Below are 72,089 nucleotides of genomic sequence, written 5' to 3'. Positions count from 1 at the left end.
ATACAAAAATTAAGCCTGTATGACATTTGCAACAACATAAAACTGTTGCAACTTCATAAGAAATTGGCTGCAAACTGATTTTTTTCAAAAAAAAGTTTTAAAACTTCTCATAAGTTTAGTTGCAAATCTATACAGCAGGTTTGTTAGAGAAAGGACCCTGCTGTTAAGGGCAAATTTTGTCATCTAACCTTTTCCTTGCTGCCCATTATTTGAGTTTAAGTAACACCTCCCTGACTGAAATATCCACATTCATAGCAGTATGCACCCATAGATGAGAAGTAATTTAATTTTTCTGAACTGCCCTGCATTGTCTTATTAATGGAGCAATTAGCTTAAGCAGCAGTCACTGCATTAGAAATGACATGATCTTGACTGTGCCCTTCTGTTCCTCCCAGTCAGGCATGACTCCAATAAGTTTCATAGAAAAGAACAATATTGCAGAATATTTTTGAAATAAACCTTTGAAAACATCTCCTCTTATTTCTTACACTACTGAAAACTATGTTCCCCTTGCAACACATTTTGCAGAGGGTGTTTAGAATAAAGCAACCTTGAAATGTCTCATGATGGTTACTTCTATTATGACAAACCTCAAGGTAATTGAAACGGTACAAGCAGGATAACATGAGCTTTCCTTGCAATCATGTTTCACCATTATAGTAATAGACTTTCTTTATAATTTCTGATACATAAAATAAACTGCTTTTTATTGACAGTATCTCCCTGCCAAGCCCTGCAATTGTCCTTGTTAAAATGAGCCTTAAAACATTAAACACAACATGGAAAACCAGCTGTCATTTGACTCCATATTTAATCAAATAAAGTACAAAAACTAGGCAGCAGGAAAGTACAAGGGAAGCTGGCGTTTGTTGTTCTTAGGTTTTTTTTTTTTATTTACAAGAAATTTCTGCATCAAATGAAGGTGTGTCGTGCATGGTGTGCTGAATTCCAGAAACTGACCAAGACACTCTCAAGAGACAATATTAATGCAGTTTCAAGTCTGTGTGCCTAAACCACAGCTAGCATAGCACAAAGCACCCAACTCCCATTTGTCACTTGCCAGAAGACTGCAGACATAGATATGGCCACAGTAACCCATGTATTTGTAGCCTGCCAGGCTTAATTATCATGTCTGTTATGCACTCTATAAAAAGTTCCTATCTGTACACAATGCAGCAGCCTGAATGCGCAATAAATGGATGGCTGTGAACACATCATCTTGGTGCTCCACTCTCTGCAATGGTTCCTCATATAATACAGAGTCCAAAACAAAGTTGCTATAGAACAGAGGTGGGCAAACTACGACCCAACCTGTGGGACCCTCCTGCCTGACCCAGAGCTCCTGGCCCGGGAGGCTGCCCCCGGCCCATCCCCAACTGTTCCCCCTCTCCCGCAGCCTCAGCTCACTGCTCCGCCGACGCAATGCTCTGGGCGGCAGGGCTGTGAGCTCCTCGGGCAGCACAGCTGCAGAGCCTGGCCTGACCCAGTGCTCTGTGCTGTGCACACGGTACGTGGCTGGCTCCAGCCGGGCGGCTTGGCTATAGCACCGCCAGCCACGGGTGCTCCAGGAAGTGCGGTAAGGGGGCACGGAGTGGGGGGAGTTGGATAGAGGACAGGGGAGTTCGGGGGGGTGGTCAGGGGGCGGGGGTGTGGATAGGGGTTGGGGCGGTCAGAGGGCAGGGAACAGGGGGATTGAATGGGGGCAGGGATCCCCGGGGGGCAGTCAGGAATGAGAGGAGGGGTTGGATGGGGCGGCAGGGGGCAGTCAGGGGCGGGGGGGTCTGGGGGCAGTCAGGGGACAGGGAGGGGTGGATGGGGCAGGAGTCCTGGGGGGGCCATCGGGGACAGGGAATGGGGGGGTTGGGTGGGGTAGGAGTCCCGGGGGGGGCCATCAGGGGGCGAGAAGCAGGGAGGGTTGGATAGGGGTCGAGGGCCGGGCCATGACTGGCTGTTCGAGGAGGCACAGCCTCTCCTAACTGGCCCTCCATACAATTTTGGAAACCTGATGTGGCCCTCAGGCCAAAAAGTTGCCCGCCCCTACTATAGAAACATAGAATTATAAAAATGGAGGACTGGAAGGGACCTCAGTAGGTCATCTAGTCCAGTCCCCTGCACTGAGGCAGGACTAAGTATTATCTATTCTAGATCATCTCTGACAGGTGTTTGTCTAACTGTTCTTAAAAAACCTCCAATGATGGAGATTCCACAACCTCCCTAGGTAATTTGTTCCAGTTAGACATTAGGAAAAATGTCTTAACCTAAATCTCCCTTGCTGCAGTTTAAGCCCATGACTTCTTGTGCTGTCCTCACTGGTGAAAGAGAACAATTTATCACCCTTCTCGTTTATAAAAACCTTTTATGTTCTTGAACACCGTAATCATGTCCCTCCTTGGTCGTCTCTTCTCTAGACTAAACAAACTTTCCTCTAGGTCACGTTTTCTAGACCTTTAATCATTTTTGTTGCTCTCCTCTGGACGTCCTCCAGTTTCTCCACATCTTTCCCAAAGTGTGGTGCCCAGAACTGGACACAGTATACCAGTTGAGGCCTTATTGGTGCTGAGTAGAGCAGAAGAATTACTTCTCATGTCTAGCTTACAACACTCCTGCTAATACATCCCAGAATGATGCTTGCTTTTTTTCGCATCAGTATTGTCTTATTGACTGATATTTAAAGTCCTCCATGAGTTTGGTCCTACTTACTACCTGAATGGAAGGTGTTCTTTTGTCGCTGTAGTAAATCCACCTCTCTGAGTGTTGGTAGCTAGGTCAATAGAAGAATTGTTACATTGATCTAGCAGCGTCTACACTGGGGCTTAGGCTGGTTTAATTACATTGCACTGGGGGTGAACATTTTCACAGCCCTGAGCAATGTAGTTAAGCTGACCTAACTTTATAGTGTAGACCAGCCCTAAATCAGTAACCTCACCAGGAACAGCTTTAGGTATGGCTGACTCAATTCTGCCCTCACTTACACCCATGCAACACCCATACAGGCAGGGAAACTGCATAGATGTAACTTGAGGTGTAAGCGGTTATGACACTGGGTCACAGTTTGTGGTAAGGTGCCTTTTTATAAAGGATTAATAAATAATTAATAGATGTTATAAGCATGTTACAGACATGAGTGGCATTTGCTAGTGATGATCAGTAAATCAACAGAAGGTGTTATAGACGGCTGTTGCTTATTACTAAGGTTTACCTGATGACCTGTTGGACTCGACAACAATCTAAACAGTCGGTTAACCCCTTATTAAACATCTACTGACTTCATTAACCCTTTATAAACTATTTATGCAAAACAGTGCATCACTTTCCACTCTGCAAGATGGGGCAGAAGGTATTTCCCTGACCTGATGTTCATCTCTAAAGATGATACAGGCACACTGATACCCGCATCGTCACTTGTCCTCGATGACTTCCTGAACAACCAGCACAGACCAGTTCTGACCCAAATTAGCATTTTAATTCCAGTTTCCTGCTCACACCCGGAACTGTGCTGGAACTTCGAAAAACTCCGAGTGGTCCAATTTCACTGTGACTGTGGAGAATTCAATCTTCTGCATTCCCCCAATCCTGAAGACTTTTGACTGATTTACTGCATGACTAATCGCTGCTGCAAACACTAACATCCCCTGGGGACAGAGGTCATTGTACACTCTGTGCTGTAATGCAGAGAGCCAACAGCTCCTCCACAAATATGACAAATGTAGAAACCCAGAAATTGGAAAAGTCCTTGTGGAGGCTATGGATGCAACAAGTGGAAATGGTGGCTTGAATGCGTAGAAGCTCTAAACTTCACACGCTCAAGCAGATGCACCTGGAATTTGCTGAAATACCTGGGAGCTGCAAACTCCACACACGAGACTGCAGGTGAAAGCCAATGCCATCGCTTCTAAACTTTTGTTGACATCAAAACAGCCAGTGGATAAAGTATTGCAGATAAGTCCGGCATCAACTCTGGCAAGTGATGTCCACATGTGTGCCATCATCCCAATGATCTGGACCATTCGCAAGTAAGGAGTTTGTTGCAGCCACAAAACTGGGAAAAGCAGCAGGGAAAGATGGCACCTATCCTGAATTCCCATATAATCTAGATCCACTGGCATTGAAGTGGATGATGAAGCTTTTCACCAACACCCTGGAGGCCAGGGAAATCCCCTGCATGTGAGAGAAGCCAAGGTCATTGCACTCCTAAAGTCTGGAAACCTGCAGATGACCCTGCTAGTTATAGGCTGAGTTCCCATTTGAGCACTACCTACGAAGTAATGGAGTGTGTGATTCTGAACCAAAATTGGGCCTGCTGTGGATGCCAGGCTACTGAAGGAGCAAGCTGGTTTCTGACTGCAAAGAAGTTGCTGTGACCAGGCCCTTGCCCTTACTACAAACACTGCGGCAGGATTCCAATGAAAACTCAAGACTGACTCTGCTTTTATCAGTCTGTCAGTGGAATAAGACACAGCTTGGAAGTATGGACTGCTACTGAAACTGGAAAAAGTCATCCCCTGCGTGCGGATTCCCCAGCTGCTGAACACCATGCTTAGCAACCAAAGGATGCATGTATATCTCAGAGGTCAAACCATCAAGCCTCACACTTTGAATAATGGGATACTGCAAGGCTCTGCACCGTCTTCAAGGTCTAGACGAGCAATATGCCTGAAACAATAGCACAAAAAATTGCACAGTGTGATGATTTAGCTCTTGCAACTCAGGTCCATAGCTATAAAGAGCTTGAAGAGATCCTTACATCTGACCTTAAGATTGTGGAGGAGTATTTCCAAAAGTGGTGGCTGAGAACAAATCCAAGCAAAGTGGTAGTCTCTACTTTCCACCATGATAACAGAACCCACAAAACACTCTGAGTTCTATGTTGAAACTGTGCATTATGACCCAAAGCCAACATATCTGGATGTCATTCTTGACTGCACACTCACCTTTCATGACCACGTCAAGACAGTAGCCTCCAAACTGAAGACTCGCATAAACATTATCCAATAGCTGGCAGGAACAAATTGGGGATCAACTTCCCTGGTGCTATGAACATTGGCCTTGGCCCTGGTGTACTCAATTGCAGAGTACTGTGCACCTGTGTGGACAAGAAGCTGCCATACCCAATTTCTGGACAGGATAGGCAGCTGAATCAGACCATGCAAATCATCACAGGAACTTTAAAATCAATGCCTCTACTGTGGCAAACATCAAATCACCAGCTACCCATTGAGAGCTATCCATTGAGATATAGCCACAGCACAAGACCTTAAGCACACTGAAGACTACCTGGAACTTCCCATCCAGCAGGGTATAGACAACATACCCCAACAATGCCTGAAATTGCGAGAACCACTATGGACCACATATAACCACCTCATTTCTCTGAACCCAGCCAGCAAATGGCAGAGTGTCTATACCTCATCCACCATTCCAAACAAGCACATTATCACTGGGACAAGAAGTCACTGTCCCAGTTCTGACCTAACTTTGGACACACTGAGAAGTATCTGAACAAACCATGGAAGATGAGCCTACTTGATGCAACAGTGGAAAAGCAAAGATTCCCCTTCATGCGACTGCAGTGAGAATCCCTAACTATCATAACACAGTGCCCCAAGCATGGATTCCAAGGTGAAATGGATGATAGGCACAATGGCACAGAAGAGGTCTTAAACTGGCTTATGGACCTAGAACGGTGCCTATAGAATGCTGCTCTGTAGACTCCATACTGGTGTGAAAGAAACTATTTATAAATGGAACCTTAATAGAAATGTGTCCTGAAGCCGTGATACCTTTGTTTTCTGCATTATGTGTCTTTAAAGGTGTGTGACCTGTAGATTACACCTGGGCAAAATTTTTCATCTGAAACTCTTTTGGTGAAAAATGCAGATCCAGTGACACCAAAATATTTTGTGAATCTGTGTTGGTTTCACAGAATTGTTTGTCTTGAAAAACAAAGAAACAACTTCTGAAAAAGTCAAAACATTTAATTTTGACATTCTTTAAATGAAACATTTTGATTTTGGGGGGTGTCAAAAGAACTTCATTTCAGAATTTCCTTCAATTTTATTAAAAACAAGCAGAGTAAAAACAAAATTTTTCATTTGTCCTAAACTGGCTTTTTGATTTGCCAAAAATTATTTAAAATCTTGGAAGTCTGGATTGACCTGAAATGATTTTTTTTGGGACGGCCAGTGAACCGAAAAATCTGTTCTCACTGTTGTACTCTGGATGCGTACAAATACAGCAGCCAATTGTTCTCAGAGTTGTGGCAGAGGAGACACACACCCTGTACCCTTTCATGGAGACTTTTCTTTTAATCTTTCTTTTTGTTGTTACCCTTAATATCAAATCTATCATTTTAGAAAGGCTGCTTTGAAAGATATTTGGGGAAGGGCTGTCTTTTTATTATGTCCATACAATGCCTAGCAATTAACTTCAATGGAGTTATACAGTTTACTGCATGGGATAAACCAGTATATGTATATTATGGAAGTGAAAGCTTATTGGAAAATTCTCTCTCGTGTTTGTACTCTGGCATTTTATATTTGAATTTGCTATATACTTCACAAGTCAATCCCATTGATTTCAGTGAGAGTTAGGCACCTAGGCGCTTTTGAAAATCCCACTCGCTGTCCATCTGCACCTTTGATGCACCTAAAAAAATCTGACCTGCAGATTCAGGGTCAGTTGTTAAGTCAGTCAATAGAGTTGTATTGATGTAAAACTGTTATAAAATAAAATCAGAACATGTCCGCAAGTAAGGATAGATTTCATGTACAACAGTATGTGTGAGACCTATATGTAAACACCTTCTAAATGGAAAAAAAACCTACTGATGTGAAAAAAAAGACATTATCAGTAATTAGGACAAAATAAAATGGACACATTGAGATTTAAGATAACGATAAATAACAAATATAAAACAAACATTTTGTATAATGTAAAACAAAGATATTACCTCATCCACTTTGTCTGAATAAATAACAAGGCAAAAGATAAGAATAGTTGTAAAAACTAAGGTACTGTAAGAGAAACATTGGAAATCCATAGACCAATACACTGATGTGGTCAGCTTGTGTACAGGTAATAAAAATCCATAAAATGTGGAAAAGCTGTCTAAGCAGTACATAATTCCTCTGAAAGCAATTAAAGCTGTCTAGTCTGTAAGTTAATCACTCATAATAACTATTCTTTCCCAAGTTAATTTACAGTCTTCAGTGACTCCATCATAGAGTGAGTGGAGATAGACAGAGCCAAATTCTCCTCTCACAGCTGTGCAACCCCACTGATTTCAATCAAGTTGACCTTTTGTAAGCGAGAGTATATGGTCCATAATGTGGAAGCAATGCATAGAGAGAGCTCCAGTCAACATTTTACAGCAAGTAACAGTATTTCTGCAGTAAAAGTTTCATAAAGACAAGCAGGTGGAAGCTGCAGGGGAGCAGGGCAGGCTGTTTTGTTGAAATAAGCCTTATAAGGAGTTTGAATCACCTCCCAATAGGACCCATTGGAATTGGAGCAAGGTGCCTCAGAAATTCAACCTGATATTACTGGTCAATTGCCTGTACTATAGAAAAGAACATGTTTTTCATTGGTGAAGTAGTTATAATCCTCCTTAAATCTGGAAACGAGGATGTTAGCTCGAAAGCTTGTCTCTCTCACCAACAGAAGTTGGTCCAATAAAAGATATTACCTCATCCACTTTGTCCCTCTAATATCCTGGGACCAACACAGCTGCAACAACACTGCAAGCACCAGTGATGTTTTCGGTCAGGCAAGTATTGTTTTTATTAGTGTGTTTACCCTTATCCTTACAAAATTATAACCCCTTTTTTTTGCGTGTGCACAAAAATGCTGGATTCACCACACTGGAGTCTAAAATACTCTGAGCCGCGAAAGAGACAATAGAATGTTTATCCATATGAATCAGCAGGGACCGCCTTGTGTGTTTCAGTCTCCATGCGCATTCAATCCTCCATCACTCTGCTGAGACTGCCAGTTAGAATGATGGCTTTGGAATCTGGATGCCTGCCTGTTGACTAGGCACTTCTCTATGGCCATCAACCTATTTCATATAGGCTTCTGACATCAGATAGCAACGAGTCTGGTAACTACTGATTGGCTTATTGGAACTTTATGCACTTACTCAGGATATGTCTTCACTACCCGCCGGATTGGCGGGCAGCAATCGATCCAGCGGGGATCGATTTATCGCATCTAGTCTAGACGCGATAAATTGATCCCCGAGTGCTCTCCTGTTGACTCCTGTACTCCAGCGCCATGAGAGGTGCAGACAGAGTCGACGGGGGAGTGGCAGCAGTCGATTCACCGTGGTGGAGACACCATGGTAAGTTGATCTAAGTACGTCAACTTCAGCTACTTTATTCACGTAGTTGAAGTTGTGTAACTTAGATTGATTTCTCCCCCCCCTCCCAGTGTAGACCAGGGCTAAGTCCCAGAGGCCATGCAGTATCACTTTAGTATTATAATAGTACTATAGTAGTATTTACAATATTACTGTAGTAAGACTGCAATATTGTGGAGTAAGGGCCCAAAACAATTTCTGCTGTTTCTTTGTGCATTTTATGTCTTAATATATTCTTAAAAGGTGCTGAGTAAAACCGGGGAAAATTTTTTGGACAAATAGATTGTTCTTTTTTTTTTTAATTAAAAATGCAGTTTTAGTTGACCTGAAACTACTATATTTGTGAATTTGACACTAATAGGTTTGGCTATTTTTAAAAAAATGGGTGGAGGGAGAGAGAGAAGAAGGAGGAGGGTGATGGAGGAGGCAGTGAAGTAGCAGATGCTGCTATCTCCCCACCCCCAACCTCCCCTGGTAAACTTTAGCCCACTCCCAGGAACGTGAGACACCCCGATTCAACCCCACCCCACTCCGGAACGGACCCAGAATAGACTTTTTCAATTCTTGAGTCACACAAAATTCTAAATTTTCAAGTTCAACCCAAATCAATGTGTTTTAATTTTTTTTGGAACTGCCACCCAACCAAAAAAATCAGTTATTCACCCACCTCTATTGCTGAACACTGTCAGCTTCCATTGTTTTCCATGATTAAATAAGAGGTCCTAATACTGTGACAGCTGAAGAAGATTCACTTTTAGTTCAAATGGCCTCTGTTGTTGAGGCAGATCCAAACCTCACTGAAGTCATTCGAAAGACTCTCACTGACTTCAACAGGCTTTAGATCCAACTCTTGGAGCTGGAAGACACAAGCTCTGTCCCTGCTGTTGCCATGAAGTCTTGAGTGGACACAGTTTGCAGGATGGTAACACATGGGATGTTCTTTGTAGTCATGCAGCTACAGACTAAATTCTCAGTTCAGGTACCGTGCTGATGAGTACAGCATGAATACCCGATAGTTAAATAGTAGAGCTGTGTAGGAAAAGGGGAAAAATAACAAAAGATCTTGCACAAAATTTGTCCTTTGTTTTTAATTTACAAAGATTTTGAAATTTGAACTTTTTTGACCAGCTATTATAAGTCGTCAGATGACAGTCAATGAGTAAATATTTAGATAGATTGACAGATAGGAGTTGCCTTACTGTACCAGACTGTTTCCTATATTTTTTGTTTTAATAATAATAAAAATAATTAATCATAAATTAATATAATATCTGGCTGTTATAGCACTTTTCATCAGCAGATCTATGAGCACGTTAGAAAGGAGGTCAGCATCATTATCCCCATTTTACAGATGGGGAAACCAAATCTTTCAAAGCTTTATTACAGATATTTTCCCCTAACCAATACAATTTAAATTTGAAAAGAGTTCTCGATCCTCACACCCCTGTCTCATTAAGTTTCCAACAAGCGGGATCTAAAATAAGACTACTTGAGGAATTTTGTCATTCCAGATGAGCAGCTGGTGATAGCCATAGGATATGAGTTGTCAGGTAAAGAGAGAGTACGTGTATGCATTGAGTTGGTTCACACTAGGGCCAATGGGAGTTGCATCAGTGTAAGTGAAATCAGCATGCACTCTAGTAAGGTTACAATGGTTTTTAGTTTGGTCTCTGGTTAAGAAAGGTGAGTGAGAAGACTGGCACCAGTCTATTCTGCTTTCAAAGGGTAGCATAACCCCCTTTTTCATACCTAGACCTCCCCTTCCATCTCGCCAGGACCCTCCTTCCATTTAGAAACATGGATGGGCAGGATGTCCTGAAACTTTTTACATCCCCACCATGTTGACACCCCATGGCATAGACATTAGCTTCACCTAGTTACATAGATAAAGATAAAAGGTAGAACTGAAGGTCTTCTAAAGGCCGGTGGAAGGGGATATAAGGTGGGATCCAAAATATTGTGAACCATTTTTATGTTTTTCCATTAAGTATAACATTAAATATGTTAGTAGGTCTTGGAGAAAGTCTGGAGAGATCAGCAGCTGCATGAATAGCATCCTCAGAGGCAGCGGGGGTGGGGGAGATATACAATCCATCCTAGGAGTCTGAGAGTTGCATATAAAAGAATTATTAGTAAAATACAGACAGGCCTTTATATTTGCAATAACCAGCCCTCTATTTAGGTTAGGAAGTTTAGTTTACATCCTTGTGTGAGATGAGCAGTCCTTTATCTCCCAGCCCTGAAATACTCATTTTAAACTAGAACATCTCTATTACTGTCTGGTGCAGGCATGCCATAATTAAGTGGAAAAATTGCTGTCTCATCAGGCTTATATGCGTCTTAGTTTTGTCTAGCAAGCTAAGCCCCTAACAAAGAGCCTCAGTTCCATGATGACAAATACTGAAAGCACAAAGGAATTCTTTGGAGGAAGAAATGTAATAGTAAAAGCACCATCACGGAAACTAATAAGGGAACAGCTCCATTACAAAGCCTGGACAGCTCTTTTGAGGCTCCATTTTGTGTGTATGGGTGTGCCGTTTGGATCACTCCAGAATCAGGTACAATGCGTCTGGGAGCACTAATAGAATATTCATGGCAGCAGCCACTGATCAACCTTCTAACAAGGTAAAATGTGTGGTTCCCCCTGCCCAGGATCGGCTCCTCTGGTTAATGCAGAAAGGGAACAAAGCCATGGGCTCATCATCAGTGTTCCCCTTTTCTGTTCCTTTGGGGTTTCCAGTGCCAGCAGCATGCTAGCCTCTCTCTGTTCTTGGATGTTCAGAGCGTCAAGGCTAGGACTGTGATTGGCCTTGGTACGGAGTACAAAGAGGTGAATGATCTTTGTAGCCTTTTCCCCCTTGTATATTCGCATAGGGTAATCTATCATCTAACCCTCAGAATCCAAGACAAATATTACACACAGTTCTTACTCAGGAAAAACTCCCAGTATCATGCAAAAGAAAAAGCACTGGAGAGAAAGCTACACACGGTGAGCCAAGTTCTGTTGTCATGCACACCCACACAATCCCAAGAGGGGAGAGTTCTCCTCTGACACCCAGTGTGTCAGTGGGATCTCACAGGGGTAAATGAAAGCAGACTTTGGTCCCATATGCTCAAAAACCAGGCTGACAGGAAAGCCCTGAACAGGATAATACCAGGAGTGCCAGTATGCAATTGCACTCACAGTTCTTTTGCAAAATGTCACCTTTTTCACTGAACACAACATATGTGGCTGGAATGACACAATGGAAATGGAATGACTCCAGATATATTGTTGTCTGAGAGTGTGGTTTAACTTTACACCTTCATGTGGGCAATCTGCACATTCACTTCAAACCTGGGACTATCCATTTCCATACTAATAACATGGATGAGTGAAATTCTGCTCTGTTACCCTTGCGTAATTCCAATGAAGTTAGTTTTCAGAGTAGCAGCCGTGTTAGTCTGTATTCGCAAAAAGAAAAGGAGTACTTGTGGCACCTTAGAGACTAACCAATTTATTTGAGCATAAGCTTTTGTGAAGTGAGCTGTAGCTCACGAAAGCTTATGCTCAAATAAATTTGTTAGTCTCTAAGGTGCCACAAGTACGCCTTTTCTTTTTAATGAAGTTAGTGGAATTATTCCAGAGTAACACTGCAGTTACTGCAGAAATTGATTTATCTTTATATCTTTGTTTTATTATTGCTAAACTCTTTAGTGTCAATTGAACACGTCTCCTTCTTTGGAGTATTCAAGAAAGGATTCATTTAAGAATTTTTAATTCAGGGTGGTTTTGGATTCTCAGTTCATCCTGGAATTACACATAGCAGTGGTGATGGTAAGTTCCTTTAAGTTTCTCTCTCTCTGCTGGACATCTGAAGCCCTTCCTCTTGGACACATCATGCTACTATTATCCATGTTTTTGTAGCTTCTGCATTGGATCAATCTAATATGCTCCACATTGGGACACGCTTGAAAACGAGATGGAAGTTACAGCTGGTGCAGAATGTGGCTGCCTGACTGCATAGCACTGTTCACAGTAAGGGACATATTGGGCCTATTCTGTGACAGCTGCTCTGGTTTTCTATTTGCTTCCAGGTGCAATTCAAGTGTTGACTTTGAAGTATGTTATAATTGGTTTGGACCCTAGCTGTGTGTAGCATCTCCCTGTGAGCAGCACGGCAGCTGAATTCAGCTGGGACTAGTGTTTCCTTGATTTTCATCATTGTGCGCCTGGTGGCCAAAGGTTCTCAATGGAGATCTCTTGAATTTGGAATTCCCTGCCTCTGCTCGTTGTTTGAACATTGGTACTGCCATGCTGGATCAGCCATCATATCTATCTAATCCAGTATCCTGTCTCTGACAGATGCTGGAGAGGGATGCTGCAGAGGGAAGGTGTAAGAACCCCATAATAGGCAGATGTGGGATAATCTGCCTTCCCCACACCTAATGTTAGATTTCATTCTGGTTTCAAATTGGCTTAAGCCCAGAAGCATGAGATTTAATAACTCTTCCAAAATGTTTCTTATAATTAATTATGATAATTCTGGATATTCTTAGTATCCACAGGAATGTCCAAACCTTTTTTGATTCTTGCAAAGTTCTTGGCCTCAGTGACTTCCTATGGCAGTGAGTTCCACAGTCTATGTACTGTGTGAAGGAATTTCTTTTATCAGTTTTGAATTTTCCCATCTTTTAATTTCATTGAATGCCGCCTTGTTCTTATGTTCAGGGAGACCAGAAGTTCTGATCTTCTTTACTGTGGCCATTCCTTATATTATATATTTTATTCCAGTATGATTAGTCCACTTCCATAGTTCAACAATTACCCTAACGCAGATTAATTATACTGGGATGAAGTCACATTTATTCAAGAATAGAGTGTTGAGATAGTGTATTGTATCGGTTTAGCTTTAGTGGTATAATTATTCTTCTATAGCTATGCCGGTCAGTCCTTAGGCACTTGCTTGTAAGTCTTAAAAATGATTTAGACTCATAAATGTTTATGAACATTTTGCCCTAGATGTCTCGCTCCATTTATCTTTGTGACATGGAAGCTTGTGCCCTTTGTTGATATAATGTAATAATCTATATGATTTTATGGACATGAGTGCTTACATTTCACTTACACGTTAGACCAATCATTTACTTTTACTGTTTTTAATAATAATTGGAGGTAGGGAGGAAAGAAAGTTCCAGCCTTGAGATGACTTCACTGGATTCCCAAAGGCTGCTCTGTGGCATACAGGGTTCTTATAGCTCCTGTAACCTCATTTTCCTTTTCCTACAGCATTTGGTCAGCTACTGTGTTGCCTTTTGCTGCTACCTCTGAAGAGGGCAAAGGAAGCTGTAAAGGACCTTTCCATCAAGAACATAACATATATGTTCAATTTAAAATGAAGAACTGTGCAATAGGCAGGTAGGAGATTAGAACTGATCTGTGGGCAGGGGAAACTGGCTGCCATAGCTACTTTGCTGTTCAGATTTTTAACAATAAAAATAATTACTCAAGATTATTTTTTTTCTACTAAACCTCCCCACATCTTTGACAAAACCTAGAATTTCATCTCTTCCAATCATTTATCCTCTGGAGATTCAGGAACAGCTCTTTCTTTGAATGTATCTGGCTCACAGTGTTAAGCCAGTATAGCAAAGATAACGTTAACATACCAGGCTGTGGAGTCTAAAGAAACCCATGGTAAATTCAGTGCAAATCCTCCCATGTTAATTCATTGTTAACATGGTAAATGAAACATACAAAAGAGAAGAGATCTGGAGTTCAGGCTCCTATTCTGTTCTAACTTGTTCTGGCGTAAATCTGGAGTAACTCTGCTGAAGTCTGTTCCAGCTGGAATACCAGCTGAAGATGTGGCCCATGATGCCAAAACTGGTGTGAGTGAGAAGAGCATCAGGCCCAAAGCGCCTATGTTACCTGTACTCCTCCCCCTTTTGTGGGATGCATTACTTTCACATAGGGTTTTCATGACACAGTCCCATAACACGGGAATGTGACATGGCATATGGATGATGTTGAAGAGGTGTTGAACAGTCATGTTGCAGTAGTGTCCCCCACCAGGCCAGGACCCTGTTGTGGTAGGCGCTGTACAGATATAGATAGATAGATCAATTGATAGTCCTTACCCCAAATATCTATTTAGACTGTAAGCTAATAGTTAACAGGTAGATGAGATGGACAGATTAGCAGAAGAATGGAACAGTAAGGCAAGACGAGGTAACAAAAATAACAGGAAGTTTTTAGCATAAGTTAACTGTGTCACAATAAAGTAATCGTGTTAATGATATGTCAATGCTAATAGTTCTTATTTTGATCTGCAAACAGTAGTTTTTATCACAATTCTGAAATGAAATCAGAGTGTTTTTATTTCCAAATCTATTATCATGCATCCCTTATGAGTTTGCTGAATTATATTTTCTAAAACACCATATTTTGGACTTGTAATGGGATTGTCCGTCTGTCAAGCAGGCATGTCTGTATTGCGGTAAGCTCTACAAAGGTTTTCGTGTTTACTTAGTACTAAACAAAACTGCATTTTTATGAGTGTTATAAATACATGGCGCCAAGATTTTTAGAAGTGACTAGTGATTTTGGGCGCCCAACTTCTGAGTCATTGTAAAAGGGCCTGGTCAAGTGTCAAGAACCCACCCTCTGAAAATCAGGCCCCTTTAAGTGGTCTCAGGTGAGGCACCTAATAATGACTTGGGAAAGTCATGGCTCTGATTTATAATACCAGGGGAATAAGCTATACCAGTATAAGGCACCTTTATCTGGGCATAGCTGCATTCTCACTACAGGTTGTACAGTATAACTATTTCAGGTAAAGAAAATCACATCCCTAACTGGACTAGTTATATTGGTACAAAATTTTCAGCCTGCTCTTGACTGGGCCTCCCTTTTTCCACCTGCAATTTTGCATTCACAGTTATTTGTGGACATAGTTTAGATCTTTAAAGGTTTCTGTACCTGATCTGTGTGCACAAATATGCCTTAACTTACATCTCTGTATCTCATTCTGCATATTCTGAGCCATCAAGGCCCCCTGAATTCCACAATCCTTTAAATGGATTCTCCAGAGGGAAAAGAGGGAAGGATGATCTGGTGGGTAAGGCAATGGACTGGGGTGCAGAAGAGCTCCATTCTATTCCTGGCTCTGGCATGGGCGGGCTGTGTGACCATGGGCAAAGGACTTCACATCTCTGCTTCTCCTTCTACAGGTAATACTGACCTCCTTTGAAGTGCTTTCAGATGTAGGAATGCAGAGTGCTGTATAAGAATGCAATTAATTTTATGGTCATTGTAAGTTTCTAAAATCTGTTTTCATATGAATGGTGTCATTTTAACCTGTTAATTCCAAAGTATCTACCACCCGAAAATGACACTTTAGGAACAGTGTCTTTGATTAAATGACTGAAGCACTGACACTATTGGAGGGTTGCCAGTTTTGGTTGGATGTATTCCTGGAGGTTTCAACACATGACATAGTCTTTAATTAAAGATGAATCTTTAATTCCTGGAGACTCCAGGACAATCCTGAACGTTTGGCAACCCTACAGTATTGCCATACGTCATTTAACGTTGCATGGAGTGGTGGCTGCTCCCCTCTATTGGCCAATATAGTTACCTAGGCTGGCATGGAGACTCTCTGGGTGTGCTTGCACTCTAGATCCCTCTGCTTGTGTTTGTCTGCCTACCTCCTTTCTGACTCACCTCTGGCTTCCCTAGTGGCAAAGATACTCCCTCCCCCAGCTGACTCCTGTCCCCTTAGAAACTACCCAGCTTCTCTCCCTTATCCCTGGGTTTTGAGAAAGGGTGGACCATGGCAGTTGAGAAGGAGGAAATTCTCCATGCCAGGCTGCAAAGTATCAACGGAACTGCTCTAAACCTTACGGCTGCAGTAGTCTGCCATCTGCATCCCCTTTACATAGAACGATTTAGTTGGTTGGATCTATGAAGTCACAAATCCACTGACCACACCACTTCCTCTCCTCTACTCCCCTCACAAACCCCCCGCTCTTCTGGTACAAATGCAGTCCCTACAGAACACAGTTCCATGATACTCTGAGGTTGCACGGTCCTCCTCTAGTTCCCTCTCAGATCCCAGCCTCCACTTGTGTACAGCAGAACTCCGCTGGTTCTGCTATCTTTTGTGCCATACTTGCTCACCGAGGGCTAAAGGGGGACAGGCTTTATTACTTCATGCTTAGTTAATCACAGCTATATACAAACATCTTGTACCAGTAGGAAGATTCGGGATCCTTCAGTTTGTAAATGTCTATCACTGCATGCTACTAACAGGAAAAATGTTCTGTCTTCTAACTTGACTGTGCATCTTTGATGCAACATTCCAAACAACGATTGTTCAAAGCTGCCATCACAGTTAGATCCTGAGCTCTTCAGACTCTCTTCTATTATGTGTCTGTGTTAGGATTGGACCCCACTGTAGTGTTCCTATCTCGTATCTCTGGGTGCTACCATAATACAAATAATAAATAAAAATAGTTGTTAAATACTTGCCTGAATTATTTGTGAAAGCCCTGCTTAGCAAAAGTATGGGACGTTGGCTACTACTACAGTTAGTTATTGCTGGCAAAGATGGCTGTTTTTTTTTTAACTCCCTGATAAGTCATTCAAAATATGAGCTCTGCAGAGTGTTTTAGTTCATTACGCTTTAAGTGAGCTAACCTAAATTAGAATCTCCTGAGATCAATAGCTCATTTTTATCACAGAATTTTCTAACTGTATCATATAGATCATATAAATTGTCTCTCACTGCACTTAAAAGTTTATAACAACATAAAACTACTGCAAATTTGGTGTTAGGAAAATCGATATTTTATGCCTGTTCCTTATATAACCACCATATTAAAGAACAACTATTCCAATTGCAGATTTATCCTTAGAATTCACTATATGCTGCCCTTTAATATAGCAGGCTTGAGCCATTATTATTTGCAATGTCACAGGATGAAATGGTGCACTGCTTAGCCATACTGACATTATTACAACAAAAAATAAAGATAAATTCTTTGTGATGCAGAACAATGCAGACTAGGAAATTCAAAGTGGAAGTTAAAAGCACTGTCATGGTCTATTGTATTTGACATAAGAACATTTTGCCTTCCAAAATTTACTACTGTCTGAGTTTGATACTGCTTCAGTTCCCATCTTAAACTAAATGTTTCTGTGGCTGTTCAAAAGCTGTCACAGCAGAGGTGATTACATTGTACTGGTGGATGATGTAATCAGAATGGGGTGCAAATTTTTCATCAAAACCTTGTTTTTCCAATGAAAAATGGCTTTTTGACCAAAACAAAACTTTTCATAGAAAATTTTCATTTTAATTATAATTTTCCGGTTTTTTGACCAACACTGGAAAATGAAAGCTTTTGGGGAAAACAAAAAACAATTCCTGGGTTTGGGTTTCACAAATGTCAAAAAATTAAAAAAGAATTACAGGACATGATTCATTATTTTTAATTTCCCATGAAAAATAATTGGGATCTTTTGACCTTTTACAGCTATGTCCTTTGGCATCAAATAAATCCCTCTTCAGGAAAACCCCACAGAGAGGATTGCGAACTCTGTGACGGCATATATGGAATGCACCTCCCACCTGAAATGCGCAAAGGGTAGCGTTTCAGAAGGCAATTGGATGGAGGCATTCTGAAAATGCTCCCATGTTTTCATACACAGGTATGGAGGAAAAAGCTGAGGGCTACTTCCTGTATGCCTTCCCTTATACCAATCAGAATATGGCTCCCTCAGGACAAGTAGATTCATGGGACCCTACCTGCAACTGCCCTTTAGCCTGTGATAAGAGCTGGAGGTTAATTAGTAGAAGGAACAAAGTGTTTCACCAGCTAGGCACTTAAATCTGTACTTTGGCACCTACTTCAACTGGGTAGCATTCCTTCCTAGATGGAAGGCCAGCCTAAGGGCCACACAGCATTTAAAGCCCTAATTCTAGTGTTTAAGTGGATTTATGTGGTGCACAGGCTCTGAGCTGCAGGGTGCATCTGACTATTGTAATAACGCATGTATTGCTACCTTGAGACCCCCCCTGCCCAATGTCAGCCTGCAATGACTTTTTTTAAATCTAGGTTTGAAAACTCCTAATTTGGGGGGGGGGGGGGGCAATGTTATTTTTATCACAGAGACTGTAGGAGTGTGTGGTCATCTCTCCCTGTCAGTCTCGGATGGAGGCCATGCCCACTTGCTATCCTGTTCCCAGAAAGGCAATCTGAAAAGGGGGAAATTAGCTGTCTCTAGCATCCAGGCCCTCTGAGCTGGGCTGGGCTGGGCAGTAATCAGGCTTTTGGGCTCAAGCCCTTAGGCAGGGTGAACCCCCAGACCGTCTAGGGCTCTGGCCCTCAAGCAGGGCAGAGCAGTAAATAGTCTAGGAGCCAAGCCCTAAGGCAGGCAGGACACCAAACAGTTTAGGGGGCTCTGGCCCTCAGGCAGGGCAGAGCAGTAATCAGTCTAGGGGCCCAGGCTCTCAGGTAGGGGCCCAGGCTCTCAGGGTGCCAAACGGTCTAGGGGACTCTGGCCCTCTGGCAGAATAGAGCAGCAAAGAGTCTAGAGTCTAATGTACTAGCTCTGGCAGACTGTAGACAAACACAGGCCTCCCGGCCTTAGGTGGTGTAGACTGTAGAGCTAGCTTGCTTGCTTGCATATATATCTTTTCTTATGAGCTTAATCCCTTGTTACATTATAGGTTTGTTATTTGTTATTATAACAGGTTTATCAATTTGTATTAGAGTATTTTAGCTGTAATGCAAAGAACCTACAAGCAACATACTGTATATTAAGCTAAGACAAGTTAACATATATCTGTTCGAGACCTTTACTCTGAAACCTTACCTTAGATACGTGGTGATGAGCTAAACCATACAGTATATATATTCGTGACCTTTCACATAGATAAGTGGGCAGTTAAAGCAAGTTGGTAGGTAAGACCACCCAAGTTCATGGCCATGTTCAGACTTAACAGGTACGCCACAAAGAATATGGAAATAATCAGTTAGGACAGAAATAACAGAAGTGAGGATGAGCTAATGGTTTCTAATAGTTACGAATATGTCATGAATATGCATGAACATGACAGCCTATAGAGTAAGTGCACCTTAACATTTCGTGGGTGAGGAAGTAAAGTTTGGACATGGAAGAAGGGCACTTAGAGCTCAGACCCTATACTAGGGCAACCCACCATGCTGGGCAGGTTCAGCTTGTTTATTGTTAGTTCGTCATTGCTCGTTCTTAATTGTTAGTTTTAAGTAAATTCTAAGTTAGCATTTATAGGCTTTCTATAGCTTTTAGCTCTAGCTTCTTCTATGTTCTTCACCTCCCACTCAAGACTTGAAGAACCTGGACTATCAAACTCACTTGGCATCCCAGAGGCAAGGCTAGTCCTTTGTCTCTAATCAAGGAAGGGGGTAAGTATATTAATCGAGAATCTTTTATAACATATAATACCACATGTACTGCTCGAACAATATCATTGCTTTTGTAATTGGTTGATTATTTGATCACTACTCCATTACTATGCCATTTATCTCAATAAAAGGCTTAGAGCTGCCTTTTCTTCTCAGTGTGAGTTTCCTTGTCATACATCCTGAGGGTCTCTGCAAATTCTTTTGATCAGATTAATTGGCGAGCCTATAACCCCTATTATCTAAACAATATTATTAATCTCCCATAAAATCAGGCAACTATGGGAAGTTGCCACCTCAGGGATGGAGTTGACAGCAGGGGGTAAGGGGACCCAGGCCCACCCTGCTTCATCGGGTCCCAGCCCAGGGCCCTGACAGGGGTAGAGGGTTCCATCACTGGATCAGCAGGGAATCCAGCCTCAACATGATGACCTGGATCCAGGCAGCAATGCAGCCGGACTAGAATCAGTTGTCCCTGGGCTACTTCCTCCCCTCCCCTCATGGTGTGCCTGGATCCTGGGGTATGTCTCCCTGGGGTATGTCTCCCTGGGGTACACCCCCAGTGACAGTCTCAGCAGCTCTTCAGTGTCTGGGGTGTCTGGCAGCTTTCGTAGGTCTGGTGAGTCTTCAGTGCAGCAGAGGTCTTCTTTGGGTTCCCATTCCAGCAGCGGGTGGGGACATCTGCCTCCCTTGGCAGCTCCAGCCCAACTGAGCTGCAGGGCCTGCCTTTTGTACTTCCTGTCCCACCCCTCTGCTTCTCATGTGGCAGGCATGGCCTTCCTGGTTTCACCCACCTGGTGGTTCCTCCCTGTCAATATCAGTGGGAGGCCACGTACCCTTGCTACAGAGACACTAACTCTTATTTAATGCTATAACGATAACTGCAGAAACTTAATACATTGAAAACAGGAAGCTGGTGCCAAATTTATCAACAGGCTTTTGACAGACTCTTCAAATGTCATATTAAATAGAAACATATCAGTATTTACCAGTTTCATACTATCTATGGTATCATCAGACAGCCGAGGGACTTGATTACAGTCATCATGACAATGCTATAATAAAGGATTATGAATTGCTTGTTGCTGACTTGGGAACAATCTGAAAAACTCATATCATAAGACCAGCATTCAGTCTCTTTTAACCTTATTGTGTTAAAAAGTTATAAAAACTCATTGTATAATTTTTACTATGTCCCAGCCATGAGAGACTCATTATTTAACTCTTCATTTAATTTCCAGGTGCTATATATGCACAATGTAAAGGGGTGCCCAGAGAATGCAGGCAGGAAACAGGCATATGGTAGGCAGCTATGACTTATATGTCTGTGGAAAACACCATTAAAATTAGAACTTGTACTGTGTGTGTGTGGTGGCTTCTCCAAACTAGAATTCATTAACTATTGTCACAACCTGATAGCTCCAGTTTACAGTGCACCATTTCTTTCATGCTGGCAGGGTACCAAGGAATCTCACTATCTCCCATGGGCCTCCAGAACCAGCCGCACCAGCAGGAGGAAAGGCAGGGTGATCTAGGCTTATTGCTTATGGTATGCAACATATCACGGAGTTGTCCTCCTGGACTGCTCCTTTGATGCTAGACACCCAATAACAGCAGCAAAACTCACCATTGTTCCTTTGTCTGGCTAGGAGATTGCATACCATCCTATGGAATGAAGACCTAGCTACATCAATGCATGCATGTGCTGCCAATTCTCATGATATTTGGTGGTTTTCATAAAGCCCCAGCTCCTGAAGTCATCTGAACACGTCAGAACCTCAGCTTTCATTTAAACACTCCTCCTCCACATTTCTAGCCCTCGTGGTTGCAGAGAAAAGCTTGTGAATGTGACCTGAGTGCACCATGAAAGGCTTAGAAACCAGAAAACAAATAAAAAGAAACCAAAAATGTATTTTATAAAACTTCCTGATTTTAAACAAATCTCATGATTATTGCAGGCTTGGGGTTGGCAATGCTGTATCTATGACTTCCAAGCTTTGATTGTTAAAACGCACTACACCTGGGGGTGATCCACAGTCATCAATATTCCATGTGGTACAGAAGAAGCACGTTATTTCAGTTCTGCCATCATTGCACTGGTTACCTATTGAATCTTGGAACAAGTTTAAAATTCTGCTCTTGCTTTTCAGTGCTCTCCACACTGCCTGAGATCACCTCTCCCACTGCAAGCAAGATTTCCCGATGAAGCGATGATCTTTCATGGGTAATGACATTCCCAGATGATAGGTTAGAATAGTAAGCCGGAAAGCCAGTCTGTTTGGCTGCTGGCCTATGGTTAAGGATCTCCCGCAAGATCAAGAGGATCATCAGATAACCTGATCATATTCAGGGCACAATCCAACACGCACATCTGCTGTAGCTTGTCTTCCCATAACACTGATGAGAATGACATCATAGTCTTACTCTGCCTGCCGTCAGGATAGGGCCAGAACATAACTAGGAACAAAAGATCAGTGAGGTGCATATGTGAAGACGTGCACAGGCAATCTTTAAGGGAATGTATTGAGAGGGCGCCTGTCTCATTCAGTGCACAAAGTGTGCACTCAGTGAAGCAAGGCTCGCCTCCATGACATCCTGATCCAAAGCTCATTGGAGTCAGTCTGGAACACACGGAGGTCAGTGAGCATTGGATCAGGACCAGTCTGTGCATTTCATGTAGGGCAGAGCGGTCTAGTGCTGTCCAGTAAATAGTTCCACAGAATGACATTTATTTTGTCTATTATGTTTCCTTTTTGAAAAACCTAAGAAATTTCATTTTAAAAAACTGTGGTAAAAGAATGTTAATTTTGGAAAGTGAAGCACTCAAAAATCAGGAAAGGCAGAGGTTAAAGTTACCTCTTTAGGCATGACTCTGCCCCTTGTACATATACAATGCAATATAGTCTTTCATTGTGGACCACTGCCTCACTTACTTTATATTGTAGCTGTTTTGTTGGAATTTTATAGCATTTGCTGGTGAAATCATTAGAGGAAGAGGCAAATGAAGATAGCCACCCAGAGGAGGGTGGAACCACCAGTGCCTAAAGCTAGTGTGGAGTAGTCTCTCTGAGCCCCATGGCAACTTAGGCTGGCTCCTTTAGTATTGGCTTATGGCTCTGGCTCTAACTTCCCCAGTGGATCTCGGGCCATTCAAGTATATGCATTAGAAGCTGAATTCTGCTCTGTTATGCTATAGCAAATGTCATTGATTTCAGTGGAGATACTCCTCAACTTACACTGGTTTTAACCAAGAGCAGTCTTGGGCCCTAGGCATTAGATGTTATTGAAAAGGAAAGTTTACAAGAAGTTTAATGTGAATGGAAACATGCTTTGGAAAATGGACAGTGTGACTGGTATGGACAAGTGTGAAATGGACACAGTTTAAACATCAACAGCAGCTTGACTGGCTTGAGGAACCCTGGTTGCTGGGAAACCTTAAAGTACAATGCTACCTGTGTAGGCTTTCGACGGGTTGCTGTGTCCTTTCCTAATTCAAATTGCAACTATATGGATGATAAAATGGAAAATAAATATTTGTGCAATGGCTGGGAAAAGCCAATTAGTTTTGCACCAGTAGAAATAATGCACAGCTCCATGTATCTTTAACAAGCTGGCTCTCGACATCTAGTGTAAAATATATCTTCACTACCCAAATGTACTTACAAATTTAAGTAGCATGAGAACAAAATGTATTCTGCAAGTGGTAATGAAAGAAATAATGCAATAAAGTTACCTTATTTTATTAGAAGAAGAAAACAATTAAAACAAGATCCAGGTAATAACTTATCTACCACATGTCATAATTATCTCTTCTGCTGCCAAAACATGTGTACTCTTTTCCTAACAGTCCCTTTCCCAAAGGGAAAAATAAATGTATCTAAGAAATATTTGTTAGCAATGCAATTACAGGCTTAATTCCCCAACCAACTTCAGATACAATAAAAACAAAAACAAGCAAAAAACCCCATTGCAATAACAATGCAAAATGAAGGGGGAGAGGGAAAGAGAGTGAGGGGGAGAGAGAGACTGACTGATTAAGTGTTTAGAAAAAAATAATAGATTTTAATAAGAAATGCTGACACACAATATGGCAATAGCATTTGAAAGAACCATTATCATTTACTTTTCAGACACATCTCTTGTTGGATCATATTAAAGAAGTTCTGTATTAAAATCACAAATGAGTTTGATTCCCCATAGTTTAAATTCCAGGGTATTACTAATTAAGAGGTCTCTTGGGTTTTGGTACTGTTTCTCTCCCTCTATGTGTGAAACTTGCAAGCTGCTAATTGTGTTAGTACATTCTAAGACAGAATCTGTTCTCAAAGCAATTCACAGAGACTCAAAGCAATACTCTAACAACAGAAACAGCACCCAGAGACTCCCCGCCCTTTTGTTGTATTAACAATTGTGATTAAAATAGAGATAGAGGATGTATGTGGACGGATGCTTGGTGTGGATAACAACTGAATGATCAGGGAGGTGCCAGCCTAAGAATCCAGTGTCCATCGGCTGAAGAAGGCGTCAAGTGGAAATAACCAGAGGACCCCCGGAGGGCAGACTGGAATCCACCCAACAGCCTCAAGAATGGGAGAACCAAAGAACAAGATAACTTCTTGGAGCCGTCAGGAATGTGCTATCTGCTGATTGATTCAGCAACAGCATGATGAAGCAATTCCCATAGACTGGCATAGGAAGAAATTCCTATAAAAATAGACTCTTAAAAAGTGAGAACTTTGGGGTCTGATTCTGCAAACCAACTTCCAGGAGCATCAGATGAGCATCTGACAAGGCCCTGCTCCCTCCTCATGTCCAGGCCACCTGGCCAGTGGCTTGGCATGAGCAACTCTAAGGCTGGTAACTATGATGACAACCTTGCAGAACCTGTGTGTGTGTGTGTGTGTGAATGTGTGAATGTGTGAATAAATATGAGATTGAATGGAATGTTATAGCTATAACTAACTGCTTACTATGATAACAACCTTGCAGAACCTGTGTGTGTGTGTGTGTGTGTTTGTATGAATGAATGAGTGAATAAAGATGAGATTGAATGGAATGTTACAGCTGTAACTAACTGCTTACTATGATTCTTTCTGTATTCACAATAAATGTGGTATTTTGCCTTTTTCCCTTTAATAAGATCCTGCTGGTTTTTAATTTATTGGTACAACACTCTGTCTCTTTCTTCTAGCCAACACCTTGGAATACCTGGCTGGGGGTGATGACACCCCTGCATAATGACCAGATCTTCAAAACTGCTCAGCTTCCATTTAGGCACTAAAAGAACTGGGCAGATTGTCAAAAGAGCTGAGCACATTGAGGCTAATCTGAGTGTCAGCATCACAGTGAGAACAACTGGGTGTTTGTTTATTTAGCTGCCTAAATGGAAGCTGATCTCTTGAAAATCTGGCCTCAGTGGTGGGTGTTGAGAACCTGGATGCCTGGCTCTGAGGCCCTTTGAAAATTTCACCCTAAGTGTCCAGCTCAATATGCTAAACCAGTGGTTCTCAAACTGTGGTCCGGGGACCACAAGTGGTCCACGAGTTCCATTCAGGTGGTCCGCAGATAATTCCCTCTAAGGTGCACGCCAGGCGCACGCACACAAGACAAAGAAGGGCCACCTACCTAATCAGTGGAGCCACGCACGCGGGGCTCCACAAATTAGGTGCCTGGACTCTGGAGAAGAGGCACACGTAAGGTGAAGTGGTGGCCTTGGGGGGAATAGGGGGTGAGTAGAAGGGGGCAGTGGAATGAGAAGAGGGGGCGGGGGGGAATTTGGGTTGTGCAGGACTGTGCCTGCAGCGGCCAGAGAAAGAGGCGACTTTCCCCAGTTCCAGAGCTGCGGCTGCTGGGGAGAGATGGCCCCCTTCCCAGCCTCAGCTCTGTGGCAGGGGAGAGACCCTCTCTCCTTCCCAGCCCCAGCTTGGGGGCTGCCATGGCAGGGGAGAGAGGGCACATCCATCACATTAGAAAGGTAAGATTACTGATATTAAAATATGAGTTCTGGGCTTTTATTTGTAGAACAAAAATGTTAATTATTATTAAGGGTTTTTTTATATAGCGCTTTTATCCAAAGTGCTTTACAATAGTTAGCTAATGGTACAAACAACATTTGGAAAGATCATTAAGTGGTCCACTGAGACCCTCAGCAATTTTCAGGTGGTCCACGAAAAAAAAAGTTTAAGAACCACTGTACTAAACCACTTCTCTTCAGCAATCCTGAACAACACAGCTGATGTCCACTAGTGCTGGAAGCAGGTGTCTGAGGTCACTCCCAAACGCAAGTCTCCAGCATCTGTGTATGGGATTGTATGTCCTGATATTCACTGACCCCACCAGGCATAAGAGCCTGCTACTTCAAAACTGCCAGCAAAGTTGCTTCTTTAGGAGCATGTGCTCTTGCTGCTTAAGGTCTGACTGTCATGGTATCTATATGTGGCCATAGTTTGTTTTGGTAACATACCATCCTGGTGCCAGATTGTGGTTACAAAGAAGGATGCCATGTTCTCAGCCCACAATCTGAAAGGTAAAAGAGTGCCACTCGCTATCACTAATCTGTAGAACCTGAAATTCAGCCATGGCTTTGGCGAAGTTCCGATGTGTTCCAACTTTGAGATTCAAGTTGATCTCTAGTTTTAATTAAAATAGGTACTTCATAGCTTGCTGGTGATGGCAGTCGCCTTTGTGGAAGTGAGGGGTCATTGGTGGCCCTGGCAATGCGGGAAGTCAGTGGAAAAGTCTGTCAAAAGTTTTCATCCTCTGAGCACTGACTAAAAAAAAAATCAGAAAAAAAATGTTAATATTTAAAAGGAGTACTTGTGGCACCTTAGAGACTAACCAATTTATTTGAGCATAATGACTTAGCCCCAAAACACACGTCATTATGCAAGTATGCATCCGATGAAGTGAGCTGTAGCTCACGAAAGCTTATGCTCAAATAAATTGGTTAGTCTCTAAGGTGCCACAAGTACTCCTTTTCTTTTTGCGAATAAAGACTAACACGGCTGTTACTCTGAAACCTGTTAATATTTAAAAATTCAGTACTTTAAAATATTAAACGTTAGCACCCTGTTAATGATTTTTAAATTGGCACAAAATCAGGATGGAGACATTCTCTCTGATCGTCTCATACTTTGGGCCCCTTTATTGCCAATGCCACACAAAAATGTCACCCCTATTTCTATCGATTTGTTCTGTGTAAGACCCCAGTCCTATAATGACAGCTACATGGAGAGACAGCTGAAGTCACTAGAGCTCCATATAGGTTAACAAGTAGTTCCATACTTACAGTAGGTAAAGGGAATCACAATAATCAAGCTGGAAAATGCCTGGATCACCACATTAAAGGCAATCCTGAATAGAGCCACATGAATTGCTGACATAGAATGGCAAAGAAAAACTTGCAGATGATCTGTAAGATGTCTCATGTCTAGTAAAATTGACTGACTTTCCTGGCATTTTCTGTTAATAGATGCACTGAATTTCCCACTGTACATTTAAGCTGTCAATATCTCCCCGCATCATGACAGGATGAAAGTTTTGTATTTTAAAGCATGCTCGATTGGAGTTGAAATGAGATCAAGAATATGCTTCTTTTACTGCCTGAGATTTTGGATGATGATAATGATAGGGGACTTTCATTTGCAAAAGCCAGTGTGATGTCTCACTTATCTCCGTTGGATGCAAATTTGGAGAAATGTCCTTGACTGGGGTCATTAGAATTGCTATGATTGGATTTGTGACACTTCTAATATAGACTCAGAAAAACAAAATGCACTATTACTGAAAGAGGGAGATGAATTTATCGAGATGGTCTGAATAATTTCTCTGAAGCAGAAATTCTACAGGCAGCTGCTGTCTGTCTCTTGATGAACTTTGGATTCTGTACAAAGAGGAACACCCCTGCCTATGTGAAAAAAATCGGAAAAGATTTCTTTATAACATGCTTTTCAACCCACTTCCTAAGAGGTATGCCAATCAGCACAAACACTAGTAGACATAAAACAAAGGTCCAGATTAAATAGAGTGAATAATCTATGGCTGTTTTCCTGGCATCCATCTGAGGCCTGAGACCCCTTTGCAAAATGATGGAAAGAAAAGTTACAGGCATCCAGTGCTTTTAAACAGAAATGGGCCTGAGCTGTAGCACTCCAAAATGGATTTTAAATTTCCTTTAAGTGTATGGTCTTGGATCTGACCTTTTGATTCAGCCCTTTACAGATATAAGGGATGGTTGTGGGGTCCAGATCCAGGCTTATATGCCAAACACCCCTGATCTTTGAGGGTATTTTGCTCTGTGGTCCTTTCTACTTAAAGGAAAACATGTTTATGAGAGGCAGACAATAGCATAGCAACAGCTGGACATCTTCAAATGTCACCCTTCCCTCCAGTAGACAATAAACTCTTCCTCTCGTATGCTTTAGACCCTTCCTAGCTCAGCTATGAGGATAAAACTGGTATTTCACTGTCATTCCCAGGTGGTGAGAAACTTGGCATTTTCATTTTGTAGGACTCCTTCAGAGACGCCTGATTCGCAGCCTCTAGCCCACCATCGGTAACGGCACGTGAACACTCGTTGCACATGGTGGTCATGAAATAAAATGTCACACACAGCCATCTGCATTGATCCAGTTATTGCAGGACATTATTCTAATAGTGTCTTCTAATAATAATAAATAATAATCATAATTTTCTTTTCAAATATTTAAATGCAACTCTCCGCTATTGGTGTTATCAGGGGCTACGCCTACCGTGGAGGAAGCACACCAAGTTCAGAATGAAAGACTTGTGTTTCTCTTGAAGTGATTACACACTGACCAGTGAATTACACAAGCACTTAGATTTTGTGCTTGGTCTGATCCAGGGAAGAGCTAAATGGGGGCACTAAAAGGTGCAGGGCTCCAAGATTCCCCATAGATGAGAAAATGAATTCTTAGTTTAGAAGATTTATCATCCGAAGGACCAGAAAGAGTAAAATGGGGAAAACACTGAAAGGTCACTGCATCTGGTTTGTAATATACATGGGGTAGATTAAGACCATATCCTTAACGTCTGGGGATGGCTGCTTGAGGAGACAATCAGCATCGAAGTCTGTGTGTGTGTAGTGTTGGAGTGGACCATCCAGGGGAGAGTTCGTTGAGAAAGGGACTTGGAGGAAGAGTACATTTGCAGGAGGGGGCTGGCATGGTACAATGTTCACTTATTCACTCTATTTGCCAGCAGGTGTTAAGAAACATGGCCAAGCCATTATTAATCAGATCTCCTTTTTCTCAGGCTCAGGTGCTGCCTTATTTATTGGGGACACACTGGGACAGCTGACAGTACACTATGTAGGTAATTTGTGGATCTCTGGCTCCGTAAAAATCAATTGAGACTTGTACAGCATGCACGACACCATCCCATAGAGTATGTACTGGGTTCTGGAGGAAATCCCAGTATGAGGATGGCAGTTAGGCTGGAAATGATGAGTTGTCCTGCTCTTATCTGAAAGAGAGCATCTGGCAGGCGCTCGATTTATCTCTCTAGATGTTGTGTGGGATTTTAGTGCATGTGTAAAAATGTAGACTGCCAACCCCAAAGGCAAAGTTTCTTCATTTCTCTGCAGAACAGTGGTGCAAACTTTCCCACTCTCCCCCACCAATGTGTGTCAGCCCTGAGCTTTGGTATCACTAGGGCCCTACCAAATTCATGGTCATGAAAAACGCATCACGGACCATGAAATCTGGTCTCCCACTGTGAAATCTGGTCTTTTGCATGCATTTACCCTACACTATACAGATTTCATGGGGGAGACCAGCATTTCTCAAATTGGGGATTCTGACCCAAAAGGGAGTTGCAGGAGGGTTGCAAGGTTATTTTAGGGCGGCTGCGGTATTTCCACCCTTACTTCTGCACTGCCTTCAGAGCTGAGTGGTTGGAGAGTGGTGGCTGTTGACTGATGGCCCAGCTCTGCAGACAGCAACACAGAAGTAAGGGTGGCAATACCATATCATGCCATCCTTACTTCTGCGCTGCTGCTGGCGGCTGCTCAGCCTTCACAGCTGGGCTCTTGGCCAGCAGCCAGCGCTCTCCAGTTGTCCAGCTCTCAAGGCAGCTGCCAGTAGCAGCGCAGAAGTAAGGGTAGCAATACCATGACCCTCTACAATAAACTTTGCGACCCATCCCGCAACTCCTTTTTGGGTCAGGACCCCTACAATTACAACACTGTGAAATTTCAGATTTAAATAGCTGAAATTGTGACATTGACGATTTTTTAAATCCTATGACCGTGAAATTGACCAAAATGGACTGTGAATTTGGTAGGGTCCTAGGTATCACTTTTAGGTTGAGGATATAAGTGATCCCCCTTCAGGTCAGGGCTGACATCAATTGATGCAGCCCGCATGCTGAATAATGCACCAATTCTGTGGGGATAATAACCAGAGATTTTATAAATAAAGAGTAGGTTGTAATACATCACTTGAGAGGCAGAGTGCAGGTTGCCCCTTTCTCGCTTCTGAGTGCTTCACTTTGCATCCTTCATGTACTTTTTGATTATTATCATGACGTCTCCACCCATTTCATTGTACTGGGGGGGGGGGGGGAAACACATTTGTTAACAGCGATGAATGATGGGAGAGTGATAGTGAAGATGAAATACTTGTTACTTAGAATCTCAATTCTTTGGGGCAGGGGCTGTCTTTTTGTTTTGTGTTTGTACATCATCTGGCACAAGGGGATCCTGTCCTTGATTTGAGTCTCCTAGGAGCTATGGTAATGCAGATAATAAATAGTGATGATGTTTGTCTCCTGTCAATAGACAGGAATGATGCTAATGGAATGGGGGAAAATACCTCCTTAAAGGTTTATTGCTTTCCAGAACATTTTCTCCTGCTCCGGGCACTGTTTTGCAGGCGCAGAAGGGGGAATTTATTGCTGAGTTCATATCATGACAGGCTCTGGGATCATATATCTATCTAGATTATAAAAATCTTGTCTATTTTTAAAGGAAAATCTTCTGTGACTAGATGTGCTGACTCTTGATGATACCTAAATACAGCATTGATAGCTGCATTATAGCTATGGAAGTAGCCCGAGGAAAGAGGTAATGTCTTAGGGGCAGGGGACTGTCTTTTAGATATCTTATGTGTACAGTGTCTAGCAAAATGGGCCCCAGTCCCTGGTTGAGGCCTGTTGGCCCTACTGTAATAGAAATAATAAATCCTCAGGAGAAAGGGAATGCAGCTGTGTATTGTTCACATATAGATCTCAGTAACCTGTTTCAGGTTGTTAACTGCAATAATTAATAGTTCTTGTCACCTAATTTTTTAAAAACATTTGTAGCAAAATTCCAGTGGGGGAGACGGAGGGGAGAAAGAGATCTTTACAGCAATCACTTAGATTACGGAGGCTTGCGCCAACCTGGGCAAAAGGAGGGTTTTTTCTTTTTCTTTCCAGGCTGAGCAGGCAGGGTGGTAAACAGTGGTTTGACTGTTTCAGGCAAATCAGGCTGTTTTAATCACTTTTCTTCTGTGTGTGTGTGTGTTTGCGTGCTCCAGGCTGAGTCAGCAATCTAGGGCAAAGTGGTAGGCTTCTCATCATGTGTGCAACAAGGATTGCATCATATCGTCAGGGGGGAAAAAAGTGCCACAAAACCTCCAATATCAGAAACCCAGCAAGTCACTGTTGGGTGAATTAGTGACACCAGCAGCCGTAAGACAGCTGCTCCCCTTGTAGTGGATTTATCAACAAGATTATTCAAACGTGTTGTTTTTAAACCTTTGGCGGAGATTTCTCCTTAATTGTGAGAGCATTTTTACCCCTGCCTGCTTCCAAAAAGGGAAGGAGCATTTGAGGAAAAAAGTTTTCATCATGGCCACCACAAAGGGTCTTGAAAGAACTTGTCTTGTGGCTGACAGAGGCACCAAGAAGTACTCCTTAGCTCTAGACAGGTAACACAGCTGTCTGTGTCTATTTCACTGTATATTGCTTTGCCCTTGAAAGTACAATGAGCCAGTTAATCTGCAGATATTACTACTGAATTTGAAGCACTCACTTCTCTGAGTCTCAGACTCTATATAGGGATACACATTACACTATGGTATTGTTTGGGGTTTGGTGAGGTTTTTTCCCCTTCCAAACTTTCTTATTAAAGGTTGGTTTAAGATACTAGAGATTAGTCTAATGCATCTGCACCTGTGCTGGATTGACCCAATCTACTGTTGAAGCCAATGTCTCCTACAATGTATTTTATATGCTTAGTAGATTTATGGTAGTATGCAAAATCCCACTGATTATAATGTGCTTTTAGGCTGAATCATAATAGCGCTATTGACACTGGGTTTGAGTCCAGACTCCTTCATGCCTGAATGTCTAAATAATCTGTTAGGTGTTAAAGAAATGTGATGGCATTAAGGGCTTGATCCTGCAAAACCTTACTCACATGACTAGCCAACTGTGATTGAGGATTACTCATGGGAGTAAGGGTTTGTGTGAGCAAGCCTTTACTTTGTAATCCTTATAAATGGATTGAGGGCCATATCCTGTATTCCCTGCCCTCCCAAAGCTCTGGTGGGCAAGGAATGAGGGACTGGGCTATATATTAGTTGAGAATTGAAGGGTATTTATTCTTAAATGTATTTAATTGTGAGAATTAAATAGTAATCTTTTTTAGTTTGGAATTTTTAAAAAAATGAGTACAAATGACTACTAGGAAATACCTTTATCTTGAAACTTATTTTCATTCTGCCTCATACTTAGGAGCAGCAAATATTTTAAGTAAAACAGCAGCCCTGCTACAGCTTAGCACCTCTTGACATTTTTATTATCTCACTGCTTTTCAGGTTATTTGTTGCTTGGCTCTCTTAAAATGTGTGAGGCAGAAATTTGGTAGGAAACCTGTCCGCTCTAATGAAAATCTAGCTCTGTGTTTTTCCACTGTGCCCACCACCACAGTATCTTAATGCTTCGAATGTTTGATTATTGCTTTAATATTTATTATTTACATGGCTGCATAAATGTATATGACGCTGTCCAAAAGAACATGTATGTTAGCAATAATATTTCTATTAAATCCCACTCCCCATTTGTTATGTGACTCATGATCAGTTACAGAGGAATCTCAGTGGTGGTTTACAATTGAGCTAAAACAGCTTAGGGGAGATCTTCACCCTCCCTCTGGCTGCTTCATATTGGGGCTCTGAAAGCCCTGAATCTGATTGGGGGAATATTTTTTTGGCAAAGGAACTGCTGAAGACAGCCATAAGGCTGCCTTCTGATCACCCCCTCACAAGTCCTGGTGTTAGGGTGTGTGCCAGGACAGGGCTGGGGGATGGATGGGCCATTTGGGGATGGGGCCAAAGCACACAGTCTTGGGAGATTGACGTAGGTCTTCGGGGCTGTTTAAATTGTGCCAGGGTTGCAGAACAGCCCAAGATTAGGACAATGCAGAAGCGGTTTAAAGCAATTTTAGCCCCTCCCCTCCCTGGGCTGCAAGTTCCGTGCTGCGCCTCTTGTTTTTTAATCTGTGAAATGCTCAATGGACACGTGCTTATTACTTATGCTACAGTAGTAACAAGAAACCTCCACCAGCTTGGGGACCGCATTGTGCTAGACACTGTATCAACCCATAAGAACGATCATACTGAGTCAGACCAATGGTCCATCTAGCCAAGTATCCTTACTCTGAGGGTAGCCAGTACCAGATGCTTCAGAGGGAATGAACAGAACACGGCAATTTTGTGTGATCCATCCCATGTCATCTAGTCCCACCGTCTGGCAGTTGGAGTTTTAGAGATACCCAGAGCATGGGTATCCCTGACCACCTTAGCTAATAGCCATTGGTGGACTTATTCTCCCTGAATTTATCTAATTCTTTTTTGAACCCAGTTATACTTTTGACCTTCACAACATCACATGGCAATGAGTTCCACAGGTTGACTGTGAATTGTGTGAAGTACTTCCTTATATTTGTTTTAAACCTGCTGCCTATTAATTTCGTTGGGTGACCCTTAGCTCTTGTGTGATGTGAAGGGATAAATAACACTTCCCTATTTACTTTTGCCACACTGTTCATGATTTGATAGACCGCTATCATATCCCCCCTTAGTTATCTCTTTTCTAAGCAGAACAGTCTCAGTCTTTCTAATCTCTCCTTGTATGGAAGCTTTTCAATGCCCCTAATAATCTTCATTAGCCTTCCAGGTACCTTTTCCAATTGTAATATCTTTTTTTGTGATGGGGCAACCAGAACTGCACACAGTATTCAAGATGTGGGCGTATACAGTGGCATTCTGATATTTTCTGTCTTAGTATCTATCACTTTCCTAACATTCTTTTAGCTTTTTTAACGGCTGCTGCATATTGAGTAGCTATTTTCAGAGAACTATCCATGATGACTGCCAGATCTGCTATGAAAGGCAACGTAGCCTACTGAATAAAGCAGTATACTGTGACTCAGAAGATGTTCCTAGCTTTGTCACTAACCTGCTGGGTGACCTTGGACAAATCACTTCATTGCTTTGTGCCTCAGTTTCCTCATGTATAAAATGAGGATAATGATGCCGATTTCCTTTGAGATCAACTGCTGAATAGCTCTAGATATGAATTTGTTGTTATTATAGTGGAAAAAAATCCATATCCTGAAGTGTTTACAATCTTTGACCCTAATCCTGCAAAGTACTGAAATCAGTGGGGCTCAGCAGAGGCCCAGAGGTCTGCCTACACTCAGCTCTGTCTACTATTGGGATCTGTGACACCATACAACGGGTGGAGGAAAGAAACACATGTAGGTGTAGGGAGAATGGGGTAACAATATTATGAGCACATATTTGCAAAGACTGGCTGTGTGCACAGTTTCTAGGTGTAATAAACTGATCAGTAGTAGTAATCTCAGTTTAGTCCTGGGGATAAATTACTGTATTTTTCAATTCTTTGTGTGTACGTTTAGCAAAAACAACCCAGCTGTATTGCTTTCAAAAGCATTTATTTTGCAGACAAATTGGCTACTTCTTTACAACACTTTTATTTTTTTTAGTAAGCACCATTATTATATTATGTTGATGACAAAATCCTGCTCATCGTAATCGTGTTAACAGGAAGTCTGGCTACCTGAACCTCTCTCTCCACAGAGTTTTGGAAAGATCTCATTGCTACAGGCCAGTGGTTCTCAACCTATTTATCACTGGGAGCCACATATGCGGCCCACAGTGTGTTACCTGGACTGCAGGCTGAGAACCACAGCACGTCCCCCAGACCCCTCCCACACACCCCTATACCCAATGCCCCCCTTCTAGAGACCCTTCCACAGAGTGGGGCCAGGAACAGAACCCTGGGTGGGGGGCCGGGCAGCAGGGACCCTGGACCCCGCCATGTGGGGCCAGATGGCAGTCCCGATCCTGGACCCAGCCACGTGGGGCCAGGTGGCAGGGCAGCTGGTTGGCAGCCTGGACCCCAACCCCACGGGACCGGCCAGCAGCCCCAACTCCTGACCACCGCTGTGCGGGGCCATGGATCCTGGGCTACAGCTCTGTGCTAATTGGGCCGCATGTAGCCTGTGGGCTGCAGGTTGAGAACTGCTGCTGTCAGCCCAGGTTTTCAACAGATACTAGTGATCCCAGGTGCCTTGAGTTTTGTTTGTCCAACTTGAGACACTTCAAAGGGGAGATGGTTTTTACAAAGTGCTGAGCATCCACCCTCTGAAAATCAGGTTCTTTTAAAGTATCTCAAGTTGAGCACACACAATTGCTAGTCACTTGAAAATCTTGGCCACATGAGTCACATACAGACACCAGATCAATGCAATATTGGCATGAACAATTTGATATCCTACTTGGTAATAAGAAAAGGAGTACTTGTGGCACCTTAGAGACTAACCAATTTATTTGAGCATGAGCTTTCGTGAGCTACAGCTCACTTCATCGGATGCATACTGTGGAAATTGCAGAATACATTATTATATACACAGACACCATGAAACAATACCTCCTCCCACCCCACTCTCCTGCTGGTAATAGCTTATCTAAAGTGTGTGTGTGTGGTGCGGGGGGTTAAAAAACCTGGATTTGTGCTGGAAATGGCCCACCTTGATTTTCATGCACGTTGTAAGGAGAGTGGTCACTTTGGATAGGCTATTACCAGCAGGAGAGTGAGTTTGTGTGTGTATGGGGGTGAGGGGGTGAGAAAACCTGTATTTGTGCTGGAAATGGCCCACCTTGATTTTCATGCACGTTGTAAGGAGAGTTTGTGTGTGTGGTTTTTGGAGGGGGGTGAGGGGGTGAGAGAACCTGGATTCCTGCAGGAAATGGCCCACCTTGATTATCATACACATTGTGAAGAGAGTGCTCACTTTGGATGGGCTATTACCAGCAAGAGAGTGAGTTTGTCTGTGGGGGGGCGGAGGGTGAGAAAACCTGGATTTGTGCTGGAAATGGCCCATCTTGATGATCACTTTAGATAAGCTATTACCAGCAGGAGAGTGGGGTGGGAGGAGGTATTGTTTCATGGTGTCTGTGTATATAATAATATATTCTGCAATTTCCACAGTATGCATCCGATGAAGTGAGCTGTAGCTCACGAAAGCTCATGCTCAAATAAATTGGTTAGTCTCTAAGGTGCCACAAGTACTCCTTTTCTTTTTGCGAATACAGACTAACCTGGCTGTTACTCTGATACTTGGTAATACTGTCATTTGTGCTTGAGTGTAAAGTTACACTTTCGTTATATCAATGACTTGTTGACCCAATCCAGTGCTGATGAATGTGTTTCCTGTTATGTATTTTATATGCTTATTAGAGTTATTGCACTGTGCAAAATCCTATTGATTAAAATGGGATTTCAGATAGCATTCTAGCAGTTTGACTCAAGGCTTCATCAATCTTACTATTGTTAAAATACAAAGAACAGTAAATAAAGAGACAACATTAAGCTAAGTTTTGATTGCCCTGAGAAAGTCTGAAATTTAGCGTTGCAAGAGCAAATCCACCCCTAAGGGGTAGACTAATACAAAATGTGTGTGATGGAAGGTAAATTTTAAGATCCTCTGTGGAAATGCAGAAGTCTTCTGCTGAGTTGCCCTGATATCAGGTGCTAGAACTTTGCATAGAGCTGCAGAGTTGCTTTGGCTGACTCATCTTCCTGTCAAGGCAACTGAATCCTATCGATGGCAACCCAAGGAATATAAAAGGAGTTAAGTGGCTCTCAGAGGCAGGGGATACTGGAAGTAGTGACAAGAGGGACAACCCTAAGAACAGGTGATCTGAGAAGAAAGCTTAGGGCTTCTTGACACTTGAAAGTTGTTTTGGATTAAAATGGAGTGTGAATTTAAAGTGCTATAGCTATTCCTGAATAACACCAGAGGTAGACAAGGCCTTAGGCTTGTCACTGATTCCTGCCCACCGTGCTCACACCACTGTGTAAAGGTCTGGCCTAAGGATTCTGAGGAGAGTTAGTGAGACAACTCTTAGACATGGATTCATTTTACATAACAAAGATGTGGGGGATGTTTAGTTCCTCCTATCCTAGCTTTCTTCTGTGGAAATGAAGCTCAATGAAAGCTCTCACGGAATCAAGGGGTTCTCTTCAAACGAGGGGTTTGTGCCAGACCCTTTCTCCTCATCAGTGGCCACAGCCTCCGTACACCCTTTAAGTGGATCTTGTGTCGAGTGGATGTGTTTGATTGCCAGCTCTCTGATCTAGCTCCCAGCCTTCTTCTGTAGTGTCCTATGTATGACTCTTCTATGTGTAAGGGGGCAGGAATTCCCCTGTACTCTGGCATCACAGGGATCCTCACACCATGCAGCTGTTCTGTTGTGGGGGGTGGGAAGAGGAGGGAATGGGAACATCGACCATGCTTTAGCACTCATTTGGTGGGTTAATTTAATCTTAAATTACCTCTCAAAATTACCCCTGAAACTTTCAAAACTACTGTATCCAACTCTTACTAAAGACCATCTCTACTGAGCACCCAAGTTTACGGATGGGTTTGGGTGGTCATGAAGACAGCACCAGCATGCCAGCCCCAATCATGCAAAAATCATGTCAGGTCCCAAGAATCATGAGAGCCTTAAAATGCCTGAAATTTCAAAAGTAATGAATGTTGGGTTCCTATAGATTTGTCCCTTGATTTTGGAGCCTTAAGGGTGCACATTTTCAAGCTTTCTTTTTTAACTGTGAGGACTAGAAATGTCTTTTTGTTACATGGAAGCTGTGATTCTCATGTACTCCCCTGATTCCAGGAGCTTGGGCTTTAAGAAAAACACTAAAATATCATGAGCCTCTTGGTAAAATGGCAAGAGCTGGCTACACTTCCACTTTCCTTGCAACAAACCCTTTATCTAGATCATGCTTAGTATCTGTAGCACCTGACACTTTACAATAAAACCCACACAGATCAAGAGAGAGATGTTCATAATGTGACTTCCCTCTTTATGCCTACAGACTTCCTCTCCAAGAAGGTGATTCTGTGTCTTCGGCAGTTGCAATCATAGCAAGTCTCCTCATTTAAAAGGAGAGGACTGCCGGGAGGGCTCTCTCTGTGAGGGGCTGTGATGGGATATACAAACCCCACACTGGAGAGCAAGGGGTTACAGAACAGCTCTAGGCCCACGCAGCCCAGACACATCTGCAAAGCCTGCACCAGCTGGAGGCAGGGCTTTAGAAATGGAAGTAGAGCAGTTCAGAAGGGGGCAAAGGAAGGGAGTAGAGGGCTGCCCCAAAGCTCATTGCCTGAGACGTGACAACACCGGTGCAAACCCACAAAGGAGAAACAGTGACTGAGTGTGCAAGTCAGAGACTGGATTGGAGTGATTTACTCTGGGAAGCTAAAGGGAGTTGTGGTAGGAAGTGGGCCAGTCTCATCACCACAAGGTGTCCAGCGTAGCTTCCCATCACTGGGCCTTGGACTGGAGCCTGGTGGAGAGAGTGGGCCAGAGTTCCCGTACCCACTCGGAGAGGACGTTACAACACCTAGAGTGTTCAGCTAGCAGCAGACCAGCTGGAAAAGGCCTTGACTGTTCGAGGGCTCAGCCCCCAGTAAAACCTCTGCACTAAAGGGGAGAAATGGAAACCTTTGGGATGGAGGCAGTGAAGGACCGGGCTGTGCTTTTCAATAGGGAGACACCCTGCCAAAGACCTGCCTAACCAGTAGGCAGCACTGTTGGTGATTGTGCATCTTCTACAGGCGCTCTTGAACATGGAACTCATTCCCTCTTTGGGCCAAAATCAGATATCAGGGACTACTGCAGAGCCCATCTCTTTTCCTTGGCTTTGGGGAGGCAAAAGTTTGAGAAGTTTATTTTTTTTATTAGTGGGTGTAAAGTCTATGATTATAATCTTGGCAGTTAATTTATTATGATTAATTATTATTAGTAGTATTGAGGTACCATTTAGAGGCCCCAATTAGGGATCATGGCCCCATTGTGCCTAGACACTGTGCAGACATATAATGAAAAGACAGCCTCTGTTCCAAAGAATTTACTATCCAAGTACACAACAAGAGACAACAGCTGGCTACAGCAACCAGAAAGGGCCAACACAAGTTCATCTGTCTGTGGGGACAGGAACAGTCTTTTTGTTCTGTCTATGTACAGCGCCTAGCACAATAGGATCCTGGTCCTGGTGGATTTTATGAGCTGAGTAGTTAAGTTTCATATGTGGCCAGCCCACAAAATCTAACTAAACAAAATAATTGCAGGCATAGTGACTGTCAATTAGATGTCTAGTACAAGTGTTAGCCAGCTGGTTTATATCTAGCTTGCAAATATTTACCTGCTTTGTTTTGCACCTACACTATTGAAGAAGCAAGAAGAGACCTGTGGATAGGCTGAAAATATGACCCCAATGACTTAAAAACATCCAAGGTTGTGTAAACAGAGTCAGGATGAGCTCTACCTTGACATCTGGTGGCGAGTCGTGGTGGGTTGTGGAAAAGAACTTCAGGGGCTGATCTCATTTGCATAGGCACACCCACCCTGCCTAGATGGTCACTTTGGCTGCTGTAGGAGCCCCAGATTCTCTGTTATTGGGGCAGGAAGAATAAACTGTTATTATCCTGATTATGTGAATCAAGGACAGTGGAACTGTACTTGGCCTTTTGTTATGATCGACCATCAACTAAGCAGCACTCGCTAGGCAAGGGACATGGGTTCCAAAACCCAGTGAATTAAGAGAGTCTGGGGACAGGTATTAATACCTGGTGGTATGGGTCCCTGGTGAGGGCCCTACATGCTAATTGCTCCCTTTCCCTCTCCCCTGTGAAAGATCAGAGCTAGTTTTGATTCTACTGGGAGTTACAGGCTACTAAGCTGAATGCACTTTGGGCCAACGGTGCACCAGCACTGAAGCTTCCCCTACTACAAGCTAAAATCACTAAAGAGCTAAAATTACTAAGAGCTGAAATCACTGAGCATTGTGTTAAGTAGTGGGGGGGCCTGAAGATATATTGTGGAGCAGTTTGTGGGATGGGGGAGTAGCTCATGGGACGGCTGGTGGAGTGGAGTGGAGTGGCTGGCGGAGCAGAGCGATTCGTGGGACGGCTGGTGGAGCGGAGCGGAGCAGAGCCCCACGGAGAGGTGGGGCAATTGGCTTCGGACCATGTAAGGTGCCCCTTACCACCCCCCCCATTTCTACCCAGGTTGGGAGGTAAAAGTCTGCAGATAAACTTTTGAACTCGGGGGCTGCACTGACCAGAGACAGAGACTTTTGGGTTGTTGGACTTTTGGGACTTTGGGTGACTTTTGGGTTGCTGGACTCAAGAACCAAAGGGAAAGGACATGGCCCAATTTGCTTGGGGTGGGTTTTTGCTCATGGGCTGTGTTATGAATCCTGTTGGTGGTGTTTCTCCAACATAATGCCACATTGTTTCTCTCTGTTATTAAAAGGCTTTTGCTACACTCAGACTCTGTGCTTGCGAGAGGGGAAGTATTGCCTCTTAGAGGCGCCCAGCGGGGGTGGGGGCTCGAGCTGGTTTTGCATTGTGTTATTGGAACGGAACCCCTAGATACTGAACCCGGCCCTTGTTGCTGCCATCTCTGATGGGCAGAAGGGTTACAGTTGTATGCAGTGTAGTTGTAGCCATGTTGGTCCCAGGATATTAGAGAGACAAGATATTACCTCACCCACCTCGTCTCTTTAAAACCATCCAAGTTTAGAATGACATCAGTTAAGATCAGCATGGTACCTATATAAAGGAGATGAATATAGTTTTGATGTATTATTTCTGAAGGTAGTTTCATTATTATTTCAGACACAGATAAAGAGTGATTTTCCTTTGTGGGGGAGGTGTTCCTTCTCTGGGAAGTTTGCTGGTTCTGGTTTCATTCCCCTCACTGGAGTTCTAATACAGACCTGTGAGGAAGGCAGCTGTACCCATCAGCTTGTAGAGCAAGTCACTGCACACATCCCATGAAAACAAAGAAAAGGAAGCTGTAATCACACTTGTTAATGATTTGTGGCGGTTCTGCGCTATGTATTAATATATTCTTATTCACTGTTTCCTGGCGTAACTCAGTAGGTGCCCTCCATGACATGTACCCTTATTGCCTTTCCTACAAAGCAAAAAGAATTTGAAATGGAAAAAAGATTGTTTTAATTTAGGACTCTGTTTGCAATGTGTCAATGCAGGGAGCTAAAGCTCAAAGGTTGTGTCTCACTCGAGCACATATAGAAGGTTTATGGTTTGCCTGCACTGATCTGTGCACTCTTAGCTCTTGTTGTCTACATCTAAAAATTTGTGTGTTAGATTATTTTAATTAGCAGGGAGCTGCTACTGAAGAATCTGTTACTCACTACAGTTGGCAGGGGTCTTCCTAATACATTTGGCCAGATTATTTTCTCTCTTACTCTGGCTGACTTCAGTGGGAGTGGTGGATGCTCAGTGCCTCTCAAAACAAGGCCATTAATTTAGGGGTCTAATTTAAGACACATAAATGTGAGAATGTTTGGCTTTACTCTCTGTGCCTCAGTTTACTGATCTAATCAACAAGATCTACAGCACAGTGCTTACCATCCTGACATAGTGATTGTCTCAGGTTGTGTTAGCTGATGTTTGTAAGGTGCTTTGAAGATTTAAAAGAAAAAAAAAAAGCACAAAGAGTGACCCAGTTCCTGACAGAAGAGTGCTGGGATTTAACTCCAGAGAGAGAGAAAATTCCATGCTGTGAGCTCTAGGGGAAAGTGAGTAAATTGTTCAACTCAGCCATCTGGAATTAATCAATTTGTGGTACCTTCTGGGTCTAATTCATCAGCAAAACACTGTGTTTCGAGTGACACAGTTGAACATGAGAAAGCAGATGACTATAAACACAAAATAATGGCAGATTCTTGTAGAGGGCTGGCCCTCAGGGTGCCGGATGGCAGGGCAACACGTCGCCAGATGTAAGTCCTGTTCCCAGATGGTTCACCCACAATTTATTTGCTGTTCTGAGAAAATAGAGAAGAGGAGAAGAAAACAAAGAAAAAGCATCTCCACTCAGTGGGCAATAAATCTGACCATTTGTTCTGCCAAATAATCTCTGTGGAAACATGTACAGGGAATAGGTTGTCTAGGCTAGGCAAGCAAAGAGACTGATGGACCAGGTATGTGCCCACCTCAGAAAGCCCTGCTGGGAAAAGAACCTGACTTTGGGGAGCATAGAATATTTAGAAAATCAAACCCATGCTGATAATTACTGGACTTAGAAAGCAAGGAAAATTTCTGCCACTTTCCTGGTAAATGGATTGACAGATGCGCTACACCAGAGTCTCCCCTTCTTTGCCTAAATCCACTTGGTGAAGGCAGGGAAGGGGGAAGTTGTCGGGGTTATAGCTCCTTGACTTTCAAAGTATCCCAGCCCTGATGTAAGATAGAGCAGCCTAGGGGCTGCAGTAACTTACAGCTAGTTTGTTCCCTAGGGGACCAGATGCCAGCTGTGAATTGACAGAGCTGTGCCCTGCCTCCCTGTTTCACTTCACACCCGGACTTGCCCCCTATGCTAGGGTGGGTGCAGGCAGTGAGCATAGGTTCCACTGGCTTTACACCAGTTGATTTCCTCCCGCTGAGAAGTTCTCTCTTGGGTAGGTATGGCCAGTTTCCAGCCCCTCTGCACCACTCAGCCAACACTAAGGGGGCAGAACAAGGGCAAAGAATCTGTCCCTCTACTTTGTTCACTTGTTACTGGAAAAGTTATTTGATCAAGTAATCCATGTGATGAGTACAATTAGTTTCAGGGCTTTTTACTGGTTCACAAACAGCACAGGAAAAGCTGTATAAAGTCAGTAAGATCTATGTACCTCCTGAAGTTAGGGGCCCTTTAACTCAATCTACAAGACACATATTAATCCCAGCGACAAATCCTTCAGTGCAGGGAATGTGAAAACAGTCTGTTATTACCAGAGTGCAGTTAAACCCAGGTCTGCATCACGTCTCTGAGCTAATTTCAGTCTCAAAACAATAGGGCAGTTCATTACATGTCAAGACTTTCATTACATTACATTCCAAGATGGTAATGCTGCACAACAACGTTCATAGACTGTAGATGGGTAGAACATATGATTTTATAAACTTTATGTATGTAGCATTGGGAAGAAATAGTTGGTTATCATACTGCACTCCTACAAGTAGCAATTCAGGAAGTATGGCAGGGGAGTTTTATTGTTGGATTTATTACACCAGAAGCAGCTGCTGCAGCAGTAAATACTGTAGTTGAAGTTACATTGTGGTTTCTATTCTAACCCCTGTGGGCCTGTGTCTATTCCACCCAAGCTTTGCTCAGTGCAGGAATAAAGGAGTAGAGAAAAAAGGCCCTTACAAAACCATCTTGGAGCCACCTGGCCCCTACCATAAATTAGAGCAGTCTCAGGACTGCTCTAGTATATGCTTGGCACAAGGGCCACAGGGGCCATTCAGCAGCTGAGGACAGCTGCAGTACAGTACACCCCAGCCATACCCCTTTCCTTCCATTCCCTGGTATCCCCTATGCTGGAGGCTTTGAGAGGGGTCAGGATTGAGGTGTTCTGGCAGCTCTAAATTTACTAGGAAGCTGCCTTATGTTGGGGGGATTTTAGGGGCAGGTTCTGCTGAATGTTTGCCCCTTTTATGGCACTTGAGTAGCACAGATGGGGATCAGACTACCCTGCGTCCCCTGCTTATAGTCGCACATCCTTTTTCATCTGTTGGGCTGACAATTTCCATCCTTAGTCTCTGCCTGAAGCTGGATTTTTTTGGGTGCGCACACATGAGAAACAGTTCAGCCATTTTTGAGTATGAGGAGAGTGGGATAAATGACATTTTTCAGTTATAAAAAAAAGGAATTATGGCCCCTTTTAAAATAATAGTCCTTCTATCAAAATTGCTGGGAGTAGAAAATTGAAATTTTCTATGGAACTAGCCCTTGTTGAGGAGGAGTGCCTTTAAATGTTCCATTGAATTTGATTTGGATTTGCCCGAGTTCTGACTTTCTGCAAGTCATGTTGTACATTTGCATGGAGCTTTTTGTTTTGTTTTTGCTCAGCTCATAATGTGCACATCTTAGGAAGGCTGCACTGTGCATGGCTAACTTAGGTGTGTAATGAAAAGAGCACTGAAGCAGGGCATAAAAATGGAAATTCCAGGCAGAACAACCTGAAGAGCCACGATTTCTTTAAACCTCACCCTGCACACCCCTTACTCATGTGACAGGTTTCAGAGTAACAGCCGTGTTAGTCTGTATTCACAAAAAGAAAAGGAGTACTTGTGGCACCTTAGAGACTAACCAATTTATTTGAGCATAAGCTTTCGTGAGCTACAGCTCACTTCATCCGATGTATCCGATGAAGTGAGCTGTAGCTCACGAAAGCTTATGCTCAAATAAATTGGTTAGTCTCTAAGGTGCCACAAGTACTCCTTTTATTTTTATTCATGTGAGTAAATCTCTCATGTGAGTAGTCCAACTGAGGTTCAATGGTGCTTTTGACTTCAGTGATTAGGCACATAGGTATGGGATTGCAGGAGTGTACCCCTGAATAGTAATAGCTTCGTAATCTTCTGGTTCTTTCAATCTCCTAGGATGGGATTGCAGCAGAATAATTTAAACAAAGAAGAATGCCAGGAGGAATCAGAGGATGCTGAAAATAATCCACTCTACCACTGCCATAGCCACTCAACGGCCTATGAGAGCAGAAAAATAGAACAGTGTCAAGCCAAGCGGAAGCTCTATGCAGCATCGATAATTTGTCTAATCTTCATGATTGCTGAAATTATAGGTGAGTACAGCTCGGTGTTTTGACATCAAGGAAATTTCATATTGTTCTCAAGGTCAGTGATGTTTGAATCCTTTTGCTGCCACTCTCTCTGCACCTATTGTGATCTTCATTATAGAGGGGCCTACCAGCTGGGATAAAATAACTAATCCCAGACACCCAATCTTTTCCAATTAAAAAAAATCTGTAAACTTTTTTAGTGAATTTCTCAAAACTTTTGTGTGACTGTCATTTAAGGATTAAGGCTGGATCCGGAATGGAGGGAATAATCCATATAATAGACTGGTCTGACAGTTTAAGCCTGGCTCAAACCAGGAAGCTCTGGAATTCTTATGAGAGAACCTCCTGTCCTATTTCCAAACCTTATCAACTTTGGATAAGATTCAGAGATTTCATATGTTTATCCAAGCCTGGCAGGTCTGCCAACACTTGAGGGTCACCCATCAGTATGATTTGATATAAAATGAGTGTTATACAACAGTCTTAAAGCATTCTGAGTAAATTCCATGATCATATTCATCATCTGTGTCTCACCACTGAAATCAACGGAGTTACATCAGGGTGGATTTAAAAGCTTCAGATTTGACTGTTGGTTTGTCTTTGGATGAGTGGATTGGAGGTGGCCGGAGGACAACAATTCCATTTTGTGGCACCTTTTGAAGGTTTTTAAATGTTGTTTTTGTTCTGCATTGGAAATGAAATAAACCCATTTGAAGGTTTTCATGAAAATGGAGTTAGGTTGACAGTCCATATTCAGATCGAAACCTAAGCTGTTCAATTTGGGAAGGGGCATGCATGTTGCCTGGTTGTTAGAGCACAGGCCTGGCTTGTGGGAGAGCCAGATCACTCTGAATTAGGCAAAGCAGAGAATTGAGCCTGGGTCTGCCACCTCCCAAGAGCCCTAACCACCAGGCTATAGAGTGGGAGAGCTGATCCCTCGCCCCCTTCAGTGAAAACATTGTCTAAACTGGTAGGTCTCCACCCAACATTTCAGTTTTGATGAAATGGCATTTTTTGGCAGTTTCATTTTGTCGAAAATGTTCCAACCAGCTCTAAAATGGATCCAGTTGGCAATAAATTATTCCACAGTCTAGGAGGCCTTGTTCCTAGGACCTGTCTCCTGATAGTCAGCCTACCCTTTCCTTTGCTTTCTCCCATAGTAGTTGTAACCCCTGGAATCACTCTAAACAATGCCTCTCCCTCCTTGATATTTATACTCCTCTGATACTTGTGAGTAGTTATGTTTTCATCCCTCCTTCACCTCCTTCTATTTAGCTGTTCATTTAGCCAAGTCATACATATTTATTTCCTTAAATCTTTCCTCAGAAATCTGTCCTTCCAGCCCTTAAATAGTTTTATGAAGCTGCTTTGAATTTTCCCCTGGAAAACAAATCCCAGATCTTTCTCCATAGAATCATAGAATATCAGGGTTGGAAGGGACCTCAGGAGGTCATCTACTCCAACCCCCTGCTCAAAGCAGGACCAATCCCCAACTAAATCATCCCAGCCAGGGCTTTGTCAAACCTGACCTTAAAAACTTCTAAGGAAGGAGATTCCACCACCTCCCTAGGTAACGCATTCCAGTTCTTCACCACCCTCCTAGTGAAAAAGTGTTTCCTAATATCCAACCTAAACCTCCCCCACTGCAACTTGAGACCACTACTCCTTGTTCTGTCATCTGCTACCACTGAGAACAGTCTAGAGCCATCCTCTTTGGAACCCCCTTTCAGGTAGTTGAAAGCAGCTATCAAATCCCCCCTCATTCTTCTCTTCCGCAGACTAAACAATCCCAGTTCCCTCAGCCTCTCCTCGTAAGTCATGTGTTCCAGTCCCCTAATCATTTTTGTTGCCCTCCGCTGGACGGTTTCCAATTTTTCCACATCCTTCTTGTAGTGTGGGGCCCAAAACTGGACACAGTACTCCAGATTAGGCCTCACCAATGTTGAAGAGAGGGGAATGATCACGTCCCTCGATCTGCTGGCAATGTCCCTACTTATACAGCCCAAAATGCCATTGGCCTTCTTGGCAGCAAGGGCACACTGTTGACTCATATCCAGCTTCTCATTCACTGTAACCCCTAGGTCCTTTTCTGCAGAACTGCTGCCTAGCCACTCGGTCCCTAGTCTGTAGCGGTGCATGGGATTCTTCCGTCCTAAGTGCAGGACTCTGCACTTGTCCTTGTTGAACGTCATCAGATTTCTTATGGCCCAATCCTCTAATCTGTCTAGCTCCCTCTGTATCCTAACCCTACCCTCCAGTGTATCTACCTCTCCTCCCAGTTTAGTGTCATACCATATATATGTATCTCACAGCTGTGGAGGCAATTATTTTTTCTAAATCCTGGGAAAGCTTCATCTCCTATATCAGCGAGAGATTTTGGAAATGTGGTGTTGTGCATTGGAGATGCAGTGTGTGGGGTCAGTACAAGGCCATACATGCCACATCAGCCTTGTCTTGTAGTAGCGTGAGGAAGCATGGAGAGAGACCTGTGCACCTGAAAGGGATTTTTCCACACCAACCCCACATAGTATTGTAGAGGACAGCCAGTGAAGGACTATGGGATCCATGCATGTGTAGACCTAGTACTCCTTAAACCCCACGAGAGTACGGGGCTTGTCTGCTTCTCGAGCCCTCTTGCCTATATGCTGAAGCCAATGGTTTAGTGGTAAAAAAAAGTAGTATGTAAACTAACCTAAACCACACTCCATATTCTCCAAATGAGAAGTTGGTTAACTCTGTTTACCTCTGACTACAGTACTGGCTGGAGCTGTGGTCACTGAGAGACCACACTGCTGTCTTCTACCTTTATTGTCCATTAGAGGGAGAATTTTCCTCCCCAACTTCTTGACCACCTCTTCCCCGCCCTCCCCCGCACTTTCCCTGCATAAATTGCTTGTGGGTCAGGTGAATTTCACTGGGTGAAATTTGGTGCATGCTATTTATCTCCATGCAGTAATTTCCAGTGACAGAAGTAATGCTTTATTAACAAAGCTATGTAATCAGCAGGCTTAAATTTGATGAATACAGCATTGCTAGAGGATAATTGGAAGGACAGATGATATGTTAACAAAATGTTTCTTTTTTGCTTAATGAATCATTCAGATGTTTTCAGTGACAGCTAAGTAACAGTCTTGAAAACCATTTTGTTTCAGACCATTAAACTCTGACAAACCAGTTATTAACTGCACTTACAGAGAGCAGTCTATGGGGATTAGTGCAATTATGACCCATATATTTAATTTTTTTCATCATTAGGCTAGACAGCATGTGCTAGATGATTGACCACTGAGTAACTGACAATTTCTATTGCTTTGTAGTATACAAAGCAATAAACAACTACTGTGAGTAATAATCAGTCACAAAGCCATTTGTTAGGAGTATTGCTATAAAGATATAAACCTTATAGCTATAATACAAGCCTTACTCTTGAAAGTAAAGAACATTTTATCCTCCCATCCCCTCTTAAAAGGCAAAATACTCCTGTAGGCAAAACTGAGATAAGCAGCTGAAATGAGGATTACTCCTGGGGGAATTCTGCACCACTGCACAATACAAAGTTTGAACAGAAATCAATGTTCTGCGCAGGATTTTCTTTCCTCCCCCCCCCCCCCCCCGCCACAGTAAAGGGCTGTAAAGCTGCTGGCTGCCACTAGGGGCTACTGGACCCAGCAGCAGAGCCCAGCTCACAAATAGAAAACACTTCCAGAGGAGTAGGAGGAGGAGCTGGAGGGTTTTCAGCAGCTGCAGTTCCTGGCATGTCCTGAAGGAAGGAGGCGGTGTGCAGGAAACTCCACACAAGCCCAAGACACAGCATCAGGCTGTTGCCCCCTCTGGATCCCTGTCACTGGGAGGGTAGGGGGTGCATGTTAGTGTTTGGGCTGCGGCTGGGCTCTGAGGGGTAGAGGGTGTGGGTGTCTGGGCTGAGGGGTGTGGGCATCTGGCCCTCTGCCTGGGTTCTGTGGGGGAGGGAGCAGAGAAACTGGAACTGGGTTGTCTATTCTGGGAATCATAGAATCATAGATTAGAGTTGGAAGAGACCTCAGGAGGTCATCTAGTCCAACCCCCTGCTCAAAGCAGGACCAATCCCCAACTAAATCATCCCAGCCAGGGCTCTGTCAAGCCTGACCTTAAAAACTTCTAAGGAAGGAGATTCCACCACCTCCCTAGGTAACGCATTCCAGTGTTTCACCACCCTCCTCGTGAAAAAGTTTTTCCTAATATCCAACCTAAACCTCCCCCACTGCAACTTGAGACCATTACTCCTCGTTCTGTCATCTGCTACCGCTGAACAGTCTAGATCCATCCTCTTTGGAACCCCCTTTCAGGTAGTTGAAAGCAGCTATCAAATCCCCCCTCATTCTTCTCTTCCGTAGACTAAACAATCCCAGTTCCCTCAGCCTCTCCTCGTAAGTCATGTGTTCCAGTCCCCTAATCATTTTTGTAGCCCTCCGCTGGAGACTTTCCAATTTTTCCACATCGTTCTTGTAGTGTGGGGCCCAAAACTGGACACAGTACTCCAGATGAGGCCTCACCAATGTTGAAGAGAGGGGAACGATCACGTCCCTCGATCTGCTGGCAATGCTTCTACTTATACATCTCAAAATGCCATTGGCCGTCTTGGCAACAAGGGCACACTGTTGACTCATATCCAGCTTCTCGTCCACTGTAACCGCTAGGACCTTTTCTGCAGAACTGCTGCCTAGCAATTCGGTCCCTAGTCTGTAGCGGTGCATGGGATTCTTCCATCCTAAGTGCAGGACTCTCCACTTGTCCTTGTTGAACCTCATGAGATTTCTTTTGGCCCAATCCTCTGATTTGTCTAGGTCCCTCTGTATCCTATCCCTACCCTCCAGCGTATCTACCTCTCCTCCCAGTTTAGTGTCATCTGCAAACTTGTTGAGGATGCAATCCACACCATCCTCCAGATCATTTATGAAGATATTGAACAAAACTGGCCCCAGGACCCACCCTTGGAGCACTCCGCTTGATTCTGGCTGCCAACTAGACATGGAGCCATTGATCACTACCTGTTGAGCCCGACAATCTAGCCAACTTTCTATCCACCTTATAGTCCATTCATCCAGCCCATATGTCTTTAAATTGCTGGCAAGAATATTGTGGGAGACCATATCAAAAGCTTTACTAAAGTCAAGGAACACCATGTCCACTGCTTTCCCCTCATCCACAGAGCCAGTTATCTCTTCATAGAAAGCAATTAGATTAGTCAGGCATGACTTGCCCTTGATGAATCCATGCTGACTGTTCCTGATCACTTTCCTCTCCTCTAAGTGCTTCAGAATTGATTACTTGAGGACCTGCTCCATGGATTTTTCCAGGAACTGAGGTGAGGCTGACTGGCCTGTAGTTCCCAGGATCCTCCTTCTTCCCTTTTTTAAAGATGGGCACTACATTAGCCTTTTTCCAGTCATCTGGGACTTCCCCTGATCGCCATGAGTTTTCAAAGATAATGGCTAATGGCTGTGCAATCACATCCGCCAACTCCTTTAGCACTCTCGGATGCAGCGCATCGGGCCCCATGGACTTGTGCTCATTCAGCTTTTCTAAATAGTCCCGAACCACTTCTTTCTCCACAGAAGAAGTCATGGCTCTGAAAAAGAATTGGGGGTCATAGTGGACAATCAGCTGAACAGGAGCTCCCAGTCTGATGCTGTCACCGAAAGAGTTAATGTGATCCTGGGAGGCATAAACGGAAATGTTGAGGAGTAGTAGAGAGGTTATTTTACATCTGCATTTGGAACTGAAGTGACTGCTGCTAAAATACTGTGTCCAGTTCTGGTGCCCACAATTCAAGAGAGGTGTTGATAAATTGGAGAGGGTTCAGAGAAGAGCCAGAAGAATGATTAAAGGATTAGAAAACATGCCTCAGTGATAAGATAAATAGATTGATCCCCTTGAATCTAAAAAAGAGATGGTTAAGGGGTGACTTGATTGCAGTCTATAGGTACCTACATGGGTGTCGTGGGGCGGGGGAGGAGGGGAAAGGGGTGTTGCAGCCCCATGGCTGAATCCAAAAAACTGCCCTTAGCCTCAGGGCAGTATGGCCTAATGTCCAGAGTCAATAAGATGGCCCTCCTATGCAGGGCTATATGTCCCAGTAACCGGAGTCAATATGGTGGCCCTCCTATGCAGGGCTGTGCAGCCCAGTGGCCGGGGGAAAGTGGGCTGCAGCCAGGGTAGGAGGATGGCCTGGGTCCCTACTCCACCAGATCCCAGCCCAGGGTCCTGTCAGCAATGACTGTATTCACCACTAGGTCAGCAGGGATCCATCTGAAACAGCTGACTTTGCCCCAGTTCTACAACCGGAAAACATCTAATTCCCCTGGGCTATTTCCTACCCTGTTTTCTTGTGCAGTTGTCCACTGGTCTTCTGGGGTCATCAGCCGGTGAAGCTCCCAATGGCTCCATCCACTCTTTGGCTTCCAGGGGCAGCTGGGTATCCACCTGGGTCTCAGTGCGCCTGGCCTCCATAGTCTGGGGCTCCACCAGCTCCTGAGCGTGAATCTGCAATGTGTCCTTTCCCCTTAGTGATCAGCCCAGACTGAGCTGGGCTGCTCCCTTTTATACTAAAGCTTCAGCTGGAGCATGGCCAGCAGTGGTGACGGGGTGTGGCTTCCTCAGCCCACAATATGGGGGTTAACCCCTTCTTGTCCAGTGCAAGGCAGGTATACCCCATCACAATGTAGAACATATATTTTAAATGGGTTCTACAATCTAGCAGAGAAAGGTATTAACACAATCCAATGGCTGGAAGTTGGTAGCTAAACAAATTTAAAATGGAAATAAGATGTACATTTTTTAAAGTGAGACTAATTAACCATCAGAACAATTTACCAAGGGTCATGATGGATTCTCCATCACTGACAATTTTATAATCAAGATTGGATGTTTTTCTAAAAGTTATGTTCTATAAATTATTTGGGGGAAGTTCTGTTACCTGTGCTATCCAGGAGGTCAGCATGGATGATCACAATTGTCCCTTCTGGCCTTAGAATCTATGAAGGTAAGAGTGTTCAAATGGGGATATTTGCAACTAATGACAAAATGTGGATTTGGGACAATGCCTGGAAGATTTCAGTTCCATTTTGGCACCTTGAGGTAGATATAAGCCTAACTATATCATGTAATTAAAAAAGAAAGCCTTGCCTGCATTGCTGGGACCAGCACAAGGAGATTTCAAAGAGACACCTCTTGGCTTGCATCAACTTGGGCAATATGTCTAATAGTCCTTTGGCAGCATCTTTCAGAATTTCAAGCTGAGCAGAGTGGGTTTCTTGTAATTCTGTATGAAAAAACACAACAGAATGCAAGTAAAGTATCCAAAATGTAAAAACATGTTGCAGTATTTTGTGGTCTGTATGCCATCTCATATTCCAGCTTCTTATGGTTGAAACATGTTGCATAAGGATATTGCATGTCACTGTGTTAAATAGATATCTACCTAGAAAATGTCTATAGTGCAACTTTAGATGATGTATCACCACTGAAAAGTTGGTGTGTTGCATTGCTTTTTCATCATCATCATCATGTTCCTTTCACGCCTCTGGCGTTTAGGGCAGTAATGAAGCTCCTCCACTCCTGTCTGTTTCTGGCAAGTCTTTCAATGGTTCCCCAGCTGTGCCCCAGGTTTTTCAGCCTGGCTTCCACAGCTCTTCACCATGTTGTTTTCGGGCAGCCTTGTTTTCGCTTGCCTTCAGGTGCCCATCTTTTTGCTACTCTGGTGATGCATGCTTTTTGCTTCAGCCTTAATACATACCTCAAAGTACTGCAGAGTAAAACTGATCAAAAATTTTCATCAGAACAGTTTTTGGTCAGAAAATGCTGTTTAGATTACACCTAATGTTTTGTTCAATAATATCCATTTTGACAAAATGTTGCTTACGGGAAAAAATGGAAAAACATTTTGAAAATGTTGAAACATCTCAGTGTGGAAAAGTTTCATTTTGAAATTTACTTTATGTAAAAATAAATAGATTCAAAACATTTCATTCTGGTTTGATCAAAACAACATATTTTGATTGACTGAAATGAATGTGGGGTTTTTTTGCTTTGTTTTTTGGGGAATTTTGTTTTGTGGCAAACTTCAGATTCTGCCTTCTTGTTCCTATTCAGGATGATTTTGTTTCTTCAAAAACAAAACCCTCTTTCTTGGTGTTTTTGCCAGATGGAAAAATCCATTTGCGGACCAGCTGTCTTGCAGAGCCCCCTCACGTTTTGGATAATCTCTGTTCTGTTGTGTTCTTTCATTTCACTGCAATGAATCTCTGCTGCTCCATTTTGGGAAGTAACCTGTAGGCAGCAGTAGATGGCACTTATAAGGAATAGAAGAATGTTCTGTGTCCTATATGTGTGACTTACAGTATAATTATTTGGAAAGGATCTTGTTGGAGAAAACATTGTTTGCCAAATGAAACATATCATTTTGTATCAGTCTAACCTAGCCACACCTGCGGGGCTACAGAGACTTATCACCACCTGTGGAGCAAGCTATTTTCTGAACAGTAACTATGTTGTCGAGCCACATAGCACTTGAAACTTTGTCCATGCATTCAGATCAACAAGATTCACCTGCCACGTGGAGAGGAATTTGAACCGGTATCTGCAACCTTGTGGGTATAAAGAGATCCACAGACAATCAGGAGATATGAGGAAATCTGACCCCTAAGTATAAGGTCTGAAAGTGGTATGTTGCTTTTTGTAACATTTTCCAGAATTTTTACTGGTATTCATATCAGGGTGTAGTTAAGATCAATAGGTGAGTTGGGCATGGCTGAATTAATCAGTTGATTCAGAAAGGGTAAAAAAAAGTGTGATGTGATTGAAGTAATAGGCACTGAGTCTTAGCAGCACTATGGCCATCCTACACTGTGTTTTATGCCACACACAGCTCTATGCTACTAAAACATCAATTTTAGAGCTGACATAATGATCCCTGGTTGCCATATTTGCCCCATGTGACCATTGGCAGTTGGTGTAATTTAGATCAACCTTTGGGTTCTCTGGCAGAAAGCATACAGGGAGTGGAAGAAGGGAGGGATCAGCAAGGAAAGCTACCTTATTGAGGTCAGAACATGTAGGGATAAAGTGAGACGGGCTAAAAGTCAAGTAGAGTTGGACCTTGCAAAGGGAATTAAAACCAATAGTAAAAGGTTCTATAGCCATATAAATAAGAAGAAAACAAAGAAAGAAGAAGTGGGACCGCTAAACACTGAGGATGGAGTGGAGGTCAAGGATAATCTAGGCATGGCCCAATATCTAAACAAATACTTTGCCTCAGTCTTTAATAAGACTAAAGAGGATCTTAGGGATAATGGTAGCATGACAAATGGGAATGAGGATATGGAGGTAGACATTACCATATTTGAGGTAGAAGCGAAACTCAAACAGCTTAATGGGACTAAATCGGGGGGCCCAGATAATCTTCATCCAAGAATATTAAAGGAATTGGCACATGAAATTGCAAGCCCATTAGCAAGAATTTTTAATGAATCTGTAAACTCGGGGGTTGTACCGTATGATTGGAGAATTGCTAGCATAGTTCCTATTTTTAAGAAAGGGAAAAAAAGTGATCCGGATAACTATAGGCCTGTTAGTTTGACATCTGTAGTATGCAAGGTCTTGGAAAAAATTTTGAAGGAGAAGGTAGTTAAGGACATTGAAGTCAATGGTAAATGGGACAAAATACAACATAGTTTTAGAAAAGGTAGATCATGCCAAACCAACCTGATCTCCTTCTTTGAGAAAGTAACAGATTTTTTAGACAAAGGAAACGCAGTGGATCTAATTTACCTAGATTTTAGTAAGGCGTTTGATACGGTGCCACATGGGGAATTATTAGTTAAATTGGATAAGATGGGGATCAATAGGAAAATTGAAAGGTGGATAAGGAATTGGTTAAAGGGGAGACTACAACAGGTCCTACTGAAAGCTGAACTGTCAGGCTGGCAGGAGGTTACCAGTGGAGTTCCTCAAGGATCGGTTTTGGGACCAATCTTATTTAATCTTTTTATTACTGACCTTGGCACAAAAAGTGGGAGTGTGCTAATAAAGTTTGCGGATGATACAAAGCTGGGAGGTATTGCCAATTTAGAGAAGGACAGGGATATCCTACAGGAGGATCTGGATGACCTTGTAAACTGGAGTAATAGTAATAGGATGAAATTTAATAGTGAGAAGTGTAAGGTCATGCATTTAGGGATTAATAACAAGAATTTTAGTTATAAGCTAGGGACGCATCAATTAGAAGTAACGGAGGAGGAGAAGGACCTCGGAGTATTGGTTGACCGCAGGATGACTATGAGCTGCCAATGTGATATGGCCGTGAAAAAAGCTAATGCAGTCTTGGGATGCATCAGGCGAGGTATTTCCAGTAGAGATAAGGAGGTGTTAGTACAGTTATACAAGGCACTGGTGAGACCTCATCTGGAATACTGTGTGCAGTTCTGGTCTCCCATGTTTAAGAAGGATGAATTCAAACTGGAACAGGTACATAGAAGGACTACTAGGATGATCCGAGGAATGGAAAACTTGTCTTATGAAAGGAGACTCAAGGAGCTTGGCTTGTTTAGCCTAACTGAAAGAAGGTTGAGGGGAGATATGATTGCTCTCTATAAATATATCAGAGGGATAAATACCAGAGAGGGAAAGGAATTATTTAAGCTCAGTACCAATGTGGACACAAGAACAAATGGATATAAACTGGCCACCAGGAAATTTAGACTAGAAATTAGACGAAGGTTTCTAACCATCAGAGGAGTGAAGTTTTGGAATAGCCTTCCAAGGGAAGCAGTGGGGGCAAAAGATCTATCTGGCTTTAAGATTAAACTCGATAAGTTTATGGAGGAGATGGTATGATGGGATAACATGGTTTTGGTAATTAAATATTCAAAGTAAATAGGCCCAATGGCCTGTGATGGGATATTAGATGGGATGGCATCCGAGTTACCCAGGAAAGAATTTTCTGTAGTATCTGGCTGATGAATCTTGCCCATATGCTCAGGGTTTAGCTGATCACCAAATTTGGGGTCGGGAAGGAATTTTCCTCCAGGGCAGATTGGAAGAGGCCCTGGAGGTTTTTCGCCTTCCTCTGTAGCATGGGGCACGGGTCACTTGCTGGAGGATTCTCTGCTCCTTGAAGTCTTTAAACTACGATTTGAGGACTTCAATAGCACAGATATAGGTGTGAGGTTTTTTGCAGGAGTGGTGGGTGAAATTCTGTGGCCTGCTTTGTGCGGGAGGTCAGACTAGATAATCATAATGGTCCCTTCTGACCTAGATATCTATGAATCTATAATTTAGATCAGCCTATAGTCCATAGTGTGACTAGCTTAAAACATGTCCTATATATAAAAAATGATAGGGTTAATATGGCAAATGTAACACTCCCTTCCCCTACCAAAAATACTATACTGTATATCACATAAATAGGGCACAGAACATACTGTCTTTCTATTAGATTCTTCCTTAAATCTAATTTACTGTTGTTCACTGCCTTTATGTAAGGGGACTCTTGTCCCTTTACTAAAACTCAATGGGGGTGTTTTGGTTGGCTAGCTCCCAGTACTAAAAGAAAGGCGAAGGGTTGATGGGAAATCAGGACCATGAGACTGACAGTCCCCAGGAACAATGCGGGAGTGGCCAATGCTCCAGGTCAGCCTGATTGACAAGATGGGCAGGCTAATGAGGGAGTCAGGAGGCCAGGAGGGGTCCTGTCCTCCGTGTGTGCTGGAATTGCCTGGGTCAGACAGCGTGGAGCTGAGCTAAGGAGAAATCAGGGGCCCAAGCTGAACTGGGGAGTAGAACTGTGCCAGATCCAGAGGGTCCAGAAAAGCAGCCCAGGAAGCAGGTAGTGCTGGGAGCAGAGTCACAGAAGCAGCCCACAGAGCAGACCTGTGCTGGGAGGAGAGCTGCAGCAACCAGACGGGGCGCGGGCGACGCTGAGAAGAAGGGTCCTGCCACCTAGATCCTGAGAGCGTGTGGCCACCACCAGAGCAAGTGTCTGACCCGCAGCATCCCTGCAGCACAGCCAGGGCCTGAGAAGGGGCCTGGGACTTGTGAGGAACAGACTGAACTTCCCTTACATTCCAGAGACGCCGGTTGTGATGTCCCCATGCCACAGAGCGGGCTGATGTGTTTTCCTTTCACCTTTCCCATTTTTTCCTTCTTTTTAAAAATTGATTGCTGTTTAATAAATTGTATTTGCTTTGAACTGTATGTAATGATCAGTGGGTCCGGGAAGCATCCAGTGCAGAGAGAACACCCCGGAGTGGGGACACCCTAGCCCCTGCCCTAAGTGACCACAACAAGTGACCCAGCCTTGTTTGGGTTACCAGGACTCTGCCACACAGGAGAGTGGAAGGAGAGCCCTTGAGGTCAAGTAGGCCTCTGGGTAAAGGAAGTGGGAGTGAGGACTCAGATCCTTTTGCTAGCCCACTTCACTGGGGTAGTGCATAAGCCAGGAAAGTTTCTCACAATAGCGGGACCATTCCCCTGCTTACATTTAGGTTGCTCTAAATTATGCCAGAGAACCACCCATCCCAGGGTCAGGAAACAAACAAAGCCATCTTTACCCATTTTTGTGTCATGAGTGTTGCTAAGTTTGATTGGGGTCATATTGTGTTGACAAAAATGTCAGTGATTTGTGAGGAGATATTAGGGGGATAATAGTATTGTAATTCAGGATGTTTGAGACTGCAATTGTTCTGCCACTTTATAATAGCAAATAAACCACATTTCTAATGAGTTACAACATGTTTAAGTATCAGAGGCGTAGCCGTGTTAGTCTGGATCTGTAAAAGCCGCAAAGAGTCCTGTGGCACCTTATAGACTAACAGATGTATTGGAGCATCAGATTTCATGGGTGAATATCCACTTCGTCAGATGCATGTAGTGGAAATTTCCAGAGACAGGTATAAATATGCAAGCAAGAATCAGGGTAGGGATAACGAGGTTAGTTCAATCAGGGAGGATGAGGCCTTCTTCTAGAAGTTGAGGTGTGAACACCAAGGGAGAAGAATCTGCTTTTGTAGTTGGCTAGCCATTCACAGGCTTTGTTTAATCCTGAGTTGATGATGTCAAATTTGCAAATGAACTGAAGCTCAGCAGTTTCTCTTTGAAGTCTGGTCCTGAAGTTTTTTTGCTGTTTAAGATTTACCAGCCACTGGACGCTTTAGTAAAACTAAGATACAACTCTTTTCAGAACTAGGAAGATTTGAATGCATGAATGGGATAAAAACTTCTTCTAGTCTGTAAAGAGTTTAAAGTTATGCCATACATTATCATTGTAAATAACGTTTTCCTTAGCTTTACAACAAATAAAGTCTTGGATACATGTCCTATTATATGCATGTATTTGTTTTACACAGGTGGACAAATTTCAGGAAGTCTTGCTGTGATAACCGATGCAGCACACATCTTGGTTGACTTGACAAGTTTCCTGATTAGCCTTTTCTCACTGTGGTTATCATCTAAACCTTCCACTAAAAGGTTAACTTTTGGATGGCACAGAGCAGGTACCAAATGTACTGTCATATGACCATGTGAAATAGAAAAGGCAATTCGTCCTAGCAAGTGCACTGGAAAGTATTCTGAGATCAGGCACAGATCTGCGGGTTCATGAGGCTAATCTATTAATATTCTCAAAGCTCCCAGGATACATCAGAAAATGGAAAACAGCAAGTCATGGAACCTCAAAGAAGAAAATGTAATACTGGAGAATGTGACAGCCAAAGTTATTAGACCAGTGGTTCTCAACCTATTTACCATTGTGGGCTGTGTATGCAGCTCTGTGTTATGTGGGCTGCATCCATGCAATATATATACCACCCTGCCTGCTGTGGTGCCCAGTCAGGCACCCGTTCATTGACACCTGCTCCCAGACATTCAGGGGCAGAGGTGATCCCAACCATCAAGCCATGGAGGACCATAGCTGGGAAGCCACCCACAGGACAAATTTCCACTCCACACCCGTTCTCCCCCCAGAGATGGGCCTCACATGGCAGCCTCCTGCTTTGGCTGAGAGCTTCGGGTCTGGACATGGCCAGCAGGGCTCTAGACAGTCATAGAGCACAAGCCAATGAACAAGCAGGGAGGCACTGTCTGCTGCAGGCAGTCCAGGTCAAGCTGCAGCTTGGAGCATGATCATCCTCCCCAGAGGTGAGACGTAGCTGTGGCTAGTGGGGGGCACATGCCCCCGCCCCCATTTCTCCAGACACCTCTGGCATGGATGCCCAGAAGTGAGGAGGTGGTACTCACAGTTGTCCCCATCTCTTCCCCCTGCCCCATCCCCTTTCTTCTCCACACTGTCCCCTCCCTCCTGCCTCATTCTCCCATCCCCTTCTCTTCCCCCTGCCCTATCCCATCCCTCTTTCTTCCCCACTGCCTCACCCTGCCCCCACACGGGCACTCACTATTATACAGAAACAGGACTTGCATTCATGAACAGTCTACTAAAGGTTTGTGCAATTGTGTGCTCCATTTGAAACATCTTGAGGCTTCAATTCTACAGTGCATTTCAGTTTCACATGGTGTTTTCTGGAGCAATTGGGCACAAATCCCAAGGTGCAGGTCACCTTCCTGTTTCGTGAACCAGAAGACACTCTGCAAGCTCATGGGAACATGTATGAATCCATCATTCCCAAACCATGCCCATAAGTCTGCAACAAGAGTCAACCCTGGGGAAACCAGATTTATGTCACCCCAACATGATTTGAATATTAGGACCTGCAAACACATAAGAACTGCTTTCTAATGGGGAAAGTGTTAGTGCTCATCCATTAGCCAATTCCTTGCATTTTATTTAAAATGCCCCTAAAATTCAATTGTTTTAACCCCTAGAAATTCTGGGTGCTTTGATGTCGATGCTAATCATTTGGGTGGTGACTGGCGTGTTGACATATTTGGCGAGCATGAGACTGCTGCACCCAGATTTTGAGATTGAAGCTACAGTGATGCTCATTACTTCTGGTTGTGCGGTGATAGCCAATGTCATGTAAGTTGTCTTTTTTGTATATTAAATACTTAATCATTTTGAGATTCCCTGGAGTGGACAATATCTACATATATTTACACATACGCTTGCTATTGCTTACCTTTTGCTTTAAGGAGTGCAATGCTGAAGTGTTTGTTGTTGTTCTTTCAGACAGTATGATCTCGCTGATATTTGCAGCGTTGTATCTCTTTCAGATTAAGTCTGACTCTGCACCAGACTGGGCCTGGACATAGTCACAGAGCACAAGCCAATGAACATATACCAGCTCTTCAACAGAAGCCAGCTTTGGCCAATGCCAGTGTGAGGGCAGCTTTTGTACATGCCATTGGAGATCTAGTTCAGAGCATTAGTGTGCTAATTAGTGCACTTATAATATTCTTTAAGGTCAGTTTTATTGGGTTTACTCACCTTCATAGCAATTAATGATGCAGGTATTTTCATAACACCGTTGTTAGATGCTATGTACATATTTTCTCTGTCTTAATGATATATATTGTAATTTAGTCAAGGACAGTTATGTTCATTTCTGGGAGTAAAATGGCTGAGAGCACAACAGGTTTTCCCTTGGGGTTTAAGCCAGAAGGACTCTATTGTTCTGTGTCTCTCTCTCCTTCATCTTTAGTGGCTCGAGGTCTTAAAGAATAATGCAATCAGAAAATTGTCTGTTAACTTGGCTGTACTAATCGAGAAGATCAGCAATGGTTGCTATGTTAGATAACTTGATTATACTGGTTTTTGATTAGCTCATTAAAAATGTCAGCCAGAAACTGAAAGTGATGGATTTAATCAAGTGATGTGCTTATATTTTTTTAGCCAGAATACAAAATAGCTGACCCAGTCTGCACATTTGTGTTCTCTATCTTTGTTCTGGCAACAACCATCACCATTTTAAGGGACATTTTGCTTGTGTTAATGGAAGGTAAGAACTTCTGTATGTACAGTAGTTATTTCTAGAATCAATATTATTCTGTTCTCTCTGTCTCTCTCTATTACACTTACCAACTCTGGTTTGGGGTTTAAAAAAATGGGTCCCTCAAGTTAGGCTCTTAAATCCATATTTAGTCCCCTAAATAACTGCCCTGATCTTCAGAAGTGTTGGACAGAGAATGTCTCCCATTGATTTCAGCCCTGGTGCCTAAATGCATTTAGGAGACTAATTTTAGGCACTCATTATTTACAAAAATCTTCACCACTCTTCATGGAAGAAATACATTCTTTCTACATGTACATTGTGTAGAAATCTCAAAAATGTTAATTGTTGAAATTGTATGCCTGACTCTTTGAAAATCAGTCCCTAAATTACAATCTTGCAAGAAGTTACTACAGTTGCGTGCAGAAATTAGGTATTCACATGTTCAAAATGCCCATTTACACATTAACGTCCATCTGCGTGCTCAAACAGCCAATCAGTACATGCATTCATGGCAGCTGTGCACACAGATTAGAAGTGCAAATGGACATCTGACTTTTTGAAAAAAAAAAAACAAACAAACCAGACCCTTCGTGTATTAGACGTTGTACAAGAAAATCTGAATTGAACTCAAAATCTTTTAAAACAAACACTTAGAGCACTTCAAATGGTATACTAGATGGTATATTTTACTCCAGCAAAGGAAAAAGCATGTCTGTGAAAATACCTAGAAAATAATTGCCAAATTCTGCTCCTCGTGTGACTCTCTTCAATTTCAATTTCTCAGATATTTACATACAATTCTGCAGTGGGAGTTATGTGAACATACTGGAGAACATAATTTGGCCTCTAGATTTCAGGACTAGAATATTTTGATGCTAGTATAATTCTCTTAGGGTATCAGATCTGGGCTACCATCGGCAGCTGCAGTCAGAAACACAGAAATGCTTTAACACGTCGTCTGATCTTGCATACCCTCTCCCCCCCAGTGTGCTTCTAGTTCTTTTGAGATCCAAAATCCCTTGCGCTCTGCCTCCTTAAAGGATATGAGCATAGCCCTTTATTAACACAGCAGCATAATACCCACAGCAAGCTAAACAAACAATAGTTTGTCCAAACATAGCAGTGCAGTGATGTCATTTTCAGTATTTTCATAATTCTAAGCATAGGCTAATCATAATTCTAATTAGAACTATTTTAGATGATATAATGACAGAGTTATGTATATTCCAGTGTTCCATTGAATCTTCTCCAAGAATCTGTATGTTGCTGTTTTGTTAGTGAAACCATTATGAATTCCTACAACTCTTTGTTTTTCCACATGTATACCATTGCTTTCCATAACCCCTATGGCATTTGTGAATTCTTTGTTTTGTGCACTGTGTATTTCCATTATGAATCATGAGCACAACCAAGCTTGTGCCAAAAATAAATATAAATAAAAATTGTGTTGCAGGTTAGCCATTTTATCAAGCAACGGAGGTATAAAACATTGCTACGGTTTTGGTTACATTGATCTGAAAGAGCAAATCCAAGCATCTTTCAAAGTCAGGTTAGAGTTCAAGGTAAAATGGACAGTTCTAAGCACCTTTTCATTAACGTAGTGAGACTGCCTAGATGTGGGCCTGATGTTTGATTTGCCAAGGCTGAAAGTCACAGTAGCAGTCACAGATACAAGTTTTTGCTTTCTTGGGGCTAACCGATATGAGGCAGCTATTGCCTCAACTGCAGAAGACATAGGCCTTAAAGGAACTGTTGTGATGTAGCTTTTTGGATTGCTATGGTTTAACCAACCTGACTCTCTGCATAGCTTATTGCTTCATATGTCTTTATTATCTCTTCCTTTTTGTGTACGTCTTTGTTTCAGTAAGGAAATGTATCAGTATAGTCATAGTATAAAGCTTTCCTAGAGGTTGCCTCTGTGTTCACCTGTCATGGGGTAGAAATCCAGAGTGGGAGTCACAAAAATGTAGGCATGGCAATTGCAAAGCCTAAATTTTAGGCTCCTAGAAAATCAGTGGGTTTCACAAAGCCCGAGTTCAGAGCCTAGACTCCCTGTACAATGAAAAATGGAAGGAGATAGGTGCCTAAAAATGGAATTCACAGAAGCCACCACGCTAGGCAGCTCCTTGCCTAAACTAGCCAATGGGCGATGCCAAAGCAAGGATGTCTTAATCCCCACCCTCTCAGTGAATTTGGTGCCTAAATCCAGGCTGGAGGAAGGTGCCTCCCTCTGTTTGGGATACTTAGCTGCAAACCTTCTCTTGGGGTTAGGTACCCATGCCATTTTTTGCAAGAGATGAGGGGGCTGGGGAAAGAGGAGGACCTCCCTCACACCTGTTAGCCCAGGGGTTAGGGTGAATAAATAATGAAAGAAACATTGGGCCAGTGAGAGTGTTCAAGAAACTGACTCTGTAGCCTGGTGGTTAGGACACTTGCATGGAAGACCCAGTATTCAGTCCCCCTGCCCCAATGGCTTTTTAAAATTATCAACCCACAGTGGAACAGCTCCTACAGGAGAGCGTGAGGGAGCCCCACATCAGAATATCCCACAGCCCAGCAGTTAGTGCACTCACCCGAGAGGTGGCAAAGCCCTGTTTAAATCCTGTCTGCTGCTCAGGCAAAGGGAGGGACTTGAATCAAGGGTCTCCCACATTCCAGGTAAGTACCCCAACCACTGTATTAAAAAGTTATATTATGAAGGGGGAGCTTCTCCTCCATTTTGTGTAAGCTCACCTAGAGAGGCCTGATCTGGCAGGCGAGCTCTGAGCGCACACATCAGATTGGGCCTCCCAGGTGAATAAGGTAGAGCAACACTTATCTTTCTCTGGTTTCTGCAACGCTCTAAGGCTTAGGCATCCGAACACTGAGAGTGAGGCTGAAGTGCACATGCACACAGGCAGAAACATAGGCGCCTAAGGAAGTGATACTGTGAAAACATAGGTGCCAGCTGAGTTTAGGTGCCTACAGGGTTCAGCAGCAACTGAGTGGGGCCAGATTTGGGGATTTAGGTGCTTAAAGTGTCAAATGTGTCTAGCCAGAATACCGCACCTAGCAGGTCATCTCTCTTACATTAGGTAATGAAAGTGGAGGACGCATGGTTTGTTGGTTATCCCAAAGGCCTGGGAGCTAGAACTTTGGGTTTCGTTTCTAGCTCTGCTGCCTTCTCAGTATGTGACATTAGGCAAGTCTTAACCTCCGTTTAACCCATTCCATCCCATGTATTTCTGCTAAGAACTTTGGGCTAAATTCTTTGGAGGTTAATTCCACTCAAATCAGTGGGCTGAAGGGGAGTCAGGAGCCTGGAAGCCCTGGGATTGTCACCTGAGCTGGTGCTCCCAGGGCCCCCTGGGGGTCAGTGACGGTATTCTGGGGGTCCACAGGCCCTGCTGATCAACCCTTCCCCTTCCCCCCCAGTGCCTCCTGCACGCCAGGGAACAGTTGTCCCTGGCGTGCAGGAGGCGCTGGGAGGGAGGGGAGGAGTGGGGACAGGGCGCACTAAGGAGAGGAGGTGGAATCATATCCAGCACCACTGGCCCCACTGATCAGCTCCTCCCGCTCCCTCACAGTGCCTTGTGCACACTGCGGAACTTCCCCGGCATGCAGGAGGCACTGGGAGGGATGGGGAGGAGTGGGGACAGGGTGTGCTCGGGGAAGGGGGTGGAGCGGGGGCGGGAAGAGGTGGGATGAGGGTGGCGCCTCAAGAAAGGTGCAATGAGGGTGGAGCCTTGGGGGAAGGGGTGGAGTGGGGGCATGGCCTGGGGCTGAGGAGGGCGGCTTGGGGGTCCACAAAAGTTTTTTAAATCAAATCAAAATAGAGGTCCTCGGGTTGCGAAAGTTTGAGAACCACTGATCTAAGAGACTGTCAAACAAGGGGGCTTTTCCTTCTAGGACTTGATTTTAACAACAACAAAAACAGCAGCATTAACATCTCCAGCCCATCTAAACTAACATTTTCTCTTTTTCCCAAAAGGACAGTTATTACTGTCTTTGATACCATCCAAGAGATGGTCAAACAACCAGAGTTTCTCTTTTTAAAAACTCTCTTCAGCTAAAGAAAAATGGAACAAGGGAAGTTCTTAAAATGAAAGTCTTATTTAACGCATCTGAAAAGTAAAGTATTAACTTTTTTCTTTTCTGTATTTTTAATAAAAATGGATTTTTAATAGAGTCTTTGCCATGGTGCTAAGCAGGCCTCTGTAAACCAAGCTCCGGACTTTGTTTAACACTGTTTAATGTTGGACAGTGACTGCCTTATGCTAACACCTGGAGCCCATATATTCCATCTAAATTAATACAACAGTTCTAAATTAGCTGTTACCCCTCAAGAAAGGTCTTGGAGTCATCTTGGATAGTTCTTTGAAAACATCTGTTCAATGCGCAGTGGCAGTTTTAGCAACATTAGGAACCATTAGTAAAGGGATAGATAATAAGACAGAAAATATCATAATGCCACTATATAAATCCATGGTACGCCCACACCTTGAATACTGTATGTAGTTTTGGTTACTCCAGCTCAAAAAAAGATAAATTATAATTGGAAAAGATACATAGAAGGGCAACCAAAATTATTAGGGGGATGGAGCAGTTTCCATATGAAGAGAGATTTATAAATGGAAAAGTAACAATCTTCTTAAAGAAACAACTAAGAGGGGGGGATATGATCGAGGTCTATACAATCATGAATGGTGTGGAGGAAGTGAATAGGAAGTGTTAATTACCCCTTGCATCACATAAGAACCAGGGGTCACTCAATGAAATTAATAGACAGCAGGTTTAAAACAAATAAGGAAGTATTTGTTCATGCAACATACAATCAACCTGTGGAACTCATTGCTGGAGGATGTTGTGAAGCCCAAAAGTATAAGCGGGTTAACTTCACAGTGAACAGAAAAATAGAGCTGTACTCTATGGCCCATGTTGTTTTTATAAGAAAACCCAAATCTAATTCAGTAAAGATTCCGAGGTCTCTGTGTGTCCTTTAATTGAATATAGTTCTTATTTAATCAAAAGGCATATTTCCTCCTCTACAGGAACACCCAAGGGATTTAATTATGATGCAGTGAGAGAGAGAATTCTAGCAGTCAACAAAGTGGAGTCTATCCACAACCTGCATCTGTGGTCTCTAACAATGAATCAAGTTATTCTATCTGCTCACGTTGTCACAGGTCAGTAAATTTCTGTAAACAGAAAAATGATAATTCAGCTGAAGCCTAGTAAAGTCAATTTCTACTGATTGGGATACAACTGCTTGTCTGTATCTGGTGCTTGTTAAACCAAATGTAGTATTTTTTGTTAAAAACAAATAAAAGCAACAACAACTTTCCCAATATTTTTGTAGAACATTGTTATTAAAAAAATTGAAAATTTTTGATCAGCTACAACAACATAGGGTACAAGCTTGCTCAGCAAGACTGAACAGCTAGTTGCAATATAGTTATTAAGATGTAACTTGGAAAGAGAAGTAAACCATCCCAAATGTTTGCAAATAGTTTCAGTAGTCACTTAGGTTTCTTAAAAGTATTGCATTTCTGCAGCGTGATAATTTTTGTTCACTATCTACAGAAGACACAGTGGACAATCACCAGATCCTGAAAGAAGTTACTCAAGTTCTCTTTGACACTTACACCTTCCACTCAGTCACCATTCAGATTGAACTACAAGCAAATCAGAAGCCCGACTGTGTCTTCTGTCAAGATCCAAAGGATTGAAGCACTCAGTGCATCTTGTCGACCTATTATTACACATTTAACAGGTCAAAGGGTACAGTGTGCTGGCTGCACATACTCGGCTAGGCAACAAACCATAATTAAATTGAACTGACAAGGTTTGTCACAGAGCGCAGTGTGCACTTTCACCATTGTTCATTGGTGCCATTTACCATGATGAGATGGAGCATTAGGGCCATTTGTCAACCGGATTATATGAGAGTCAACGGTTACATTCAATTATAAGAACATGTATCTAAATTTTTCTCGACAAGAGACAAATGGCTGGAGTTAAAGTAATATTTAAGAGTATCTGTTTGTAATCACAGGTAACAAAAAAATGAATCAGCCTTCAAATTATCCACAGACTAATTACCCCTAAATGACTGGTTGAAATCTGACTAATATAGCAAAACTCAACACCACTGCTCAGGATAAAGGAGAGACAGCAAATAAGCATGAAGAATACAGATAAAAAAAGGAGATCAGTGCATAATGGATATCCTGCATGTTGCATTCTAAGAAAAGTAACAGGTGTAGCATATTCTGTAATAGGAACCACAAGCTGACTCATTCTGTACATATTTGGTGAATTTTTCTATTTGTCAGTTAGCTAACAGCAACTAAAGTATTTTTCTGTGGGATTAGGAGAGTATCCTCCATAACTGTTGTATAGAAATAGTGAGTAATCCATCAAGGGGCAGGGTTTGAGCCACTATGCACAACTGACCTGTGGAACTCATTGCCACAAGGTATCAATGAGGTCATGAAAAAGATAGATTGGATGTTTATACAGATAAGAAGCACATCCATTGTTTCACAGATTAAGGCCAGAAGGGACTATTAGATTCACCTAATCTGTCTTCCTGCATAACACATGCCATATTATTTCACTCAGTGAATTCTACAGCAAACCCATGACTCCTGACTGAGCTTCATCGTGTCTTTTAGAAAGACATTGAGTCTCAACTTAAAGTTACGTTAGGGCACATAAAATATGGCTTCAGTGTTTAACCTGACTGTGGATATGCAGCATGACCTACTCGTCTCGGGTAGTTCTGCAGCACCTGTCCCCAGTTTCCATTCTCTGCTGACTCCGCAGTACATGACCAATGCTTGAGTCATTTAATAGCACCCCTTTTGGGGGCTACTTTATGAGCATACAATAAGTTAAAATGTCTGTCTCTCTCTGGGGGGGCACAGCTTCTTCCTTGCTGAGGTCTGGCTGCTTTACAGTCTTTCACTCAGTCTCCCACCAGGCATACCTCCTTTCTTCCAAGATCTGTCTTCAGTTGTCCCCAGCTGTGACCGTTCACAGGGTACCCAGCACTATGATTCGCTCTGCCACCAGCAAGAGGGAATCTTGCTTGTGCTTGGTGGGGTGTCAGCTCCTTACCCGCCTGTTAGCCATTCAATATTCTCCTCTGGGCAATGCCATCCCTTACTTTGCCTTTCAAGGTAATAGCTGCATCCGGTTCCAGAGTCCCTTTGAAGCATTTCCCTGTGATATCCAGCCTGTGTCACTGGCTACACACCAAATTACCAAGTCCGTTGTTCCCAAAGGAATAGCACACACCAGGTTATACGATTCAGCTTAAGATCAGCGTCTTGTTTAATATCACAGCACTGAGATATTTATAGTGAAAGCAAGAGTAAGTTAATTATGGAAGACTGGAGATAGTGAGTACAGATATTGGAAACAAATGGTTACATATGTGTAAGCAGGGTCTGAATGAATGCTCCCCTGACAGCTACCTGGGAGGGGGATAGACTTTGGGTGTGTTTATGTAAATACAGTTTGCTCCTGTGCTGCTTAGATATTCAGCACATAGAGCAGTGTCCAAGTAATCAATTTTGGCTGGCGTTGGGTACAAATCACCTTAGTACTGAATGCAGAGGTAGTGAAATGCTGTTACCAAAATGTTGTAATTATTGTAGGAATACAGGGAAGCAGGACTGTGCTTAAACTGTCCCAACTGAGGGGGGTCACCTTCAGCTGAAAGGATCTCATTAAGCCAGGGGCTCAAATGCCAGATCCCTGTGAAAGTAAGATGGGTGGGGACAGATGTCCCTAGTAGGAGGTGTGTAGATGCTCCCTAGGAGTCTCAGATTGGGTTGACCTGTTCTTCACCACCGTTCAAAGAGCAGAGCTAAATAGGCTTCATTAGAAGCCTCTTTGTTATTTTAAATAGTCAGTCAGAGCTGAAATCGCTTGAGATGGGGCAGTGTTCCTGCCCGCCTATGAAGGTGGCAGCAGAAGGTGACTGATAGTTGATGAGCCAGTGTCTGGTGAGGCAGTGAGCAGAGTGGCTGGTGGAGAGGTGCAGCAAGCAGACACCAGGAAGGCTGGCGGAGAGGCGCAGCGAGTAAGGTGCCTCCTTACCTCCACCCAGGGTGGGAGGTGAACTCTGCAGATGCATCTTTGAACTCTGGGTCTGCACTGACCAAGGACACAAACTGTGAGTGGGGTGCAGAGAAGGGACGGGCACAGTAAAGGGCCTTTTATGTTGCTGGATTTAAGAACCTGAGGGGAAAAGGACACTGCCCACCCTACTTGGGGGTGGGTCTTTTACTCATGGTTTATTTTTATGAACCCTGGTTGCGGTGTTTTCCCAAATTAATACAGAGTTACTTCCCTCCTTTAATTAAAAGTTCCTTTTCTTCATTCCAATACTGTACTTGCGAGTGGGGAAGTATTGCCTATCAGAGGCATCCCGGGATGGTGTGTAGTTTTCCCAGGTTACTGGGTGGGGGTTGAGCTGGTTTTGTGTTATACTGTTGAAAAGGAACCCCTAGATATTGAACCCAGCCCTGGTTGCTGCTGGCTTCGCCTGGCAGAAGGGTTACATGTGAAAGAACTCATAACAGGCTTTCTAGACACTAAACTTAACAAAGTAGTTAAGGTTCTTTAGACAGAGACTATTTCACCCTAAGGTTGGCTGAGATCCCACTTTCAAGAATCTGGACAGAGATCTGCAAATCTTGCCTCCTGTCTGGAAGAAAACTTTTGTTTTTCACCTGTGCCTTTAAAACATATTTTCTTATATATACACATAACTCCTTGCATCGCATACAGACATACATTTTACAACAATATTAATGGCTAGCATAACACCAGCTTTCATTTAAGACCTCACATGATGATCTTTGGTGAACCAGAATGTACATACCAGAATCAGGAGGTACCTTTACTCCTTCAGACCCTCTTGTCAGCTGGCATTAAGATGTTCTTGGGTCACACCAGCTAAACACAAAATCTCTGCCTTTCTGGCTGTTCCCCCACTCTCTCCTCTTTAGAGTCATGCTCTTTGAAGGCTTGCCAGACTGCACAACTCAGGAGCAACCCCAGCTGACCCTGGCTGCCTCCAGCAGTACTCCCCTGCTGCTCCTGGCCTTTACTGTCCATCTACATTCTCAGCTCTGTGTATATGTTTCTTCCTAATTCCCTCCTCACAGATAGAGAGATTTAATTATATTAACTGACCCTAACACATTCAGCTGCAGTCACTGATTACCACTGGGGTTGCTAGGTCACAGCCAAGGCTGAGCCTAGATTGCCTTCAAGGGACAGACAGCCTGTGACACCAACTGCTAACTGAATGGGGATTAGAAAGACACTTTTCCTGTGGGCAGGTTATTCCATAATTGTGTGCCAAATGGGTTTCTTGCACCTTCCTCTCACACATCTGCTAATGGCCATTGTTAGAAACTGGATATCAGATTAGATGGACCACTGCATTTATCCCATTTGGCAATCCCCATGTTCCAATTACACCTACTGAGTCAGACTGTCAACCCCCCACCAAAAATGGGTTGTGTGGTTGAAAATAAATGCCCATGTGCTTCTACATAAAACAGTCCCAATGTAGCCCTTACATATCTTAGTGCATACGCGGGCCTAACATTTGCACATTCCACAGCTCCTATCATCTCAGCTGGAAGCCTCTTTCTATGAACAGGCTTGCTATTGGAGAAGAAACTTTCTGATGTTCAGGGGTACCATGTTCAGAAGCTGACAACTGGAAAGAGCATTGCACTATTAAAATTTGATGAGGACAGAATTTGGCCCTGTATGTTTGTTTGTTTTTATGAAACGTGGACTAGATTTGCAATAGGTTCAAGTCAATTTTCAATTAGATCAGCCTAAGGAGAGCAGAATGTAATGTTCTTGCCATTGTATGATTCTTTCAGTTGTGGATAATATAAAAGGCGTATGTAATTGTATAGTACAGATTGATAAATTACTCTGCCATTTCTTGCCTGGGTGAGAGGGAGACATTATTCTGCTTTGCCTGAAGACCTTAGTCAGGCAAACCTCACACTGAAATCAGTTCTGCCCTCAGATATTCAGATGCAATTTCCACTGATCTCACTAGGAATTTCATGAGTGTCTCATTATTAGTTTGTAAGCACTGGCAGAGTGCATTGTGCTGTTCAAGACAACAAAGCCTCCGGAAGATAAGAGATAGATAAAGCAAGACACAGTAAGAGACCAGTAGGAAAATGTTAATTTGCATATTGTGAGTTCCTCTGCTAGTGTAAATCAGCATAGCTCTATTGAAGCCAATGGAGCTATGTGATTCAACCTGCTGAGCATCAGGCCCTTTGTTTTCATATATTGGATGGAGAGGACAATTAATTGGTGTGGGTTAGTGTTTGTGGGCATGGTGGAAGAAGTGTCTTTAAAAGTGATTTGAATGAGGTGAGGATGTGGGCCAGACCCATTAGGAATTGGGACCAGCGGCACTACAGAAAAGGCCTTGACAATTGGAGCGGGGAAAAAGAAACAAACAGGGTGGGAAGTTAGGATGTAGCAAGAACAAGTTCAGAGATCTAGGCCAAGGTGGAGATTAGTAGGCCCATAGAAGTGAGGACAAGAAACTTAAGGACAAAGGGGAGTTCGTGGTGGGGTTTGAACAGGCAAGTGGTGTGGTCCACCAAGGAAGATTATTTTGGTAACAATATAGTGTAAGGAAGGAAAGTGAGAATTAGAGAGGCTAAAGAAGAGGAGGTTACATCAACTGACCAATGGTATGACTAGGGTGTGGGCAAGTTTGTTGGCAAGCAGGACCCCAAGGATGGAAGAGATTGTCACTATGATTTGGAGGATGAAGCAGTAAGATTTGGTGACTGCCAGGATATGTGGGAAGAGGAGGAGGAAAGAATTCAAGCTGACCCAAGATTATGAGCATTGGTGATAGGAAGGATAATCGCGGTGAAAAGAAAAGTGGTGGCAAAGAAGATAGGAGAGGGAAAATAAGAAGCCGGGTGTCAGCCATATTCATTTTGAGCTGGCAATGCACCAGTGGTTTTCAAAAAATTTTCATTTGCAGACCCCTAAAAAATTTTGAATGGAAGTGTGGACCCCTTTGGAAATCTTAGACATAGTCTGCAGACCCCACGGGTCCACGGAGCACGAGCAGAAAACCTCTGCAATAGACTATCCAGAATAGCCTCCTAGAGAGACAGTCAGTTAGATATGCAGTACTG

At 43.1% G+C, this 72,089-nt stretch overlaps 1 protein-coding gene across 1 annotated transcript; it reads left to right on the top strand.

Annotated features, from left to right (window-relative positions):
- The first annotated feature begins 31,633 nt into the window (after positions 1–31,633).
- SLC30A8 (solute carrier family 30 member 8) lies at positions 31,634–67,420 on the top strand. Its single transcript, XM_074942973.1, has 8 exons — positions 31,634–31,713; positions 44,781–44,977; positions 58,357–58,503; positions 59,828–59,981; positions 60,176–60,365; positions 60,795–60,900; positions 65,925–66,059; positions 66,457–67,420. The coding sequence occupies exons 1-8, from the start codon at positions 31,634–31,636 to the stop codon at positions 66,600–66,602; spliced, it is 1,155 nt and encodes a 384-aa protein (XP_074799074.1). The 3' UTR covers positions 66,603–67,420.
- The last annotated feature ends 4,669 nt before the right edge of the window (positions 67,421–72,089 follow it).

This window comes from Natator depressus, chromosome 2, assembly GCF_965152275.1.
Source record: "Natator depressus isolate rNatDep1 chromosome 2, rNatDep2.hap1, whole genome shotgun sequence".
NCBI lineage: Eukaryota > Metazoa > Chordata > Testudines > Cheloniidae > Natator > Natator depressus.
This window is presented reverse-complemented; position numbering and strand designations above follow the sequence as displayed.

What these genes read in the sequence shown, in the direction of transcription:
- SLC30A8 (XM_074942973.1), top strand. Translation starts at nt 31,634, where the DNA reads ATGGCCACCACAAAGGGTCTTGAAAGAACTTGTCTTGTGGCTGACAGA. An exon ending in GCGGTGATAGCCAATGTCAT is followed by an intron (nt 59,982 to 60,175) that starts GTAAGTTGTCTT and finishes TATCTCTTTCAG; the next exon opens with ATTAAGTCTGACTCTGCACC. An exon ending in CACTTATAATATTCTTTAAG is followed by an intron (nt 60,366 to 60,794) that starts GTCAGTTTTATT and finishes ATATTTTTTTAG; the next exon opens with CCAGAATACAAAATAGCTGA.